Source organism: Nansenia antarctica (genome assembly GCF_963989245.1).
Source record: "Nansenia antarctica genome assembly, chromosome: 1".
In the NCBI taxonomy this organism is placed as follows: Eukaryota; Metazoa; Chordata; class Actinopteri; order Argentiniformes; family Microstomatidae; genus Nansenia; species Nansenia antarctica.
Window position 1 is genome coordinate 94,816,824 of NC_137674.1, and position 72,089 is coordinate 94,888,912.

The 72,089-nt window shown below is 44.1% G+C and overlaps 8 protein-coding genes across 8 annotated transcripts; all 8 read left to right on the forward strand.

Annotated features, from left to right (window-relative positions):
- Positions 1 to 4,981: 4,981 nt before the first annotated feature.
- Positions 4,982 to 6,421, forward strand: LOC308154345 (uncharacterized protein; the record flags this gene model as incomplete). Its single annotated transcript, XM_080527508.1, has 1 exon — positions 4,982 to 6,421. The coding sequence occupies one exon, from the start codon at positions 4,982 to 4,984 to the stop codon at positions 6,419 to 6,421; it is 1,440 nt and encodes a 479-aa protein (XP_080383634.1).
- A 3,200-nt stretch (positions 6,422 to 9,621) lies between these two features.
- Positions 9,622 to 11,499, forward strand: LOC308154356 (uncharacterized protein; the record flags this gene model as incomplete). The annotated part of the gene is made up of 1 exon (XM_080527519.1): positions 9,622 to 11,499. The coding sequence occupies one exon, from the start codon at positions 9,622 to 9,624 to the stop codon at positions 11,497 to 11,499; it is 1,878 nt and encodes a 625-aa protein (XP_080383645.1).
- Positions 11,500 to 17,985: 6,486 nt separating this feature from the next.
- On the forward strand, positions 17,986 to 23,893 carry LOC308154367 (uncharacterized protein; the record flags this gene model as incomplete). The annotated part of the gene is made up of 2 exons (XM_080527530.1): positions 17,986 to 18,074; positions 22,168 to 23,893. The coding sequence occupies exon 2, from the start codon at positions 22,175 to 22,177 to the stop codon at positions 23,891 to 23,893; it is 1,719 nt and encodes a 572-aa protein (XP_080383656.1). The 5' UTR covers positions 17,986 to 18,074; positions 22,168 to 22,174.
- Positions 23,894 to 27,219: 3,326 nt separating this feature from the next.
- LOC308154378 (uncharacterized protein) lies at positions 27,220 to 29,610 on the forward strand (the record flags this gene model as incomplete). The annotated part of the gene is made up of 1 exon (XM_080527541.1): positions 27,220 to 29,610. One exon carries the CDS (start codon positions 27,220 to 27,222, stop codon positions 29,608 to 29,610), a length of 2,391 nt encoding a protein of 796 aa, XP_080383667.1.
- Positions 29,611 to 42,566: 12,956 nt separating this feature from the next.
- Positions 42,567 to 45,640, forward strand: LOC308154390 (kelch-like protein 33; the record flags this gene model as incomplete). Its single annotated transcript, XM_080527553.1, has 4 exons — positions 42,567 to 43,314; positions 43,549 to 44,482; positions 44,789 to 44,959; positions 45,118 to 45,640. 4 exons carry the CDS (start codon positions 42,567 to 42,569, stop codon positions 45,638 to 45,640), a joined length of 2,376 nt encoding a protein of 791 aa, XP_080383679.1.
- A 1,291-nt stretch (positions 45,641 to 46,931) lies between these two features.
- On the forward strand, positions 46,932 to 49,907 carry LOC308154401 (kelch-like protein 33; the record flags this gene model as incomplete). Its single annotated transcript, XM_080527564.1, has 4 exons — positions 46,932 to 47,697; positions 47,981 to 48,917; positions 49,056 to 49,226; positions 49,385 to 49,907. 4 exons carry the CDS (start codon positions 46,932 to 46,934, stop codon positions 49,905 to 49,907), a joined length of 2,397 nt encoding a protein of 798 aa, XP_080383690.1.
- A 2,224-nt stretch (positions 49,908 to 52,131) lies between these two features.
- Positions 52,132 to 55,104, forward strand: LOC308154412 (kelch-like protein 33; the record flags this gene model as incomplete). Its single annotated transcript, XM_080527575.1, has 4 exons — positions 52,132 to 52,879; positions 53,179 to 54,115; positions 54,254 to 54,424; positions 54,582 to 55,104. 4 exons carry the CDS (start codon positions 52,132 to 52,134, stop codon positions 55,102 to 55,104), a joined length of 2,379 nt encoding a protein of 792 aa, XP_080383701.1.
- A 1,262-nt stretch (positions 55,105 to 56,366) lies between these two features.
- Positions 56,367 to 59,355, forward strand: LOC308154422 (kelch-like protein 33; the record flags this gene model as incomplete). Its single annotated transcript, XM_080527584.1, has 4 exons — positions 56,367 to 57,129; positions 57,429 to 58,365; positions 58,505 to 58,675; positions 58,833 to 59,355. 4 exons carry the CDS (start codon positions 56,367 to 56,369, stop codon positions 59,353 to 59,355), a joined length of 2,394 nt encoding a protein of 797 aa, XP_080383710.1.
- Positions 59,356 to 72,089: the final 12,734 nt, after the last annotated feature.

Here is a 72,089-nt window from a genome sequence, read left to right on the forward strand (position 1 = left end):
TCAAATGGTGGTGGGGGGCACACTGAGTGTGAGCCAGTCCTCTATTAGCCGAGTGGTCAGAGATGTATCAAATGCACTCTGTAGAAGAGCAAGGCAGTTCATTAAGTTTCCAGCAACAAATGCAGAATGCATTAGAACAAAGCAGCAATTCTTTGAAATAGCAGGATTTCCTAATGTGTTGGGGGCAGTTGATGGGACACATATTGCAATCAAAGTAAGATCATGTACAAAATCCTATTCCTTTTTGCAAATCTATCATGTTTTTTTATGTTGTTTATAAAAGTATCAGCTTGAATCAAAACACATTTTACGTGGTGTTTAAAGTGTTAACTTAAATAGTGTTTCATTTTATTAATCTTTATTCCAAAGGCACCAAGTGATGAGGAGGACGGCTTTGTGAACCGGAAAAGCTTTCACTCCATCAATACGCAGGTCATCTGTGATGCAACGCTCCGGGTTACAGACCTTGTTGCAAAGTGGCCAGGTAGCACCCACGACTCCTTCATACTGAACAATTCAGGCACAGGGATAAAATTCAATGAGGGAGAAATGCCTGATGGATGGTTGTTAGGTGAGTAACTAGTCATGAATTGTACTTTAGGTTACACAAAGACATACACTGTATTATCCTAACTACGTTCCTATACTACTGATAGGTGACAGTGGCTACGCCCTAAGGCCATGGCTGATGACCCCAATCCTCCACCCAGCAACAGAGCCAGACGAGCGCTACAGCCGTGCGCAACGCAAAACCCGGGGTGTGGAGAGGTGCATCGGGGTAGTAAAATCCCGATTCAGATGCATTGACCGTTCTGGTGGAGTGCTCCAATACACTCCTGAAAGGGCTGCTGGATTGAAAAATCAGGTGTAGTGCTGAGGCACAAATGTGTACATTTCAAGCCTGCAAACTGCGACACTTGAATGAATGTGCAATAACACTATGTGCAATATGACAACCCTAGGGTACATAAGGTTGCAGAGAAATAGGAAATGTTAGAATAGGTATAGCATAGCATAGAGTACAGCAGTGTTTTATCTGTACAGTATAGTATAGTGGATACTGTACATAGCCTTTATTTATGTAAACCAGCTCCTTTCCCTTCTTGTTTTTTTAGTTTTTTTTTCTTTCCTAGCACCAGGGGAGCCACCCCTCCCAAATGTCGTTGTTTGGTACCTGTACTATAGCAATGACAATAAAGACCATTCATTCATTCATCATTCATTCAAAATCATCACCTGTGCATTCATCCTCCACAACATCTGCATCATGTACCACTTGCCACTTCCTCACATCCCAGATTACCCTGACCCTGAGGGAGATATCCCAGGCCCAGTCCCCGCCCCATGTAATTCTGGCATACAAGTGAGACAAGACCTCATAAGGAGGAGATTCATGTAACATAATAAACAACACATGAAAGCAATTCATATTTTATTATAATTAAAAATTATTTTTAAATTCAAATTTTGCTCTGGCAAGTTCCAGCTGCTCTGCCATGATGAGCAGCTTCTCCTTCTCCACCAGAAGAAGCTGCTCTTGCACGCCCCTCAGCAGTTTCACTTCTTGGAGAAGCTCCTGTTGGACGGATATCATGTCCTGTGTGTGTGTGTGTGTGTGTGTGTGTGTGTGTGTGTGTCTGATGATGGTGGGAAGTTTACGGAGAGGAGCTGGGAGATGGTAAGAAGTGAGAGTGGAGGGATTGTAAATTAAACAGTATCAACATGTATGGTTAGGTAGAGTAGTTAGGTGTCTGATAAACTTATTATACTTACATTTGGTGGAATTCCAAGGGTGGGTGTTTGGGGTTCTGCAGATAGTCCTATAGCCAGGACATCCAAAGTATTTAAAGAAAAGCAACAGAAACAAATATGCGCTGTTAGTTATGTAGTCGGCTAAAAGAACTTACACTTGCAAGATGAAGGCATGCTCTGTAGGCTACAGACAGTATTAGATCAAAGTTCTGAGATTTTAAAAATGGTTTGGCTTGTCTGGGTTTATTGAATGGCATGGCGGTTTATTGGGATTATCAAAGTAAGACAAAGTATGATTGGACTGTGACATTAATTATGCTCCAATTTAAGCAAATAAAGCAAAGGCTAAACAGACGATTAGGTTCTATTCTTCCACATGTAGTGAGGCCTTTGACTAAGTGTCCATGCCCAGCAGAGTGTCTCTCTGCTGGGCTGTCACTACCATTTTCACCCACAAGGGTGTAGCGTCTACCCATTTATGGAGGCCTCCATCGAATGAGAGCAGAGTCGCATTTACGTGCACTAGCAGCTGGGAGAACGTCGATGCTGTTGCAGTGGGGCTTTCTCAAAGACCGATACTTGCGGATTTAACATTCAATGTTAAATCATATGAATCTTGCGAATTCAGTTTTATATGATTTAACATTGAACTAGTTGAATGTCTGTAAACAAGTTGTGTTTCACAGAGTTTGCGCAAAACATTGTCATTTTTCCAAACCATTTATTTTCACACTTTTATTGTGTAGCTGGTGATAGTCGCTTGTGTAGCTGCTAGCTTACCTCCAGTTAGCATCTCTCCGGTGTCGACTCCTCCGTCCACTCCTTCGACGAGAGTCTCCCCAATCGCCCCCAAGATTTTCTTCTCCAATTGGTCTAAATGGACCGATGACTTTCCTCCTCCCGTCTTCTTTACCTCCCTTGCCCTCTCAGCTGCCTTTTTTTTTTTTACGATGGACATGTCCGCCCACTTTTTTTTAATGGAGATGCCATCCCTGGCTAGCACTCCCACTGCGGAGACCGTCCTGGCAACCCTTTCCCACCCCCCTCTTTTTATTGTCCGTCGTCACTGATACGTTGTCTAATTTTCCCAATAATAATCTTTTTTTTAAAACGACCTCCTCTACTAAAACCTCCAACTCCTGCCTTGTGAAATTCTTGGACCTCTTAGCTGCACTGCTGTCTTCCATTTTTAGTTCACCGTTATAACCGCGACACATAGTCACGCGAGTCACGCGAGAGAGAGAGAGACACACAGGTGTAAAAATCACAGTTCAAAATCTAAGAACTTCTTAAGTGAGAAAACTAAGAAGTTCTTAAGACATAGGACAATTCTTAAGAAAAACATGGTGAATAGCGTTTAAGAACATTCTTAGGAACATCTTATCTTTTTTCTTAAGAATTGTCTTAAGAATTATCTTAAGAACACTTTGGTGAATCCGGCCCCAGTACCTTGGGTCAAAGTTGGATTAATCTGAAAACTTTCAGGAAATGGAACATCATTGTAAACTGGTCTGTTTGCGAATAAATCATCTGTGCACAAGAAACCCTCTCTAGGGTAGCCCTGGCATGTATTAGGTCAATCTGACCAAACCTTTACACCAAGTTAGGGTGGATCCACACCAATAATTGTACATGCAGGGCTTTTGCAACACTTGCTCAACACCAGCTCTTGTTCCTCATACAGTATGGTCCAACCCAAACAGTCATTTTTGCATCATGCATGACCTTTGCATCACACCAACTGTCCTTTTGTGGTCATCAGTTACATTTGTATCCTGACCAGGCTGCTGGGATCCCCCTAGGTTGAAGTATACGTTAACTCCGCCCTTGCTAGATCAGATTTCTGGCGAGGTAGGGGCCCATCAGTGCCCCTGCATTGTAAAACAGAGGGATTTAGTTTTACAGCAACATAGGAATGTTAATAAGACACAAGACACCAACATACAACCTTCAAGTTCACTAGGTGTCGTAAACAACAACACACGGTTTCCACTTTTAGTAGCACTGAGCTAAATGCTTTAATGGCAGAAAATTCACTTAAACTGAGAGAGAAAAACTGGTTTAAACTCACAGTACTTTTATACATGTCTCTCTGCCTCTCCATGATAAGTTGCTGTTGTTGTTGAAATCTGGCCGATGTGATCCCTACTGACTGCATGAGAGACCCTCCACCGCCCAGCACACACACACACACACACACACACACACACACACACACACACACACACACACACACACACACACACACACACACACACACACACGCACACACACACACACACACACACACATGCACTGAAGTGGAACAGTGAGTGCGGGCCAACCCAGAAAGCTCACTTTCAGCATATTTGCTCATAAAGTCATGCTTAACAACAACAGAGTCCCCAGAGTCGCATATACTTCCTCCCCTCCCCCCTACATGTGGACACACACACACACACACACACACACACACACACTCATACAGAGTTCCAAGCACGCACTCTCACAAAAACAAATCCAGCCCAGCACAAATGGGTGGGGCTATCCCCACAGTCGTCCCCACACTGTAGTTCACTCAACTGCTATACAAGGTCTGCACAAGGTAAGCTCAGCAATACAGCATGTTTCTGTAGTCAATAATGTTCATCAAAAGCTGTATTGGATTGTTAAGTGCTTGTTAATTGTGAAAACAGAACCAGAGTTTATATATTGTTTTCACAGTAAATTACTTATTTTTAAGGCTGTGACTTTTAAGGCTGTGACTTTGTGACAGTTACCATCTGCCTGAGAGGATATGACCTTTTTAGCTGTTAGTTTTTATTTATTGATCAGGAAAAACTCTGTTCATCTACTCTATAACCATGTGGAGTGAAGTGAATTTGTGGTTTTACTGTGTGCCAATGATCAGCGTTTGTAAAGGGTTGAAACTTCCCCCTTTCACTACTGAAACTGTCTTGGTTCAGGAACCCTAACCCAAATATTGAACATTTTCTTCTTTCAGAGAAAATATTTGCTGTACTGTATCTTTGACATAGATTGTTGTTCGTCTGTAAAACTCATCTGTGAATACCCACCAATTTGCTGGTTCTTTTTATCTATGAAAGACACAAAGTGCTGATGCTTCAGTACAGGAAATGGGGGGGAAAATCGGAGCAATTAATGGTGAACTGGAAATGTTTTCACCGTTACACTGTAGAACATTCCAGTCCTGCTGATGAACATTATTTTTCTCTTTTCTAGGGGATCAATGGACCTGCCATTCACCCTCCACACATTCCTCCTCCTCTGTGCCATCAGTGCTGTTCTTGGAGCGTGCCCAGATGCATGTATGTGCAGGGACAACAAGATCCTGTGCAATGGCAGGACCATCTCAGAGTTCCCCTCCTCTGTGCCTGCCTCCACCACCACCTTGTACATCTCAGACACCAACATAATCACTCTCAAACCTGAGGATTTTTCCAACTTTGCTGAGGCCCTAGGCATCTTCGTGGTCAAAGATACTACAATCAGGGAGGTTCTACCTAGCACGTTTGACCTCACCCGTAACCTGGGCGCCCTGGGCTTCACAGGTACCGAGCTACCCGACCTACCTGAAGCCCTGTTCCAGAACCTTCTGAAGCTGGAGTCTCTGACTCTGAGCAGCAACAAGCTCCTGGTGCTTCGTGCTGCCTGGCTCTCCTCCCTCCGCTCTCTCAAGACCCTGGATCTCAGCAGGAACCTTATCACCTCTGTTCCAATGGAAGCCTTCCACTCTGTCACAGAGCTGGAGATCCTCACCCTGGCCAGGAACAACATTAGCCACCTCTCCAGGGACTCTTTCCGAGGCCTGGGGCAGCTCAAATCCTTACGTCTGGATCGTAACCGTATCAGCGATATCCCGGCCGGAACGCTGGACGGCCTGGTGAATCTGGAGGAGCTCTCTCTGCAGGACAACCAGATCACTCACCTCCCTGCCGACCTGTTCGCCCATCTACCCAAACTCCAGAAGCTCTACCTCTCTAGCAACCGGTTGACGTCCCTCCCACAGAGGATCTTCCTCAACCTCCCAAACTTGGCCCATATGTCCCTGTATGAGAACGAGTTGCAGAATCTGTCGCCAGGGTTGTTCGGCCCCATGGCCCTCCAGGAGCTGTGGCTGTATGACAATAAGATAAGTCACCTGGAGGACGGAACCTTCAGCAACCTGACCCAGCTTCGCCTGCTGGTACTTAGCCGCAACCAGATCAGCTCTGTGTCCACAGGGGCCTTCCAAGGGCTGACCAAAGTGGAGGAGGTGTCCCTGCACACCAACCTCCTCACCAGCCTGGAGGAGGGCACCTTCCAGGGTCTGCCCATGCTGGGTCAGCTAGACCTCCATAACAACTCCCTCTCCTACCTGCCTATGGAGATCCTGGTCTCACTCACAGTGGCCAGAGAGGTGCTTCTGGCCCAGAACCCCTTTAGGTGTGACCAGGATATTGTGCCACTGCGGGACTGGCTGAGACAACATCCTACCAAGGCCAACCAGAGCCTTGTGGTGTGTGCCACACCCTCAACCCTGAGCGGCGAAATTGTAGTGGACCTAAGTGATGAGCAGCTGACACCGGCTCCGCTCAGCCCAACCAACACCCCTGATGCCACCCCTACAGAGAAGAGGAGAAAGCCCCACACCCCCCCGCCCAAGAGAAGCACCGCATTCCCTACTTGACTGTAATTACTTGATTGCAAAGTCTTCTACTGTGAATCTTTGAGCTCCCCACTTCACACAAAAAAAAAAAAAATTTGAACTGGATGCGAGTAAAGTAAGATTTTCCTGTAATGTACAAGGCCTTGTTCCATGCCTTATTTCCCATACAGAGGGACTGTCTTCCTCTCCACATGTTCACTTTGTCTCCCTCTAGTGGTGAATACAGTCAGTAGCAGGATTTGTATTGCCTTCCATTGCCATTTCCATTTTCACTACTCTGACTAATGCCTTCATTGAATAAATAACATATGTACATGCTGAACTGTGTCCTGACGACTGAATGGGTTGCCTGTTTGCCCCAGACGGCTATATTAGCCAACTTCTATATTAGCCAACTTCTATATTAGCCAACAGAAGTAGGAGTTGGCTTAGGCAAATCTAGGGTGACCAAGGATATAAATCAGTAATGGCTATTTGATTTTACAATTCACATTAGGATGTATATGTAACCCCTGCCATATGGGCGGGGCCTGAGTTCTATTTTAAATAAGTGGCGGTATTACCTGTAATAATAAACTATTCAAATTATGACGATCAGTGCCTCCATTAACTATGTGGAAGTATTTTAAATAGGACTTCCTTTTTAATCCTTTTAATGTATTTATGTTTTAATCATCTGAATATGAATTGCCTATTACCTGTTTATGACAACACAGTGGCTTTAAAATCAAATACCAAAGGGTATATATTTATTTACTAAATGCTAAATTTAAAGTGTTGGTAGTCAATTATAATGTTATACAAAGTCAATAGACAATATTCACAATACAATGTCAACAGACAATATCACAATATCACATAACCAAATATAGGCTCAAAGCCTATTCCAATTCCTTTCAAAGAAATAAATGTAATGTTTCCAATAAACTCAAAGTCAACTCAAAGGATTCACAATTGTACAATATATCATTCAGTAAAATAAAAAGGTGGGCCCACACTCACACACACACGCACTCTGTAACTCAGTCCATTAACCAGTGTTACCGTTGCAGCTGACGTTGCTTGTGAGCGGGGGGCCTTGAAACTGTTATGGCCACTTCACTCGTCCACACGAGCCCAAACAAAAGCTTGTGCGTGGTTCAGTACTCACGTAACCTCATGGGGAACTCGTAGGTAAACGAGGGGTTTGAAAGATGGTGTAAAAAGAGGCAGAGATGAGGGGGGATGAGGTCCAGCGCTCTCCCACGAGCACAGGAGAATGATTGAAGGACACTGACAGAAGATTCAATGGACGGTCTCGAGTTACCCCAGGCGATTGGAAACGGTCTCCGTTGTCCAACGAAGAGCTTTCCTTTTGCTGGGTCTCTCGACTTCCAATTCTGAATTAACAGAATACACTGAGCTACAAAATCCAATAGCTATTTCGTTTTGATAAAGCTAGAAACAATTTATCACTCAGCAAAGGCTAGCAACATGCTAACGTAATTATGCTAAGCTAACCGCTAGCCGCGATTAGCTCTACAGTCAAATATAACATACTACAACGAGTAGATGTAGCTTATAAACAAACACCAGACATATGTATTTACCTCTGGTAGCTTCAATGTGCACCAACATCCAAAAGAATAACTGTTCGTTGATTCCCGAATTGTTAATACACACAGCATACACAACAAGTCTTACTTCACTCGATGAGGTCCTCAAACATTCTGACACGCAACCTAACGCTATTAGTACAAAGTCCCGCCCCCTCTCTCTCAGCATACATTACAATTGGCTAGCTCTTCCCGATGGACCAATGAAATAAAGAAATGAATGAATGACATATAACCAATGAGCGAACTCACATTAGAGCTTGTAACAAGTACACATTATAAACTTATAACAATGTTAATAACGGTGTACATAACCATGAAATGATGCTTATTTATTAAATGGACTTATTTATTGAAATGCTCATAGCTCACTTTAGTAACTGGGCTACATATACTTACCAGAATAAAAACAATCCATACACAATATTACAGGACAGGCCTTGTCATTCCATTCATTTTTTTACTGAATGGCCATGTCAATTCACAGTAGCAAGAATGACATACTGTTATAATTTAATTATATTGGTTGTAGTTGTTGTAAAGCCATCTGATTATGGTACTCAACTACTTCCTTTTAGCTGACAACAATTACTCTGCTGATGACTGTTTTGCTAGTGTGGTCTTTGTCTCTCCTCTCCCATTGTTAGTTGGGTGGTGGTGCATAGCTGAGTCACAGGCTGGAACAGCATAATGGGCAGCTGCTCTGATAGGGCTCTATCTGAATCACACAGAGAGATAAAGAGGCGTGAAAACCAGTCAGCTTGACCCATGAGTTGCACTCACTGTAAAAACACAACAGTATACATCACCAGAGAGAAACTGGTGACATGTGCCTTTGAAGTAGTGATTCACCTCACCTGCACCAGTAGAATTATAGAGGTGATGACAACATGATATGGTGTTCTATTAATTAGACACACACACACACACACACACACACACACACAGACAGACAGACACACACACACACACACACACACACACACACACACACACACACACACACACACACACACACACACTGAAATGTGCACAGCCCAGTCCAGTCATACATTTACAACTGACAAACTGTAATACTAGGTCTTATCATCAAGCAACAGTCTTGCATAATGGTCTGAGCATGCTGTCAAGATAAGTCATATGGAAATAAAGATGATGCATCCTCTTTGCATCCCAAACACTACTAACTTAAGGAACAAGAGCATCACAAAAACAAGTAGCTTGCTGCAGTCCGTCTAATTTGAAAGGTGGGTTGAATTTATTGCTAGATTCTACTGTTCCGTGATTTTAATTACTTTGTTTTGCTTATTAGAGCTGTCAGGGAAGTATTTTAGGGGCATAAGTGACATTCTAAGTCATTTTAGAAGTACACCTACTGTACTGTGCAATATAGAAAGGAAATTAAAATGTAAATGAAAATAATTTTCTATTTGATCAAATAATAACATATTCAGTGCTAAAGATGATCAGTGGGATTTGAACTCATCAATCTGATATACAATAACAAATATATCTATTTCCATTAAACAGATGAGGGAACTCCTCCTCTTGGTTGGGCTACAGGCAACCCTCTGTATGACCTGTCCTAGTAGTTGTATTTGTTACAAACAGGGGTCCGCCAAATGTATGGGCAGCATCACGGACGTGCCAAAAGAGCTGCCCCTCCACACCTATCGTCTCCAGCTCGAAAGGACCAACATTAAAGCCCTGAACGACCAGAGCCTCGCCAAGTTAACCCTCATGCTGCGTTTCAGTCTCAGCCACAGCTCCCTAGACACCCTCCATCCCGATGCCTTCCTAGTGGCTCCCCAGCTCCTCTCCCTCCAGCTGTCCTCCAACACCCTCTCCAGCCTTCCACCACGGGTGTTCAGCCCGCTCGTCAGCCTGACACAGCTGAACCTGGCTGGGAACCATCTGGAGTCCATCCCCCCTGTGCTGTTCCAGGGCCTGACCAATCTGACTGAGCTGGAGCTCAGCCAAAACTCTATCTCCCACCTGGACCTGGATGTCTTCACCACACTGAGCAGCCTGAGCTTCCTCAACCTGGGCAGTAACGCCCTGCGAGAGCTGCCAGCCAGGGTGTTCCACGCGCTGACCCAGCTGCAGTACCTCATGCTTTACAAGAACCAGCTAAAGGTGCTGCATCCTGGAGCCTTCGACAAGCTGGCCAACCTCCAGGAGCTCAAAATCCACTATAACCAGATCACCGACATCCCTCCTAAGGTCTTCTGGGCCCTGGGCAACCTCACAACCCTCACCCTGTCCTCCAACCAGCTCCAGGGTGTCCCAGAGAAGACCTTCTACAACATGCCCAAACTCTCGAAGCTCACTCTCTACAACAACCCTCTACTGGCACTGCCTGACCAACTGATGGGGCACATGCCCTTGCTTACCAACTTCTACCTGTATGGCACCAATCTCACCACGGTGCCAGGGAACCTGTTTGCCAACATGAGCGGGCTACAGAAGCTGTCTTTCCACCTCAACGACAAACTGCGGGATCTGCCCCGGGATATCTTCTGCTGCCTCCCCAGGCTCGACAGGCTCTCGCTGAAGGCCAACCACCTCCACGACCTGCACCCTGATCTATTCTCCCAGCTGGCAAACATGGACACCCTTCTCCTCAATAACAATAAGCTCCGCTCCCTCCCTGAGAGCATCTTCGCAGGCCTCCCCAGGCTGACGAACATTGAGGTGAACAACAACCAGCTGAAGACTCTTCCAGGGGAGGTTTTCTCCACTATGGGGGGGTTAAGGGCTGTTACTCTGAGTGGTAACCCATGGGACTGTACATGTAGTATCAGTGGCATTGCAAGTTGGCTAAGACGTAATGAAGGTGTGGTCATCAATAGGACGGACGTGATATGCCATAGTCCACAACGTCTACTGAACCGCTCACTAGGGTCACTGCTCGACCAAGAGATTAAGTGTGATGTTACCACGCTCTCAAGCAGCCTCACTACCAACTCTCCAGTGGGATTTGATGTGTTCTTAATGACTAAGTCATCATTTCTCAGAGAGACAAGCGCTGGGTTCACCACAAGGGCATTAACGCACATTGCAACCACCAGACCCACCACCACTCCATCCTCCATGTCGACATCCACCATCGTACAAACCACCACACAGACTACTGAGAAGAACGACCACACATCCCAGCCATTAACCACTTTAGTTCCTCCCGTTCGACCGACTTCTGTTTCCAACAACCAGTCCCCTACCTTCTATGAAAAGGTGGTGTTTGAGCAGGGACTTGAGTTTGTGCACAACAACCGCCTGAAGGGCTGGGTTTATCTGTGGACCCTGCCTGCCAATGGCGCTTGGTTCCTCATGACCCTCCACTTCTTGCTCCTGGCCATGGGCGTGGTCCTGATCTTGGCTGCCATGTATGGGATGTACCGGCTTAACCAGGCCATGGAAGATCTAGGGGCACTGTCTGCTGGAGCAAACAGGAAACGCAGCATGATATCAGGCAGGATGCAAAGGGGTCATGATATGCTCTAGCCTCAATAATAGTTTCGCCCCCTCTTCAAATGTCAAGATGTCATTTCTTTTGTATTGCATTTTCATTTCACACTTTTCATGGACACTATCTCTTTAGTGAGCCAGTTTGTAGGGAATAGTGGACTGAACACTTTCAATATTATGTCCAGATATACTGTAGAAGACAGTGACAAACTGTTTACATAGCATTGTCTTGTCTCCTTCTAGTGGTATGAACTCTGAACTACAGGAACAAAGAATGATTATCCTGAGAGGAGTGTACAGCTATGACATTTCTTCAAACAGCTGTAGACTATAGACTAGTACTCCATGATAGAAGTGTCAATGAAAGTGTAGATCTGGCAACAGTATCTGGTCCTGAATCATTTTAATGGTTGAAACAGCAATGCAACTAAGATAAGCCACTGTAAGCCACTGTAAAATCCATCACTTTATTACTTTATCAATGTATGGTTACTTTTTTTACTTACGTTACTTATTATTATTGTGTTATTATTGTGTTTTGATCTGATCTGATAAAAAAAATGTTTTACTGTAAGTTGTTTAGCTTAAGTTAAACATCTTCCCCTGCCATCTGTTCCAGGGTGTTAGGAATACAATTCGGTGCTAGAAAATAATTCCACTGTAAACTAAAACATAAATACGATCTTTCACAGATGTGCATGTATTTACCTTTGTCTCTGGTTCTAGTGAGAGAATCTATGACCATACGGTCAGTGGTGATTACAGCTGTTCCATATGGTAACAGTAAGCAATTAAAAATATAATTCAATAAAAAAAAGAAGTGAGGTTGTTTGTTAGAAATACACATCTGGGCAGAGGGGATGAAAGAGGCCAAACTGTGTATGCAGCTGTGAAATTTGAACTGCATGAATACAAATGTCCTGATGTCACTATGATGTCATCCCTGCCACAAATATTGGTGTACATGATGAGACACATTTACATGTTATACTCTTAAAACAGACTTACATCAAAACTTGTTATTACTTGATTTTATCAGACCTTTGTCTAAATTCATCTAGCCTAAAGATGTGGTGATTAAGAGGTGATGGAGTGAGCAAATGAATAGCAACAAAATAACAATAAAATACTTCAAGAACACAACTAGTGATTCAATCACACAAATCAAGTGTGATTGAATCCGATCCAAATGAATCACTGTTAAGTAGTGGGATGAAAGCATTACAATTCTACCTCCACAACATTCTTCAACAGAGGAAGTCCAGGTATGACTGTACCATTTCTAAATTCTACATTTGGAAAAGATTTTTATTGGAGATTTGAACACGGACATGCTCAGAAATGAAGCATCCGTTTTCAAATCCTTCACTAGGTTTTCTGAATTACACGGTCTCCGTCAACAAATTACCAAACCCACTAGGGTGTGTATTTCTACTCAAACCACCATAGATCTCATTCTAACATCGGATGAGTCCAAAATCTCCAAGAGTGGGGTTATTGTATGTGGGCTAAGTGATCATTACATGATCTTTTGCACTCGTAAAAAACATAAACCCAAGGCTGGCGGTCATAAAACTGTAACCACTAGATCCCTTAAATCCTATTCTAGTGAGGCCTTAAACCATAAACTGGAGAATCAAGACTGGTTAGATGAACTAAAATGCACACAGGTTGAAGAGGCATGGCTAGGTTTCAAAACCAAATTCCTAAATATTATTGACAGTATAGCCCCCATGAGAACCACCAGGGTTAAAACCCGATCGGAACCATGGATGAATTCGGACATTCTAAATGCTATGAAAGTCAGAGACCTAAAATGCTCTGAAGTTCAAAAATGCAAATCAAAATTAGTGAAACACTTAAACGAAGATCACAAAACCCACTTTGAGAAAATTAAAAAACAATGCAACAAACTATGCAATCAGGTAATTACCATGACCAAATCTGCTAAGAAAGAATACCTCGATAACAAAATCGAAGAAAACTTAAACAAACCACGTGACCTTTGGAAGCTACTTAATAGCCAACTAGGTTGCAGTCAAAAACTCAAAACCAGGTCTACAAACATCAGCATAAAATCTGGTGATTCTCTCCTTACAGACAAGCTGGATGTGGCTAAGTGCTTAAACACTTTCTTTACAACCACTAAATTAGTTAACAATCTACCACCCCACTCAGGGCGTTATGGTGTAGAGCACATCCGTGCGTTCTACAATAAACTGGGTGTACGCAATGATGATTTTAAACTCTCCATGGTGTCAAACGATGAGGTGTTTAAAAAGCTAGGCGCTCTACACTCAGAAAAGGCCACGGGCCATGACAATATTCCAGCCAGATTTCTAAAAGACTCAGCTGCCTCCATTACCCCAATCATCACCCACATAATAAACCTCTCCATCAAACAGGGACACGTCCCCCTTGACTTTAAAATAGCAAGGGTAACCCCACTGTATAAAAAAGGAAGCAAATTAGACCCAGGCAACTACCGACCTGTTTCTATTCTTAATTCCATCTCGAAACTTATGGAAAAAATAGTTTATGAACAGGTCGATAGGTACCTTACCGAAAAAAATCTGATGTATGAATTTCAATCAGGATTCAGAACATCCCATTCCACGGACACATGCCTTCTCTATTTGAACGACCACATCAACCATGAGGTGGACTCGGGCAAGTACTGCGGCATGGTCATGCTGGACCTCCAGAAGGCCTTCGACACAGTAGATCACCACATATTGTTAGATAAACTGAAAGCAATTGGGTTCGATAGAACATCGGTGAGCTGGATGCAATCCTACTTAGAGGGGAGGGAACAGGTGGTTAGTGTGAACGGAACACTGTCCCCCCCCCCTCCCAGTGACCTGCGGCGTTCCACAAGGAAGCATATTGGGACCTTTACTGTTCCTAATATATGTGAATGACATGTCATCAGCATGTAATTGCAATTTGTTCCTGTTCGCGGATGACTCGGCTCTGCTGGTCTCTGACAGGGACATATTGCAGGTGGAAAAAGCGCTAAGCACTGAACTGAGTAGAATCTGCATCTGGCTAGCTGACAATAAACTATCAATACACCTAGGTAAAACTGAAACCATCCTATACGGATCCCCATCTAAACTCAGAAAGGCTGAAAATTTTAAAATAAAAGTGGGTAACATTAATATCACAAGAAAAGAGGATATTACATACCTGGGCTCCATCTTAGAGGCAAATCTTTCCGGAGATAAAATGGCAGCAAAAGTAATCAAAAAAGTGAACCATAAAACTAGATTCTTGTACAGGATATCCTCACTTGTCAGTAAAAACACACTGAGGACCCTATCAGGAGCTCTCATTCAATGTCACTTCGACTATGCCGTAACATCATGGTACTATAGAACCACAAAGGCCCATAAAACAAGACTCCAGACAGCCCAAAATAAACTGGTTAGGCTTCTGCTAGGCCTCAACCCTAGGACACATCTAACCGCTGCTCATTTTTTGAGCCTTGATTGGCTACGAGTAGTTGACAGAGTGCAGCAGCTTGCACTGGGCCTAGTCTTCAAGATACGCTACACCACAAAGACGCCCAAGTACCTGTCAACATACTTCCAAAAAGTGAACAACGTCCACACTTACAACACCAGAGGAAGCTCCACGAACCACGTTCAACCGCGTTGCACCACAAACAAGGGATTAAACTCGTTTGCAAACTATGCAGTAAAGATGTGGAACGCCCTTCCTATAATCTTAAAGGAGTGCAAAACACTGCCCACCTTCAAAACCACGCTCAAAAAACATTTACAGGAGGCTGCAATCCGTAACTGGACCCTCTAAAACAAAAATCAGATTAAAAGACCCGAACTACCCACTGTACATACTTTGTGTTTTGTCCCCCGCCCCCACCTGTGGTGTATGTCCCCACCTGTCCTACCCGCTGTACATACCTTATGTTTTGTTGTATTGTTCTTCCCATGATGGATGTACGTTTATCTTGTAGATAGTAATAGTTATTTGTCTGTATTATCATGTAGATAGTACTAGTTATTTTCTTATGTCTGTCTTACATGTAACGATGAATTGAAAATCAAGGACCCCAATTGAAATAAGCCAGTGGCTTTCTTGGGTTTTTATCCTATTAGTTTGACCTTGTATGTAATATGTACTTTCATGTACCTACTTCTGCAAACATTCTAATAAAGTTTTCAATCAATCAATCAATCAATCATCCATGACATTTCCAACCACAATGATTGTGACATAGTTGGAATTCAGTGAGTGGTTTTAGATTGAACTAAAATAGGACATGGTCAATTATAACACACTTAATGTAATTGAATTGTGTGTCCTGTTTTGTTTTTAATTTAATTGTTAATAAAGAGTTATTATCGCTGCAATACATTTGTTTGATAAGCATTCAAGTTACATTGAGACCATGTTTTAGAACTGTGTAAGTAGAGTGACTGCGGTGGAACAATATTTCGTCAGTCATTAGGCAGTACTATTGGGCCTTTATGTGAAGATAAGAACACAAGAGACCGAGGACCCCAAAGGGAACTGCTTTCACGGTATCCAGTCCAGAAGCCCAGGGTCTAAAACGCAGATTAGAGCACCTGTTTGTTGGCGTTCACACCAGGCAAAGTCCCTCTCCCTGGACTCGGCTCTTTAGCTCACCTGGGGTCGGTTGCACCACTTCTTACTAAGTACAAACTAACCCTAGTTATAGCATAAGTATTTACTAAATCAAGATTTAGTCACTACTAAAATTGAATGGGTTGCACCAAGCACACTAGTTATGTTAAGTTACAACACAAAATACTTTGAATTACAGTTAAAAGTGGGTTCTAAGTCTTTAAAATGTCTTCTTTCAGATCTACAAAGGCTCAACTCAAACCCTTTTGGATAATGAACAGCATAACTTCCATGACAAGTGATTGAATTTAAAACCAACACCAAACAAAAGAGAATGAATTGCTGAAAGGCACCCAAGTTCATCACTATGGCGACCATTGATTAAGCCTTTCCACTACACTGAGTTCACATAACAGTAGGCATCGCTCTCACAAACACACACATAAACGCACGCACACACACACACATGATAGGGAATAGGAGAGAGTGGGAATAAAGACAGGAAATAGCAACACTGAGCAACTCCCATATATCAACAGAACTTTGTTTTAAAGACCAGTACCTTGGGTCAAAGTTGGATTAATCTGAAAACTTTCAGGAAATGGAACATCATTGTAAACTGGTCAGTTTGCGAATAAATCATCTGTGCACAAGAAACCCTCTCTAGGGTAGCCCTGGCATGTATTAGGTCAATCTGACCAAACCTTTACACCAAGTTAGGGTGGATCCACACCAATAATTGTACATGCAGGGCTTTTGCAACACTTGCTCAACACCAGCTCTTGTTCCTCATACAGTACGGTCCAACCCAAACAGTCATTATTGCATCATGCATGACCTTTGCATCACACCAACTGTCCTTTTGTGGTCATCAGTTACATTTGTATCCTGACCAGGCTGCTGGGATCCCCCTAGGTTGAAGTATACGTTAACTCCGCCCTTGCTATCAGATTTCTGGCGAGGTAGGGGCCCATCAGTGCCCCTGCATTGTAAAACAGAGGGATTTAGTTTTACAGCAACATAGGAATGTTAATAAGACATAAGACACCAACATACAACCTTCAAGTTCACTAGGTGTCGTAAACAACAACACACGGTTTACACTTTTAGTAGCACTGAGCTAAATGCTTTAATGGCAGAAAATTCACTTAAACTGATGGAGAAAAACTGGTTTAAACTCACAGTACTTTTATACATGTCTCTCTGCCTCTCCATGATAAGTTGCTGTTGTTGTTGAAATCTGGCCGATGTGATCCCTACTGACTGCATGAGAGCCCCTCCACCGCCCAGCACACACACACACACACACACACACACACACACACACACACACACACACACACACACACACACACACGCACACACACGCACACACACACACACGCACACACACACATACACTGAAGTGGAACAGTGAGTGCGGGCCAACCCAGAAAGCTCACTTTCAGCATATTTGCTCATAAAGTCATGCTAAACAACAACAGAGTCCCCAGAGTCGCATATACTTCCTCCCCTCCCCCCTACATGTGGACACACACACACACACACACACACACACACACACACACACACACACACACACACACACACTCATACAGAGTTCCAAGCACGCACTCTCACAAAAACAAATCCAGCCCAGCACAAATGGGTGGGGCTATCCCCACAGTCCCCCCACCACACTTCTCAAAAATGTGTGTGTGTGTGTGGGAGAGAGAGACAGACAGAGACCGCCGTGCCGTGCCAGGGAGCTTCACTAGTGGACTGGTAGATTTCATGGTCTCAGGGATAAAAGATTGACGAGGATGATGATGAGAGTGATGACGAAGACCAGGACAATGTGAGGATGTGTGGGTCTAGAAGAGAGTGGAATTTGTGATTAACGCATTAGTGAAAGACTGACGAGAGGACAGAGGAAGTACAAGAGGATAAAAGATAACCCAAGTTCAGCACCAACTCATTTGTCTGTAGTTCACTCAACTGCTATACAAGGTCTGCACAAGGTAAGCTCAGCAATACAGCATGTTTCTGTAGTCAATAATGATCATCAAAAGCTGTATTGGATTGTTAAGTGCTTGTTAATTGTGAAAACAGAACCAGAGTTTATATATTGTTTTCACAGTAAATTACTTATTTTTAAGGCTGTGACTTTGTGACAGTTACCATCTGCCTGAGAGGATATGACCTTTTTAGCTGTTAGTTTTTATTTATTGATCAGGAAAAACTCTGTTCATCTACTCTATAACCATGTGGAGTGAAGTGAATTTGTGGTTTTACTGTGTGCCAATGATCAGCGTTTGTAAAGGGTTGAAACTTCCCCCTTTCACTACTGAAACTGTCTTGGTTCAGGAACCCTAACCCAAATATTGAACATAATATTTGAAAATATTTGCTGTACTGTATCTTTGACATAGATTGTTGTTCGTCTGTAAAACTCATCTGTGAATACCCACCAATTTGCTGGTTCTTTTTATCTATGAAAGACACAAAGTGCTGATGCTTCAGTACAGGAAATGGGGGAAAAAATCGGAGCAATTAATGGTGAACTGGAAATGTTTTCACCGTTACACTGTAGAAAATTCCAGTCCTGTCCAGACTGTGGTTTGGTGCGACTGGGACACATTATATCAGAGGGGAAACATGGTTTAAATGTCAGCTTTCTTTCAAACAAGGACCGTATGAATTTCATATGGCTGAGGACTCAAACGAGGCACAAACAGTAGGCCTACCTAGTTCTCAGATGATGCTGTGACACTGTGGCTAACTGTGCTACAGTACGCAGTGATTCTGTGTCATGATGTTGAGTGGCAACAGAGTGTTTGTGCTACGATTCACAATCTCTGAATGCTCGTGGTGCTGTTCAGTCATATCTGTTCTATGTCTTCCAGATGATAAGCTACATAAGCTGCAATGTCCTAAGTGGATACATCTGTTTAAGACTGAGAGAATCAGTGCTAGTATCAGTGCTATTCAGCACTAGATTCTGTCATTGTTCTGCACTGACTTATTTTGATTCATCTTAGACCCCCCCATACTGACTGAGGTTCGGATGTACCCAGCTAGCCCATTGCACATTAACACTTGTTACAGTACGATTGTGAGGAACACGCAAATTGTCACAAAAGGTATTAGAACTGCCAACATTTCAACAATAACCACTGAATGTTATGTAGGCTATTCTTCATTGAAGGGGACCCAAAGCAACTACTACACTAAACAGAAAACATTTAAATTAATGAACATATGGGAAAAACACCAGGAACACCAGTTCTGTATTATACAGCATGATCCTTCTTCCTTGGAAAAATAATACAATAAAACCCAATTCCTCTGTGGCCGGTGTTCACTGGAAGGGCAAACACGCTCCCTTAGAAACAGACTTCCAATGGAAAAGACGCTGTCTGCACCTTAATGTCCCGGCCACAGAGAAAATAACCTTCTTACTGCCAACTGACTCTACTAACTGACCAGGGTTTGTATTGAGAGTCCACCAAACGAACCATAATGTTGGCAGAGCTTTGTAAAGGCTGCCTTTTGCCATTAAAAATACATCACAAACCCTGGCCCCAGACATCTGTAGTCAGGCTGTCTGGTATGGCTATAGCCATCCACCTAGATCCGTGGTAGTGGCGCACTAGCCAACACTTAACCTCAGCTTTATCCTCACTAATCGAAGACAGAGTAAACACTTGTGTTGAATCTAGCCCTTGTTAATTGATATTCCTCTCACTTTGTGGTTTTGTAAGCCAGACATCCGTGCTCTTGTTAGACATTAGTTAGCTGTTGGTGGTCTAGCATGAATATGTTGTACTGTATACAATGTGAAGGGTGAGCTAGAAGAGAGTCCCTCCAGCCACATTTGATCCCTCTGCCAAAGGAAAAAACACAGCTTTCCTTCACTCACTGGGAACAATACTGTAGAACAATGTGGACCAGATATAAAAAGAAATCAAATGGAAACAACAACAATAACATTGCATTACTGTATATCTCTGTATATCCCCCTTTCTTCAAACTGTATGGGTGAACGGTGGTGTCTTCAGTTACCAAAGCCGTGGTATGTTACAAGCTCAACAGACTACTATCGATAGATGTGCCGAGATTCCAATACAAAATAGTAGTTAGTTACTATACTGAACAAAAATATAAACGCAGCACTTTAGTTTTTGCTCCAATTTTTCGCGAGTTGAAATCAAAGACCTAAGACTTTTTCTATGTACACAAAAGGCCTATTTCTCTCAAATTGTGTTCCCAAATTTGTTTAAATCTGTGTTAGTGAGCACTTCTCCTTTGCCGAGATAATCCATCCACCTGACAGGTTTGGCATATTCAGATCCTGATTAGACAGCATGATTATTGCACAGGTGTGCCTTAGGCTGGTCACAATAAAAGGCCACTCTAAAACGTGCAGTTTTATCACACAGCACAATGCCACAGATGTCGCAAGTTATGTGGGAGCGTGCAATTGGCATGCTGACTGCAGGAATGTCCACCAGAGCTGTTGCCCGTGAATTGAATGTTCATTTCTCTACCATATGCCGTCTCCAAAGTCGTTTCCAATTCCAATTCCATTGGAATTGGAATTGGTAGAGAAATGAACATTCAATTCACTGGCAACAGCTCTGGTGGACATTAATTGCACGCTCCCTCAAAAACTTGTGACATCTGTGGCATTATCTAGTTGGCATTATCTAACTTTTTTTATTTTATTGTGACCAGCCTAAGGCAATAATCATGCTGTCTAATCAGCATCTGGACCGCAGACCATGTTATTCTGGATTGCCCAGTGTACCACCCACGCAACAGGATGCATGGTCTGTCGGTATTAGATGACGAGACGACGACGTGGCTTCTGGAGGGGTGTCCAGAAATATAGCCCGGGTGAGCCCCTCAACCAGGTCTCGGGGTGGTAAAAGGGTAGCCCCTCGGCCCGAGCCTGGTGGAGTGGAGAGGAAACAACAACCCATACGCCGAAGAAGCATCTGGATATGCCACACCTGTCAGGTGGATGGATGGATTGTCTAATACTAATTCATTTCACTGGATACTGTAACGGTTCAATAAGTATCTGTACTATGAAATGCTAGCAAGTGTTAGTAATGTTAATAATACTAATCATTTAAGCATTAATCATAAAATGAATGTTTGTCTATAACAACTGTGACCTGAGAGTCACCCTTTGCTTATGACTTGAGTAGACTAATATAATAGAGAAGTAGACATATTGCTCATGAACTGTAGAGAAGTAGAAGTATTGCTTATTTTAAATTGCTTAGCTAAATTAAAAACTAGAGGGGACAGAGCCTTCTCTAAGGCCGCCCCTAGGCTCTGGAATAGTCTCCCCCTCCACATCAGAGCCACCGAGAGCATTGAGGCTTTTAAAAAAACTAGTCAAACACATCTTTTCTCCCTGGCCTTTGACCTGAGGTGAACCTGCCTTCCCGACACTGCACTCTTTGCACTTCTATTTGTACTGCACCTTGCTTTTAGTGTATTTTTCTATTTTATCATTTTTTTTCATCTGTATTTTATCCCTTTTATCTTGTTTTTCTCTTTATATTTTATCTGTTAAGCACTTTGGGCGGCTGTTGTCGTTGTACATTTTGTGCTATATAAATAAACGTTACTTACTTACTTACTTTATTTTTTATTTTTTATTTTTTTTATTTTTATGAACTTACTTGCGGCTAAGTACCAGCTAAGTACCAGCAGGACTTACTTATAAACTGTGCTAAAAGCTGGATTAGGAAATTTAGCTGACAAGGTGTATGTACTGTTTGAGATTACCCAACTGCTTCAATGTTGAAAGACAGATATAGCGAATATGGGAAGACCCATCCTGGGGGGTTTGAACGTATACATCTATACTTGTTTGGACTACCATTCTTGCAACCATTAAAATAAGTCACTAGAACGTATATTGTGTACATAGAGTCTCATCAAATACTAAAGTGGTAACCCTAGATTTCCACGACAATACATCTGGGTTTGATCATTTTTGTTCACTGTCCCACATTTTTATATTTTTAACCCAACCATTCTGGTATATGCTTGAGATGAAGAAAAGCTGATGAACATTATTTTTCTCTTTTCTAGGGGATCAATGGACCTGCCATTCACCCTCCACACATTCCTCCTCCTCTGTGCCATCAGTGCTGTTCTTGGAGCGTGCCCAGATGCATGTATGTGCAGGGACAACAAGATCCTGTGCAATGGCAGGACCATCTCAGAGTTCCCCTCCTCTGTGCCTGCCTCCACCACCACCCTGTACATCTCAGACACCAACATAATCACTCTCAAACCTGAGGATTTTTCCAACTTTGCTGAGGCCCTAGGCATCTTCGTGGTCAAAGATACTACAATCAGGGAGGTTCTACCTAGCACGTTTGACCTCACCCGTAACCTGGGCGCCCTGGGCTTCACAGGTACCGAGCTACCCGACCTACCTGAAGCCCTGTTCCAGAACCTTCTGAAGCTGGAGTCTCTGACTCTGAGCAGCAACAAGCTCCTGGTGCTTCGTGCTGCCTGGCTCTCCTCCCTCCGCTCTCTCAAGACCCTGGATCTCAGCAGGAACCTTATCACCTCTGTTCCAATGGAAGCCTTCCACTCTGTCACAGAGCTGGAGATCCTCACCCTGGCCAGGAACAACATTAGCCACCTCTCCAGGGACTCTTTCCGAGGCCTGGGGCAGCTCAAATCCTTACGTCTGAATCGTAACCGTATCAGCGATATCCCGGCCGGAACGCTGGACGGCCTGGTGAATCTGGAGGAGCTCTCTCTGCAGGACAACCAGATCACTCACCTCCCTGCCGACCTGTTCGCCCATCTACCCAAACTCCAGAAGCTCTACCTCTCTAGCAACCGGTTGACGTCCCTCCCACAGAGGATCTTCTTCAACCTCCCAAACTTGGCCCATATGTCCCTGTATGAGAACGAGTTGCAGAATCTGTCGCCAGGGTTGTTCGGCCCCATGGCCCTCCAGGAGCTGTGGCTGTATGACAATAAGATAAGCCACCTGGAGGACGGAACCTTCAGCAACCTGACCCAGCTTCGCCTGCTGGTACTTAGCCGCAACCAGATTAGCTCTGTGTCCACAGGGGCCTTCCAAGGGCTGACCAAAGTGGAGGAGGTGTCCCTGCACACCAACCTCCTCACCAGCCTGGAGGAGGGCACCTTCCAGGGTCTGCCCATGCTGGTTAACATCTCCCTGGAGCACAACCATATCAGATCACTCCCCACGAGCTTTCTCCAGGGCCTGAGGCAGCTGGGTCAGCTAGACCTCCATAACAACTCCCTCTCCTACCTGCCTATGGAGATCCTGGTCTCACTCACAGTGGCCAGAGAGGTGCTTCTGGCCCAGAACCCCTTTAGGTGTGACCAGGATATTGTGCCACTGCGGGACTGGCTGAGACAACATCCTACCAAGGCCAACCAGAGCCTTGTGGTGTGTGCCACACCCTCAACCCTGAGCGGCGAAATTGTAGTGGACCTAAGTGATGAGCAGCTGACACCGGCTCCGCTCAGCCCAACCAACACCCCTGATGCCACCCCTACAGAGAAGAGGAGAAAGCCCCACACCCCCCCGCCCAAGAGAAGCACCGCCTCCCCTGTCGCTGAGGCCACAACCACTCCAGAGAATGGGGAGGACCCCAGTAGTGGGCGGGGCAATGGAGAAGTTGTATCCAGGAACACGCAGATCATCATCATCGCAGTAGTCTGCACCACCATCATCGCCAGCCTCATCATCTGCTGTGTCTGCTGGAGGAGAAACAAGAGAGGCAGCCGCAACCTTGGCCGTAGGTCCAAAAACTCTGTCCTCTAGACAGGCCAAGAGACCCAAGGACCACACAGGAAATGTACAATCTGAACATGCCAGGCAAACAATTGTCGGTAACACTTAACATCAAGTTACCTCTATACCTGTGTAGTTATATTGCAATTACTACAGTAACAACATTGTATCAATATGTTATTGCATCGTAATTCGATATTAACACAAAGCAATTATGCGATTACAAATGTACTGTGTAATTACACAATTACTGCACAGATACAGGGGCAACTTACTGTAAAGTGTTACCCACTTCTCTGATGCAATGGTTACCAATCACTCTGATACTTAGACCAATCTTAAGTTTTAGAGCCTAAATAACCAATGTTTTTAGCAATAACCCATCTTTGAGGGGGTATCAACTGCAACCAACTATTGGGATTCAACAACCCATCCATTGAAACATTACCACTGTACATAGCTTTATCTCTAATCACTGTTAACCCTATCTTTCTGGAGACTCTTCAAGTTGCAAGTTTGCTGTGGTCTGGAGGTTGAACGATGTTGTGCACAAAGAAACTCATATCTCATAAACTGTAATAAAAATATTGGATATTGTGTGAATGATGCTATGCATAAAATCTTGTTTTCTTTTGTTTACTGAAAGTAAGACACTCTAAACAACTGTTCGGCAACTAGATAATCACAAACCTGTTGATCTTTCTTTTTTTTCATGATTGACTAACTACAGGTTTTACCTGTTATCAAGATCATATTTGCAGAAATCAATATAGGCAACAGTTTCATCTCATTTCAAATGGTTATGTTCCATAAAATCAAATGACTGATTGTAAACATGGAATAAAACTCTGCTTTGTGTTGATATTCTGGAATGAGTGGTGGTGGTTCATTGTGTAATAATATGAGTGGAAGTGGTTCATTGTGTGGGACTGATGTGTGATATAATCTTTTGACCTTTTACATGAGCTGTTGTGAATGTTACTTGCTGTTGCAACTTATGTGGGGATATCTCCTCCAGCCATTAATGTTATCATTGCTGACATTAATCCGGTAGTCCAGTAATCCATCAAAATCACCTGCTCGTTAAGTGAACTTGAAAGCCTGGCTCATTCTGGGCTGAGAGAGAGGTCGGCTGTCATAACTTGATATACAGTCATGCTTTATCGGTGCATTCTAATAGCATGTGATATATTACACACTGTGTATGAAAACAAGATTTCAGATCAAGTCAGTTTATGCCAAAGGTTCATAGTCGGGTCAGAGGGGTTCAGATGAAGACCAGAGGGATCTGTGTGTGTGTGTGTGTGTGTGTGTGTGTGTGTGTGTGTGGAGTTTTTTTTATCTTTGAACATTCCATGTGTCTCATGCACACTGATGGTATACATTTAGCATTGGAATGTAAACTACCCATCTACCATATCTCAACTGTACACTGCACTAGCCACAAATCAGCCCACATTTTCACAGTTAATAAAAACACATAGTATAGGAAGGTCGCTGGTTTGATCCCCGCTTCAGGAGGGAACTGCATGTGAGCTGGTGACTGGAGGGTTGCTGGCATCATATCTAAGGTGCCTACCACTGCCGTTGTGCCTTTGAGCAAGGCACTTAACCCCTAATTGCTCCAGGGGTGCTGACTATGGCTGACCCTGTGCCTAGAGCAAATACATTTTGTTGTACTCCATGCAATGATGAAACAAAAGAAAAGGTTGAAAAAAAGGTTGAATCAAAGATTACCAGTGATTCAAGGCCATAGTAACCTGTGCAGACAGTGTCTTCAGGATCATGATATTATGGTATATTTGTTTTGTTCTCAGGAACTCATAGCACCCAGTTGTTGAAGTCATAACTCCGACATGAATGCATTTGAAGTGGGAACAACTCGTCAAGCAATGAGATTTTGTTTCCAATCCATAATGAACGTAAAAAAACGACAAACATATATGTGTAAAAATGTTACAGAATGAATGAATGAATGAATGGTCTTTATTGTCTTTATTGTCATTTATATAGTACAGGTACCATACAACGAAATTTGGGAGGGGGGGCTCCCCTGGTGCTAGGAAAAAAAACTAAAAACAAGAAGGGAAAAGAGCTGGTTTATATAAATAAAGGCTATGTACACTATCCACTATACTATACTATACAAATAAAACACTGTGCTGTACCCTATGCTATGCTATACCTATTCTTACATTTCCTATCTCTGAACCTTATGTACCCGAGGGTTGTCATATTGCACATAGTGTTATTGCACATTCATTTAAAGTGTCGCAGTTTGCAGGTTTGACACAGTTGTGTTTCAGTATTGCACTTGATTACAATCTAGTAGCTGCCATCAAATTGTCTAGATTGTCCAGGGCCTAGAACCTAGGTCTTTGCTGTGTTCAGGGCCTGAATGGCCCTGGGGTAGAAGCTGAGCTTCAGTCTATTTGTCCTTGCGGACATGGTCCTGGTCCGAGGGCAGCCGAACAAAGTGCTCGTTCCCAGGGTGGGATGGGTCTCTGGAGATGGATTTAATAGTTACAGTGGATATACACAACTCTTAAACTTGGGTATCATCATACCGGCCCAAGTTTCTCACTTGGAACAACGACTTGGAGGGTCGTTCTATATAGTGGTTATTTGCCACTCCGGAACTCGAAACTCTCAGAGTTTCCAACAGAAATTAGGCTGAATTTGCAGGAACGGGAAACAGCAAGAAGTAGATAACCAATCAACACAATTAAACATGACTGCACGAGAGCTGGAGGAAATTCTTCACCACTGAAATAGTTATTTTTACTTTACTTTAGTTATACTTTGGGTATAGGAGTATTGACATTCCCCCCTTCTCTCTCTCTAATGAGCTCACAGCTCTCTTCCCTCTTATCTCTGACAGCAGTGGGCTCTCTCACCACGCCCCACACTCCCTGCCAGCCCTAACATAACTGCTGGCAGAGATAGATAGAGTAGATCAGCAATGATAAACTAGATGACTGTGTGTTTGCCTGTTTCTCTCCATAACTGCCCTTCCTCTTTGAGTTCTGAGCCACTATCAGGTATGGTTGTTTTCCTTTGCGTTTGATAAATTCACTTACTGTAAGTAAGTAATAATAAGTATAACTGTGTGTTAGCATTGCATGCAATATTTATTATCTATGAAATATCAAATTGATATGAATTATATCATATAGAAACCTTTTCACAAAAAAGTTTGATATACTGTATTCAGTCAATTTAACCTACTGTTTTACTATAGCATATATTCACAGATCTACTAACAGTAGTAGACAGTAAGTGTCTGTAACATCATTCATAGTTGATGTTGATGTAATTTTTTTACAGCTTTTTTCTTTTTCATTCAGAGTAAAAACATGTTTGGAGGATACTTTTTCTTCTGTCTTCTGCCTTTTATGTTTGAGTCTTCATCCCAAACCTGCGAGAAGGAATCGGACTGCCCTAAAGAGAACCAGGATGTCTACGGCAAACTCCTGACAGAGATCCCTGTGACGTTAAAAGCAGGTGCTACTGAAGTATTCTTTGTTGACAGTCAAATCACCATCATCCCCAAAGGAGCCTTTGCCTCCAACCCCCAGCTGGAAAAGGTAGAGTTCATTGGCACCCCCACTGTCTCTATAGAGCCAGGTGCCTTTGAGGGCTTGGCAGACATCAAATTCATAGAGATATCCAATACCCAGCTGACATCCTTGTCTAAAGGAGTCTTCCAAGACCTGAACCACCTTGAAAAGCTCTTCCTTAAAATCAACAAGATCCGTAGTTTGGAGAAAGGCGTGTTCGACGGACTTCAGAAACTGAATGAACTCCAGTTACACATCAATGAGATTAGTTCCATTGAGGAGGGGACTTTTGATGACCTTGAAAACCTTCAAATTCTCCATCTAGCCAAGAACCAGCTCACCTCTGTATCTTCTACCCTGTTCTCAAAGCTCCACAAGCTACAGATACTGAGGCTCTATGAAAACCAGCTGACTTGCATTCCAGACGGGATATTGGAAAATCTACCCCAGCTGAAGGAGTTTAATTTGCAAAATAACAAAATCACAGAAATATCGCCCAAATTATTCCCACATAAAGACAAATTAAACAAGATATTTTTAGACGGTAATATTTTGACTCAATTGCCTCCAGAGCTTTTTGTGGGCTTCCCTCAGCTAAAAACATTGACACTGTCTACGAATCAGATCACAAGTCTACCTCCTGTCCTCTTTGGAGAAATGCCTAAACTGACTGAATTGAGTCTTAGACAAAACAACCTTACCACCCTTCCTAACGGAGTATTCAGCCCACTCAAAAAGCTCAAAAAGTTAGATCTGTCTAAGAACCTTTTCACCAGAGTGTCTGAAGAGTTCTTTGAGGGCCCTGATAAGCTAACAGAATTGAATCTCCAAAGCAACCACATTGAATCATTAACACCAGATGTCTTTGAAAAACTGACATCGTTAACAACTCTCAAGCTCGCTGATAATAAGCTAAGAAATCTTCCTGAGGACATATTTGACCCCTTATCAAGACTCACCAAAGTTTACTTGAGTCCCAATCCATGGCATTGTGACTGTGCAATGGTTCCTCTGTACCAGTGGATGAAGGCCAACTCTGTCAAGGTCAAGCCTCGGACATCAGATCTGATCTGTGAGTATCCAGAAGGTTTGAAGGGACAAGAAATCCTGTCGCTCATAGAAGATCAACTAATATGTCCAACCACCATTACTTTACCTACCACCACTGTCACCATGACAACCATTCCAATGACAACAACACCAACCACAACATTGCCAACCACTCTGCCAACTACCACAACACCAACTACCACTCTGACAACTACCATTAAGACAACTACCACAACACCAACTACTACTCTGCCAACTACCATTAAGACAACTACCACAACACCAACTACTACTCTGCCAACTACCATTAAGACAACTACCACAACACCAACTACTACTCTGACAACTACCACAACACCAACTACTACTCTGCCAACTACCATTAAGACAACTACCACAACACCAACTACTACTCTGACAACTACCACAACACCAACTACTACTCTGCCAACTACCATTAAGACAACTACCACAACACCAACTACTACTCTGACAACTACCACAACACCAACTACTACTCTGACAACTACCACAACACCAACTACTACAACACCAACTACTACCCTGACAACTACTACTGTGGCATCCACCCCAACTACAACCACCATCCCAACCACCACCGCACTTACAATCCTGACTCCGATACCCACCACCAAAGGGACAACCACAGCACTGACCACAACCACATTACCCTCAACCACCACCCCCACCCAAGCCCCAACCACCACCACCACCACCACCACCACAATAACCACCACCACCATCGCCCTTACTACAATTCTTGCAACAACCACCATTGCAACCACCACTAGCAGAGAGACAATGGTGTCGCCGACCACACAGAGGATCTTCACCTGCCCCCATATCATATCCTCTCATCTCCCTGCCTCTGCTTCCTATACTCACCAGGGAAGGAGCAAGGCCTTACAGTGCAAAGCCCGGATGATGTCCTACACAGCCATGCTGGTGGTGGAGATATGCTGTACGCTGGTGTTGGTCAAGTTCACCCTTTCTCTTTACCGCCTGCTCCAGCACAGGGAGAGGCTGTACGCCCCGGGTGTCAACCTCACCCGCTTCTCCTTCAGGAAGGAGATCACACTTAGGCCCATCCGGGAGATAGAGACTGAGGTTCTGTGAACCAGAGACAATCGAGTCAGAAAAGAATAATGGCACATTTTGAGCAGCAACTTAGTGATTTGGCTATTCTATGTAAGTATGTATAAGTATTATTATTTTTTTACTTTAGGTCATTTCTACTGTTCTACTGAGTGTAAATCCACAGATGTCATTAAAAAAGTTAACTTCTTCTCTTTTTTCTAAACTCTGCATGGAGTTGAAGACATAGGAATAATAAATAAATAAATGCTGTTATCGTCACAATCATGCTCAAACAGTGAGGACTGTCTGACAGTCTGATAAGTGTAACACAGATAAGAGATCACGTGGTGTATTGAATCATTCTTTCTTGTATGAACACAATGAACAAACCTTACACATACCTCTATTGGCTCCTTGCCATTCTTAAAGTAGTCAGTGAGGCACAGCAGGTGGCACCCATCTGGCACAGCCGTAACATGTTAAACAAATGTTTATCATCTGCTAGCTATATAAACTGTCTCCAGAAAACATAGGAAACATCTACTGAGAGGGCATACATGACCAACACATATACACATACAGCTAGATTCCAGAAGGTGGTGCTAGATATCCACAAAAAAGGGGTTCAGGAGAAAATGAAAAGTGTATCTGGGGTTACATAATCTGAAAAAAGATTTCTTGAAAAAAGTCTTCATACTTCAATCAGGTTGTGCTTCAGAAAACAGTTGGTTATGAGTGCACATTGTATGGAAAGACGTATACTTGACTCATACTAGTCTATATATAGTACACATTATACATCCATTGTTTGGACTTTCAATTGGACCAATGACATAATGACTTAGTTTCTCTCTATTCTCTGTCACCAAACAATGTTCCAGAACTCACTGAGTCACTCATCACTGATCAGAAATGCAGATTTAAACACATCTCAATTGAGAAAAACTACAATACGAATGAAACCTTCATTGAAACTAAAGGCTACAGAGCTGCCATATTGTGTATGAGCAGAGAATAGACACATTAAGTCATGCCCACGAATATCTCAACAATTTAGCTCCAGCTTTTCAGTCAATCCCTCTTCTAACAAGCTTTTGCTCTCTCGCTCGCTCCCCTATCTCTCTAATGAGCTCACGGAACCCAGCAGTGGGTTCTCTCACCACGGCCCACACTCCCTGCCAGCCCTAACATAACTGCTGGCAGAGATAGATAGAGTAGATCAGCAATGATAAACTAGATGACTGTGTGTTTGCCTGTTTCTCCCCATAACTGCCCTTCCTCTCTGAGTTCTGAGCCACTATCAGGTGGTTGTTTCCCTTTGCGTTTGATAAATATTCAATTACTCTAAGCAAGTAATAATAAGTATAACTGTTAGTTAGCATTGCATGCAATATTTCTTATCTATGAAATATATCAAATTGATATGAATTAGATAGATTAATTAATAGAAACCTTTTCACAAAAAGTTTGATATACTGTATTTTCAGTCAATTTAACCTACTGTATATACTAGTGATGGGGGAAACGAAGCTTTCGAAGCATTGACACATTCAACACAATTGTGTTGCAAAAAGTGTCGATCTATCGATGCAGGCGATACAGCAGCTCCATAATGCTATCTGCTGGTCAGGTCATGGTATGGCGGCTGTATCGACTGATTCACAAGTAAAAATACAATAAGCCCACCGTCATCTGTGATGTCTTGTTCAATAAAGGTGCTGTGACAAACTGTGTCGATGTGTATGTGGCCATATGTGGTCTTAAATGTTGGTGTGTCTAGTAGACTATAATAAATACATACGTATATGAATAAATAAATAAATGCAACTGTTGTGTCGATTTCTGATATGAATAGAATAGAATTTGCCATTTAGCAAACGCTTTTAATCCAAAAGCTACTTACAGGGACATTCCCCCTGGAGTAATTTAGGGCAGGGGTCTTCAACCTTTTTCAACCCAAGGACCCCTTGTATGAGAGACAAACAGAACAGGGACCCCCACATGTAATATATATTTTTAAATGTCTCACATTTTAAAGCCTATAATAACTTTTATATTTACTTCATTCACCTTTTCTTTCACCGTATTAACCTATTTATATACTAGGTTGGGTTATTAGCCTATATTTGTTTATGATTGATAAAACGTGCATGCATTATTATGATTGGTTATTATTATTGTTGTTGTTGTTGATGAGGCTTATATTTTCTATTATTATTATTATTTTTCAACAATGAAACTTTTAGCTTCAGGAAGCCAGGTATGCCTACCTCAGTGAGATGACTGGCCCTGGTTGGTGGTACACAGCTTGTCTATTCTGGGGGAGATGGAGGTTGTCAGGCAGAGCATCATGTCATCCTCAGACTGCTGTCTGGAACGGTATTTGCTCTTCAGGTAGGTGAGGGAGGAGAATCCACTTTCACAAAGATAAGTTGTTGCAAAAGGCAAGAGGCTCATCGAGAACTGGGTGAGAGGCTGTGACTCGTACACATTATTGTGTGTACTGTCTGTGGTTAGGTCGATCAGCTGATCTTCCTCAGCGGCTGTCAGGTTTAAGCTGCGTGCACACAAGGCCATTGCGTTGCACCGGAAGTCATTCATCTCAATGGGGCCGTTGCCTTGATCAGTTGCCTTGCTCTGCATTGCGTTTCTTGACCGTCAGGGTGCGCCAATCAGCCAAAAAATTTCAGCTTTTTGCGTTGCGTTGGATCCGTTAAAACAACCGGAAGTAAACCGGAAGTAGTTTCTTGCCCAGAGCTCTCGCCTCAGATGTAAAATCCTCAATTTTGGCCGCCATTGGCTAAAATCTGTAATTTGGCTCTACGTCTATATGTCAATATGTCATTTTATGACGTTTTTATATGTTTTCAGGCGAGAAAGTAACCATATATATTCACAAAATGTGTCCAGTTTATCAAAATAACCCTTTAAGTTTATATATCTTATCTGACGTTTTTTTCCCCACTTCTGTGGGAAACTTCGCTAGCAACACGAGTAGAGCTTTGCATCTGCAGCGCACGTTGAAGTACGTCAAGCCCATCCCACCAGGTTGCGCCAGAAAGGAGGGTCACGGTCCGCGGTGTGCACGCAGCTTAAGGCGTCGGATGCATTGTCTTTGCATGGAAACCGTATCCATGTCTTGTGCTTTCTCCAAGACTTAAGCTGCGTGCACACCGCGGACCGTGACCCACCGTTCTGGCGCAACCTGGTGGGATGGGCTCAGTGTTTCCTCTACATGCATTTCATCGTGGCGGACCGCCACGATGGAATTTCCTCCGCCACCATTCAGATTTCTCAACCCAAAAAAAAAAAAAAGATTTAGGCCGCTTTTCAGACCTTCACAGCGCTAGACACACCCACAAGCGCTGAAACTGGACCAGTCCGTGTGTGTCGCGAGTATTGAACTTGAGGCTGCGTTCGTAAATTCGCTCTGAGAGCCCCGGAGCGCACACTGGGTTCAACGTCATAAAGGGACCAAGTCATTTGATTGGACAAGAGGCATTCCGTGAGTGCTGATCAGATTTCCAGAGCGTATTTACGAACGCGCCCTGGCTGTCACCCGAACACCGCGAGCTAGCGTAGTGTAGTGTAGTATAGGATGCGTAGTGTAGTGTAGTGTAGGATGGAGAGAGAGAGGAGAAGCCTCTCTATGTGTTACCTATGTCCAGTGTACTAGAACCACTCTAACAGGAGTGTTTGTCCGTGAATAACACCGGCTATGCCCGGGGTAGAAACACAAGACTATAGCTGGATAAGGTCTACAGGTCTACACGGTCATTTTAAGCCGTCGACCAGCCCTCTACGACCACGGGAAGTCATGTTAAAAGTGAAGATACTTCTGTTAAACTAAGCTAAGCTAAACATCGCTAATCGCTAACTCCCTCCTGGGCTTAAAGTGACAAGTAATAACGTTGTGAAAAAAAACGTCAGATCAGTGTTTTTGTTTTTATTGACAACGGAATTACATGCTGGAAAAACATGCAGACACAGACAATAAGAGACACACGGGAGAAGTACAGGAAAACATTTTATTTTTTTGGGCCATCCTCGAGTTTTGGCTGAAATTACGTCGTTGTTTTGAGCGCGCGTGCGCGTTTCATGCGCGTGCACGCGAAAAAATCGTATAGGATGCGCGCGCGCGGTCAGCACTACCCGCCACCATTGTACAAATTCCTGGAGGAAACACTGGGGCTTGACGTATGTCAACGTGCGATGCAGATGCAAAGCTCTACTCGTGTTGCTAGCGAAGTTTCCCACAGAAGTGGGGAAAAAAACGTCAGATTAGATATATAAACGGGTTATTTTGATAACCTGGACACATTTTGTGAATATATATGGTTACTTTCTCGCCTGAAAACATATAAAAACTTCATAAAATGACATATTAACACTTGTAGAGCCAAATTACGGATTTTAGCCAATGGCGGCCAAAATTGAGGATTTTACATCTGAGGCGAGAGCTCTGGGCAAGAAACTACTTCCGGTTTACTTCCGGTTGTTTTAACGGATCCAACGCAACGCAAAAAGCTGAAATTTTTTGACTGATTGGCGCACCCTGACGGTCAAGAAACGCAATGCAGAGCAAGGCAACTGATCAACGCAACGGCCCCATTGAGATGAATGACTTCCGGTGCAACGCAATGGCCTTGTGTGCACTGCACGCAGCTTTAGTCTCAGAAAAGTACTTCTCAAATTGACTTTCCAGTGCCTCCAAGTGATCAACAATTGCGCATTTCACGTCAGGCGAGGGCACAGCGGAATCCGCGGAAATGCATTGAAATGCGCAGCCAGCTCCGCGCGGTAGCAGAATCTCGTGGATAGCTGTGCGTAATTCAAAGACACTCGCCAATACTGATCCACGGGAAAGCCATCTGACCTCGGAATGGTAAAGGAGCGCGTTATAGCGGCGCATAGAGAAGCAAAGAGGCGGGTTTGTTATTATCAAACTAACTAAATTAGTAACGTTATGCTAGTTATTAATTAACGTTAATTTCGCAATGAAGACCGAACTGCAGCGTTTTAGCCAACACCTAGCTTGCTAGACAGGTGTGTGTTTTTTTTCTCCAGCTGACGTTATGTTAAGCTTCGTGCACACCGCGAACCGTGACCAACCGTTCTGACGCAACCTGGTGGGATGGGCTTGACGCATGTCGCATGCGATGCAGACGCAACAACACAGCGGTAATATGTCCGGAGGAGATAGCAAAGATGGCGCCGTTAGCATCACAAACACTATGCCATACAAGTTAGCATCAGAGGTAGACTAATATCCTCAACTTATGTCCTAATCACACTACTGTCATACAAGTCGTACCTTCTCCTTGACATGGACATAAACACCTGCTACCTTCTTTGAAAGAAATCGCGATTTATTCAGTGAAAACTAGTACACCATTCAGATAGCATAACAATAGCATAGCATTCGCGGACAGTCAGTCAATGCACCTAGCACAACAATAGCATAGCATTCGCGGACACAGTCAGTATGTTAACATCAGATATATAAACGGGTTATTTTGATAAACTGGACATATTTTGTGAATATATATGGTTACTTTCTCGCCTGAAAACATATAAAAACTTCATAAAATGACATATTAACACTTGTAGAGCCAAATTAAAGATTTTCGCCAATGGCGGATTTTACATCTAGGCGAAAGCTCTGGTCAAGAAACTACTTCCGGTTTACTTCCGGTTGTTTTGACGGATCCAACGCAACGCAAAAGCTGAAATATTTTGACTGATTACCGCACCCTGCCGGACAAGAAACGCAATGCAGAGCAACGCAACGGATCAACGCAACTGCCCCATTGAGATGAATGACTTCCGGTGCAACGCAATGACCTGGTGTGCACGCAGCTTTAGACTCTAGAATCATGGGCATCATTTATTTTGTAAATAGTTTTTGTCAAAAGTAGCTTATTATTGCCTATTAATGCTTGTACTTTACTCAATATCATTTTTGTTATATTTTTTAAATTCTCACTGATTATTTTGGTGAAAAATGTCATAATAATTGAACATAAAACATAAAACATAAAAATTGGCGGCCCCCCTGCAGTACCTCTGCGGACCCCCTAGGGGTCGCGGACCCCCGGTTGAAGACCACTGATTTAGGGCTTTACTCAAGGGCACACTAGTGGTGGTGTTTCAGGCAGGATTGATGGTAGAAGCTGTTCTTCAGTCTGTTTGTCCTTGCGGCCAGGGTCCTGAACCGCCTTTTCGAGGACAGCCTGGTAAAGTGTTCGTACCCAGGGTGGGTCGGGTCCCTGGAGATCTTGGAGGCCTTCCTGAGACAGCGTGTGTTGTACAGCTCTTCCAGAGAGGGGAGGGGGGCGCCGGTGATCTTCTGTGCTGTTCTCACGACTCTCTGTAGCGCATTTCTCTCCGCTGTTGTGCAGCTGGAGAACCAGTTGCAGATGCCGTAGGTGAGGATGCTCTCCACTGCGCCGCGGTAGAAGGTCACCAGTATCTCCTGCTTGCTGTGTTCCTTCCTGAGGACTCTCAGGGTGTATAGCCGCTGTTGTGCCCTCTTGATGGTGGCTTTTGTGTTGTCCTTCCAGGTCAGGTCATCCCGCATGTGCATCCCCAGGAATCGGAGGGTTGAGACTCTCTCCACGCTCTCTCCGTCGATGAGCAGGGGCTGGATCTCGGACTTTTTCCTCCTGAAGTCTACGATGATTTCCTGGATGGTTAGATGACTGGGTTGGCTGGATGAATGAATGCATGCATGGATGGATGAGTGTTAGGAAGGAGTGTACGGATGGATAGATGAATGAATGAATGAATGTTTAGGAGCTAAAGTTGGATTTGTCCAAGAAATTCATGTCTTATTTTTTCAGTACTACTTTAAAAGCACTTCATATTGTTTAACTGTTTACTTTTGTTGTGTTGAAAATACTTGAAGTTACAGTCTGTCTACCAGTTGTCTGAAGTTGTGTGACAGTTTGATTTATTTAATTTACACTACAAAGATTTAAAAGCACTTCATATTGTTAAATGTTTACTTTAAAAAGTAACGCAATAGTTACTTTCCCTAGTTACTTTTATAATTAAGTAACTCAGTTATTTTTTGGGATAAGTAACTAGTAACTATAACTAATTACTTTTTTTAAAGTAACGTGCCCAACACTGATCATTACTCAGACATGGGTGTAACTGAAAACCCACCCCAGTATTGTCTCCGGTGTTATCATTGGCTTGTGACTTAAAATGTTAAGTCACAAGGTTAAACGCAGTCAACAAACACATGTCATGACATCTGACAGGCTATGTACAGTACATGCAAATTAGGAGACAATTCAGAATGAAAGATATTCACACTGTGATTGATGTCACATGTAATCTAAAGCAATAGTGACACTGTGTGGTGGAAGACGGTACACTACCACCTTTAAATAAATGATGCTTGGATTTTACATGTTCAGAGCAGTTGGGACACCTTGTGGCCTATTGATTACATTACCCAATGGAATAGGTTGAACATGTTTATTAATTATTATCAACATATCAGCCCAATAGAGCTCTCAGGTCTTCTGACGGACGCTGGTTTTCTCTGTGTACCACCATGTACAAAAGAAGAGATTTGGTGAGGCTGCATTCTCATTTTATGCACCCAAATTGTGGAATGCACTGCCAGTTTACATTAGGGATGCAACCTCAGCAAATATGCTCAAGTCAAGACTAAAACCCCATCTTTTTAATATTGCCTTTAAATGACTAAATAATTAAATGGAAAAGCGCTATACAAATGAAAAAAGTTATTATTATTATAATTATTATTATAATTATATTATTATCCTTTCATGTTACTACAATTAGGAAAATCTATTGCCTTTAAATGACTAAATAATTAAATTAAGATGATAAAACCCCATCCTTTTAATATTGCATTTAAGTTACAAAATAATTAAATTAAGATTATATAATGATTAAAGCACTTTGAGCTGCAATGTTTGCAGGAAAAGCACTATACAAATAAAGTTATTATTATTATTATTATTATTATTATAACCATATAACATAACCCTATATCCATACTCTATCCCTATAACATAACCCTATAACCGTAGAATATAACCCTAGAACACTTTTTACATAAAATTATTTGCTTTAAAATAGATTACGGGAATGTTATTACATTTCACAGTGAGAGTGACTGATTGTTATTGTTCCTTAGCTGTTTGTAAACAGACTTAATGCAGGGCAGGATAGACAGGAGAGTTCATGAGTCATGCGGTGTCAAATTTGCCATTCCATTTAGAGAGTCGACCTGGCGCCGTACTGTAGTTGGCCGCGCAACCCTCCTCAGAGTTTGGCTGCAGAGAGACAAAACGATCCTGCTGACTGAATACGTGATACTCTCGACTTGTCTCATGATTCAGAATGCTTAGACTGCCAAGGCCTTGGACCTCAGATCCCAACTCATTTTTGAGAGAGCAAATTTATGGGACAGTCATAAAAGCTGGATCTTGCCATGCAAGATACAGCTTTTATCAGCTGACCTCAGAGAGAACATCAACACATTTTTGGCTGTTGATCTGAGATGCTCCTCCTCCCTGTCGAGCCTTCAATCCATCACACTCCCCATCCTTGGCCAAGATCATCTCCTCCCTGAATTCTGCCACTGCGCCCCCAGGACGCTGTCCCCCACCCCTCTTCTCAAGGAGGTATTTGACACCGTAGGGGCCTAGCTATTGACAACAGCTCCCTGGCCTCTGGCGTTGTTCCATCCAGCTTTAAATACGCAGTGGTACAGCCTCTTCTTAAAAAAAAAACTAGCTTAGACTTCTTTATCAATATCTTTAGACCAATTTCCAAATGTCCATTCATCTCTAAGATACTGGAGAAACCTGTCCTCGGTCAACTGTCCCCTGCCATACCTCCACGAAAATAACATCTTCGACAAATTCCAATCTCAAAGGCTTTTCAGGGCTGCCCACAGCTGCCCTCCTGAGGGTAACAAACGATCTGCTCCGCATCACGGACACTGGCAAGTGTGCTGCCCTGGTGCTACTGGATCTTAGTGCAGCTTTTGACACCATTGACCATGATGCCATTCTCCTAGACCGCCTCCAGCAGGTTGGTTGGCATCACCGCTTCAGCTTTAACCTGGTTCACCTCAGACATAGAACTTTCTCTGTGAACATTGAATCAAGGCCTGGATGGCGCAGAACTTTCTTGCGACTAAACGAAAGCAAGGGGGAGGAGGTCATCCTGTTTGGCTCCACCACTTCTTCTGTTGCTCAGATCACAGGAGGCCTGGGAAGCCTGTCCACCCTGGTGAAGCCAGGTGAGCCCAGTGGTGAGCTGCTTTTTCCAGCTCCGCACTATTGCTAAAATGAACGTCCTTTCTCTCCCCAAAGGGTCATCACCATGCTCATTTTCTCACGGCTCGACTAGGGTAACTCTCTCTACACAGGGATAGCTGATGGGACTTTGAACCGCCTGCAGCTGGTTCAGAACGCTGCTGCCAGACTGCTCGTGAGGTCATAATGATAAGGTTCTATCTCCGTTTAGGGTAGTTCAGAGATATTGAGCGAAGTTTTTACATTCCATTATGTTTTGTGAGATGGAACCTTTGTATTTTATGAATTACTAACTCAAAAATGTAAACATTTTAAAAACAATTCTAACGTCACGTGCTGACGCGTACCAGAATGCGAGATCACATCTCTCCAGTCCTGGCATCTCTACACTAGCCTAGACTGGGCCTTTGCAGTGGCAGCTCCACGGCTGTGCAACAACCTCCCACTGAACATCAAGACCGCCCCCCCCCCGATCTAGAGACTTTCAAGACTCTGCTTAAAACTCACTACTGTCGTGAACTAGGCTACTGAGATGTTCCTGATTTTCTATGTTCTGTATTAAAAATATATATATAAGTAATAAGTATAAGTAAAATCCTAAGGAATTTACCCACTATGATGTAAAATATATTGAATTAATAGATTCTTCTGCCTCAAACACACTATTGGTGGCAAGGTGGTTGCTCTGAAGGAGATAGTGAGAGAGTTGGTTAGATTCAGCGCATTGAAGGGGCTTTAGATAAGAAGCAGAGAAGGGATACTGACCTGGTAGCTGTGGACAGAAGACGGGTCAAGAGTTGGTTTCTTGAGAAGAGGCTTGTCTCTGGAAGGCAGCCTGGACAGATCTTTTGGATAGAGAGTTGATTACTGTGGTAAGGAAGGAGGTCTGTGGAAATGGATTGGAGAAGAGGGGGGGGGGGTAGGATCAAGAGGGCAGGTGGTTGCCTGCTTCGATGTGATACGTTTTAGAATGTCATCAGGAGAGAGGGGGGAAAATATGGGGGCTAGATAAATATGGCCATAGATCAATTATAGATAGCATCTCGCACTTAAAATAGCATTAAGGTTGATGCAGGCTCACTAGTCAGCTATAGCTTTTATCTTGGCAAGGCCATTTTATATTAAAAACAGCTGCTAGCATGCGAATGTTACCGAGGTGACTAGTTAACTAGCCAAACAAAGCCACGTCACATCCTCACATCAGCCAAAGTGGTGACGAATTCCATAACTGGATACTAATTTGTTTCCAGTCATAGCTGGCTAGCTAGCTAGCTTACTTACTTACTTATCAAATGTATCAAAAGACCTCTGCAGCTCATCCAGGATGCTACCGGCAGTCTGGTGTTCAACATCCCCAAAGTCTCCCCTCTCTTCCATGCCCACCATCTGTAGCCTGCTCTCCTTCACCACAAGCACTTACCAAGCACTTAAAGTCCCCAGGATCGTTACCAAGTTAAGGTGGTTGTTAGGCAGAACTTATGAAGTTATGAACTTTGCACCATAGGGTTAGGGTTAGCACCATTTCATATTGTGCACCAGGGACATGGAATAGTCTGCATGGTATGCTTCATCCAGAGATGTGCTCTACTAGGAGTGCCCCTAAATGAGTTTAAATAATGGGTCTGATTGTATTGTATGTTTTAAATGATGTAATGTTTTATTGACTGTTGCTGCTTTCTGGCCTTGTCTCCCTTGCAAAAGAGACTTAGGGCCGGTTTCACAGACAAGGCTTAAGCGTGAAAGTGTGATTTAGTCCAGGACTAGGCTTAAGCCTTGTCACTGAAACCGGCCCTTAGTGTCTCAATTGTTTTTTTCATGGTTAAATAAATAATAATAATAATAATAATAATAATAATAACTGAATGATTCATTTTGACATCATATGGGGTAATTTCTGTCCTTTTCTTTTATCTTTTTGACTACAGAACATAGGAAAATCACTGTTTTCACATAGCAGACACGGGTTTGGTGCTAGAGATAATTAATGCAAAAAATGTTGGTGAAATGTCCCTTTAAGCCTGATTCTATATTTTTGTGCAAATCTCCCAATGATAATAATAAGGTTTGAGCATAATGTATTTCATGCCAGAATCCTTGCTTTGTATATTTTGTTCATCTTTATTTTCCACAGCTAATACAATGCATTTCTTTCCAACTTGTGGTGATATACTAATACTATTCAAAGTGCTTGATTCAAACTCATGCTCAAGAACAAATAAAGCAGGGTGCAACTGAAAGCATTGAACTGAAAGCATTGAATAGACCACTGACAAGGTCATGGTCATGATAAGGGTCAATGGATTGTTTCCACAAGGTGCAGTAGAGAAGGGTGTTAATCTGCTATTCCTGGCCCTCCCTTGCCCTTTCTCTTACTCCTTCACCCAGATTCCCCCAGCCTTTGTCCGTGGTGGAGCAACATGATTCTGCTGAACTTCTAAGCATGTGTGATACCATGTGACATAATCCCTGCCACATGCCCTAGAATGCACTGGGAGCAGAAGGCCAAGGCCTTGAGATATCTTGGTGAGCAAGCTGGGACTGCTGGAGCAGCAGCATCATTCCCTTTTTTACAGTTCAAGGGTGCAACCTTTACAACTGTGTATTATCTTACACACTTAGAGGAGTGTTGTTGAGAAAAGGGTGAAGAGAAATGTTGAAGGAAAAAGTGAGAATATAGGAAAATAAAAGAATAGCCTTTCCATGAAGTGTTTGACATAGTAGTAGCTCAGAGACCAACACTTTCTGAGAGTGGCAATGAACACTAAAAAATAATACATTAATACTTTAGCATACAAAGCAGTAGAAGACTCTAATACACAACAAACAAACAAATCAACTCCGTCATAGTTCCGACAGTGTAAAGTCTTTGTTGGGCTGAGAGGCTGGTCCAAATTCTTAGAGAATGTAACTATGCAACCGGATCTGTATGACTTAAGAGAGTATATATAGCGTCTTGTTTGGTTGTCTGGTTTAAAAGTGCTTGTGTCATACAGGAGTGAGCACACACAAGGAGAGGGAAGTCGAAGAGAAGTAAACAGAGAGACATAACCCTCGAATGAAGAGGAAGAGAAAACTACAACTCCAGAAGGTCAATAGGATAACTAGAAGATGCATACGATAGGTCAATGAACACAGTTTGCACTTCTCCACATAATCTACGTATGAAGTAAGTGGCCTGGGTTGTTCAAAATAACGGTCAGAATTGTGATTCGAATGTGCAGTGATGTTATTGTAACTGTAAACAGTTAAAACGTGTGATAGGTCTTCCTTTATCAGGGAATAAAGCACGGCGTTGAGCACACCTCTTGGCCAATCAAATGCTTGGTCGGATTTACCCGTTTTATAATGTGTGGTAGCATCAGCTTAGGCTGGGAGGAGGGTGTATTGTTGGACATTTGCTGTATATGTATAGACTAGTCGTGACGTTAGAATTATAAGGTTCTATCTCCATTTTTGTCAAAATTGATTTTTACATAATCTGATCCATTAGGTGTTTATTAATGCCTGTGTTTTTTTTTTAAATGTTGATATTTTTGAGTTATTATTTGTATTATAATTCATAAAATACAAAGGTTCCATCTCACAAAACATAATGGAATGTAAAAACATTGACGCTCAATATCTCTGAACTACCCTAAACAGAGATAGAACCATATAATTCTAAGCTCACGTATTGTAGTCTGAAACATGGCTTTAGCTGTCCCATGCTTGTATGAGGACTTGGGGATTCTGTGGAGAGGAGGAATAAAGGTCAACAGAGGAGGGCAGAAAAATACCACCAAAGGTTCAAAGATTGAAGCAGCTGAGGTGATTCAAAGACTGGAGGAAGATTTAAAAGAGGATGAGGAGCAATGTGGAGATGAAGACTCGATAAATGTGTACAGCAGAGACACCTATCCTAGAGAGGTGTTTCAGGCCCTGGAGGAATTCAGGGACTGCGCTCTCCTCACTGACCTGACTCTGAGCATCGAAAATGGGCCGAGCATCAACGCACACTTCCCTGTCCTGGCTGCTGTTAGCTCCCTTATCCACCAGAGACTGCAAGCGAGGGATGAAGAGAGAGAGAGGAGGAGGAGAGAGAGTGAAAGTGATAGCACAGACTCCCGGAGACAGATGTCCATTGGCCTGGGTCCTGAGGTGGGGTGTGTGGGTCTGACAGCGGTGCTGGAGTTTGCATATACTGGGGCCGTAGGAGCTCTGAGCAGAGACACACTGGCCCAGATACAGGCTGCAGCTCACGCACTAGGGGTCGCCAGAGTTCTGGATCTCTGCAGTGAGGAGGAGGAGAGAATGAAGATTGGAGGAGGGGGAAAGAAAGCGAGGAAGATCTCTGTTGCAGAACAGATGACGGTCAGTCTTCAGGCTATCAAACAGCTGTGGACAGAGAGAGTGGGCTGTGATGTGGAGCTGGAGGCTGATGGGACATCATTCCATGGTGGGTAGACTGGTATCAAATACTGTATGTCATGTATATTTACTGTGGTATGATAGAAGGTAGAATACGAATACATTTACGGGGTATAAGCAGGCATCAAACTTAACTCAATGGAATCAGACGGAATTACACAAGTAAAAAAGAACAGTCCTTATTTCACTTGTATTGCATCTCAATTCAACGTAATGTGAAGTGTGACCGTTTTACCATATTCTCTTGCCTGATTCCTCCAAGTCCACAGAGTTGTCCTGGCTGCCAGCAGTGACTACTTCCGGGGCATGTTCACCAGCGGGATGAGGGAATCCCAGCAGCCCTGTGTGGTACTCCCCTTCCTGGCTGCCTCTGAGCTGGAGGCTCTGATTGGATGCTCCTACAGTGGGGCCCTCCACCTCAGCTGGGGGTGTGTCTTTGAGATCACCTGCACCGCCCTCCAGCTCCAGTTCCAGCCCGCCCTCTCGCTCTGCCTCAACTTCCTGCAACAGGAAATGGATGCCAAATCCTGCCTGGATGTGGCATCTTTCGCCGAGGCTTATGGGTTGGCGGAGCCCCTTGAGTTGGCCGATGACTTTGTCTTGAGGCACTTCCAAGAGGTGGCAGCCACCGCTAAGTTCAAGGACCTCTCAGCCAAGAAGCTTCAAAAGTACTTGAAAAGCAACTCTCTCCTCGTTCCTTCTGAGGTTGTTGTGTTCAAGGCAGTGGTTGCCTGGACTCAGGCCAACCCCGACATAAATCTCAGTCTTGTTAAGAAGCTGATGAAGACTGTCCACTTCACCCTCATGAACGTCAAAGACTTCAAAGAAGTTCAAGCCCTGAAAATATGGACTGAGCCCAGCATGGAGAGTCTTTATACGACTATATGTGAGGATTACTGTCATTCTGCTCCCAGGAGTCACTGCAGGGTCTACTTTCCTAAAGACACCCTGGTCCTGGTGGGTGGAGACCAGATCTCTGCTGATTTCAAATTGTTATCACCCAGCCGAGAGCTGTGGTTCGGGAACTCTTTTAAGAGCTACACAGGCATTGTGAAGACAGTGGAGTGGAAGTTGTTGGGGGAGATGCCAGAGTCACCCAGGTTTAGCCATGAGGTGGCGGTTATGAAGGGGAAACTGTACATCGCTGGGGGGCGGAAGTATTACAACTTGAGTGACACCTTGAATTCTGTTTACAGGTGAGATTTGTGGTCCCAGTCAATTAGGATTACAAATGTTGTATATTTGTCATTTTTGATTGATTGATTGATTGATTGAAAACCTTTATTGTCCCCAATTGGGAAATTTTGTTGTCAAACAGCTCAGTTAGGGCAGAAAACATTCAGTACAGAAAACAGAAAAACATTCAATAAAATACATAAAACAGTGCAGGCTCAATAAGTAAAAAGTTCCAAAAGTTTTCATCACTCTCTCTCTCTATGTGTACAGTATGCGTTCTTCTTTCTTTTTGTCATTGGTCACTTTTCCTTTCCAACTTTCTCCAGGTATGATCCCCTACAAAATAGCTGGCAGAGACTGGCCGACATGCAGCAAAAAAGATCTACCTTTTCCATGGTTGTACTTGATGGTGTCATTTATGCCATTGGAGGGGACTCTGACACAGACACTTATCTGGACAGTGTGGAACACTACTGCCTGGATACAGATTGCTGGAGGTAAGTGTCTGTCATAGATTTGTTTGAAAACAGGTAGCTTGAAGTTGGCTTGTGGTGATTTAAAGTCTCATAATCCTGTCTTTCTGATGAGTATTTATTATGTCTACGTTTTACTGGTTTGTGTATACGAAAGTATCCACTTTGTCCTTCCCTTTTAGTTTTGCCAGACCTTTGGATGTGAACCTGGGTGGCCATGCCGCTATAGTGTGGAATGGAGAGATCTTCATCTCAGGGGGGTGTAACTGTACGTACAAGTGCCTGGTGTCCATGTTCCTGTACCACCCTGAGAGAGGAACCACCTACCTGGCTGACATGAACCAACCTCGAGCTAATCACTGCATGGAAAGGCTTGGAAGCCATCTCTATGTAGCAGGAGGAGTCACAGCTGATGCCAACATGGCTACCATTGATCAACTAGCCTGTGAGGTCTACGACCCTGTGGCTGACTCCTGGAGTGCCCTCACGTCCCTGCCCATCCCCCACATTAGTGCAGCCTCTGTGGTCCTGGAGGAGAAGCTCTATGTGCTGGGTGGATACTGCCAGGAGGACTGCAGTGAGTCCAGGCTGGTGCATTGCTATGATCCCACCACCCAGTGCTGGGAGAACATGGGCAAGATTCCTGGACACAGCATTGAAATACGAGCCTGTGTGTTACACCTGCCCGCCCACGTGAGACAGTGAGAACTCAATCACCCATAACCCCATGCCAAGTTTTATCAGACTACAACTCCACATCCTACCCACCCTGATCATTACCATGCCTACATAGAGTACCTATCAACATTCTGTATCTACAAAGATCGAGTTGTGGGGTACATACGTATATATTGTCCTCATACTTATTTCAAATTGCTAATAAAATCATAAAATCGGTCTAATTCCCGTGGCAGTATACTTTCATTTCGAAAACAGATTCAGAACACAGTTTCAGGACAAAGTACTTCTAAGCATGTGTGATACCATGTGATAACTATTCATCATGTGATACTATGATATAACTATTCCCTGCCACATGCCCTAGAATGCACTGGCAGCAGGCGGCCAAGGCCTTGAGATATCTTGGTGAGCAAGCTGGGACTGCTGGAGCAGCAGCATCATTCCTTTTTTTACAGTTCAAGGGTGCAACCTTTACAACTGTGTATTATCTTACACACTTAGAGGAGTGTTGTTGAGAAAAGGGTGAAGAGACATTTTGAAGGAAAAAGTGAGAATATAGGAAAATAAAAGAACAGCCTTTCCATGAAGTTTTGACATAGTAGTAGCTCAGAGACCAAAACTTTCTGAGAGTGGCAATGAACACTAAAAAATAATACATTAATACTTTAGCATACAAAGCAGTAGAAGACTCTAATACACAACAAACAAACAAATCAACTCCTTCATAGTTCCAGTTGTTGGGCTGAGAGGCTGGTCTAAATAATTTGATACTGTAAATATGCAACCGGATCTATGACTTAAGAGAGTATATATAGCGTCTTGTTTGGTTGTCTGATTTAAAAGCGCTTGTGTCATACAGGAGTGAGCACACACAAGGAGAGGGAAGGGGAAGAGAAGTAAACAGAGAGACATAACCCTCGAATGAAGAGGAAGAGAAAACTACAAATCCAGAAGGTCAATAGGATAACTAGAAGATGCATACGATAGGTCAATGAACACAGTTTGCACTTCTCCACATAATCTACCTATGAAGTAAGTGGCCTGGGGAAAAAAAGGTTTTTCAAATTGTTCAAAATAACGGTCAGAATTGTGATTCGAATGTGCAGTGATGTTATCGCAACTGCAAACAGTTAAAACGTGTCATAGGTCTTCCTTTATCAGGGAATAAAGCACGGCGTTGAGCACACCTCTTGGCCAATCACAATGCTTGGTCAGATTTACTTGTTTTATAATATGTGGTAGGCAGCATCAGCTTAGGCTGAGAGGAGGGTGTAATTGTTGGACATTTGCTGTATATGTATAGACTATTGTAGTCATGGCTGCCTTGGCTTTATGCCTGTATGAGGACTTGGGGACTCTGTGGACAGGAGGAATGTTGCTCAATAGAGGAGGGCAGGAAAATACCATCAACGGTTCAGAGACTGAGACAGATGAGGTGATTCAAGGACTGGAGGAAGATTTAAAAGAGGATGAGGAAGAGTGGTTAAAGGAGGAATGTGGAGTTGAAGACTCGATAAAGGTGTACAGCAGAGACACCTATCCTAGAGAGGTGTTCCAGGCCCTGGAGGGACTCAGGGACTGCTCTCTCCTCACTGACCTGACTCTGAGCATTGAAAATGGGCCGAGCATCAACGCACACTTCCCTGTCCTGGCTGCTGTTAGCTCCCTTGTCCACCAGAGACTGCAAGCGAGGAATGATGAAGAGAGAGCGAGGAGGAGGAGAGAGAATGAAAGTGATAGCACAGACACCCAGAGACAGATGTCCATTGGCCTGGGTCCTGAGGTGGGGTGTGTGGGTCTGACAGGGGTGCTGGAGTTTGCATATACTGGGGCCATAGGAGCTCTGAGCAGAGACACACTGGGCCAGATACAGGCTGCAGCTCACGCACTAGGGGTCGCCAGAGTTCTGGATCTCTGCAGTGAGGAGGAGGAGAGAATGAAGAATGGAGGCGGGGGAAAGAAAGAGAGGAAGATCTCTGTTGCAGAACAGATGAAGGCCAGTCTTCAGGCCATCAGACAGCTGTGGACAGAGAGAGTGGGCTGTGATGTGGAGCTGGAGGCTGATGGGACATCATTCCATGGTGGGTAGACTGGTATCAAATACTGTATGTCATGTATATTTACTGTGGTATGATAGAAGGTAGAATACAAATTAATTGACGGGGTATAAGCAGGGATCAAACTTAAGTCAATGGAATCAGACAGAATAACACAAATAAAAAAGAACAGTCCTTATTTCACTTGTATTGCATCTCAATTCAACGACTAAGCAATTACTAATGTAGTATGTAGCAACATGTTGATTTGCTGTAAGTTTTTGTAAGTGAGACCCTTTTCCATATTCTCTTGCCTGATTCCTCCAAGTCCACAGAGTTGTCCTGGCTGCCAGCAGTGACTACTTCCGGGGCATGTTCACCAGCGGGATGAGGGAATCCCAGCAGCCCTGTGTGGCCCTCCCCTTCCTGGCTGCCTCTGAGCTGGAGGCTCTGATTGGATGCTCCTACAGTGGGGCCCTCCACCTCAGCTGGGGGTGTGTCTTTGAGATCACCTGCACCGCCCTCCAGCTCCAGTTCCAGCCCGCCCTCTCGCTCTGCCTCAACTTCCTGCAACAGGAAATGAACGTCAACTCCTGCCTGGATGTAGTGTCTCTTGCCGAGGCTTATGGGATGGTGGAGCTCCTCGAGGTGGCCAATGACTTTGTCTTGAGGCACTTCCAAGAGGTGGCAGCCACCACTAAGTTCAAGGACCTCTCAGCCAAGAAGCTTCAAGACTACTTGAAAAGCAACTCTCTCCTCGTTCCTTCTGAGCTTGTTGTGTTCAAGGCAGTGGTTGCCTGGACTCTGGCCAACCCCGACATAAAGCTCAGTCTTGTTAAGGAGCTGATGGAGACTGTCCACTTCACCCTCATGAACTTCAAAGACTTCAAAGAAGTTCAAGCTCTGAAAATATGGACTGAGCCCAGCATGGAGAGTCTTTATACGACTATATGCGAGGATTACTGTCACACTGCTCCCAGCAGTCACTGCAGGGTCTACTTTCCCAAAGACACCCTGGTCCTGGTGGGTGGAGACCAGATCTCTGCTGATTTCAGATTGCTCAAATCACCCAGCCGAGAGCTGTGGTTCGGGAACTCTTTTAAGAGCTACACAGGCATTGTGAAGACAGTGGAGTGGAAGTTGTTGGGGGAGATGCCAGAGTCACCCAGGTTTAGCCATGAGGTGGCGGTTATGAAGGGGAAACTGTACATCGCTGGGGGGCGGAAGTATTACAACTTGAGTGCCACCTTGAATTCTGTTTACAGGTGAGATTTGTGGTCCAAGTCAATTAGGATTACAAATGTTGTATATTTGTCATTTTTCATCACTCTCTCTCTATGTGTACAGTATGCGTTCTTCTTTCTTTTTGTCATTGGTCACTTTTCCTTTCCAACTTTCTCCAGGTATGATCCCCTACAAAATAGCTGGCAGAGACTGGCCGATATGCAGCAAAAAAGATCTACCTTTTCCATGGTTGTACTTGATGGTGTCATTTATGCCATTGGAGGGGACTCTGACACAGACACTTATCTGGACAGTGTGGAACACTACTGCCTGGATACAGATTGCTGGAGGTAAGTGTCTGTCATAGATTTGTTTGAAAACAGGTAGCTTGAAGTTGGCTTGTGGTGATTTAAAGTATCATAATCCTGTCTTTCTGATGAGTATTTATTATGTCTACGTTTTACTGGTTTGTGTATACGAAAGTATCCACTTTGTCCTTCCCTTTTAGTTTTGCCAGACCTTTGGATGTGACCCTGGGCGGCCATGCCGCTATAGTGTGGAATGGAGAGATCTTCATCTCAGGGGGGTGTAACTGTACGTACAAGTGCCTGGTGTCCATGTTCCTGTACCACCCTGAGAGAGGAACCACCTACCTGGCTGACATGAACCAACCTCGAGCTAATCACTGCATGGAAAGGCTTGGAAGCCATCTCTATGTAGCAGGAGGAGTCACAGCTGATGCCAACATGGCTACCATTGATCAACTAGCCTGTGAGGTCTACGACCCTGTGGCTGACTCCTGGAGTGCCCTCACGTCCCTGCCCATCCCCCACATTAGTGCAGCCTCTGTGGTCCTGGAGGAGAAGCTCTATGTGCTGGGTGGATACTGCCAGGAGGACTACAGTGAGTCCAGGCTGGTGCATTGCTATGATCCCACCACCCAGTGCTGGGAGAACATGGGCAAGATTCCTGGACACAGCATTGAAATACGAGCCTGTGTGTTACACCTGCCCACCCACATGAGACAGTGAGAACTCAATCACCCATAACCCCATGCCAAGTTTTATTGATTGATTGATTGATTGATTGATTGTACTTTATTGTCCCCGAGGGGAAATTTGTCTTGGGCATGGTACTTTCATGCTTCAAGTGCAACAGTGACGATACATACAACATACAGTAGACAAAGTAAACAACAGGACAGCAACAAACATTGAGTGACATTGGCAGCAGTTTCCACCTGGACATGGCATCATTTGGTATAAATATATATTGCACATAACCCTTCAAGTGGTGTTTTCGAATATTGCACATGGCCCTTCAAGTGGTGTCTAAGATAAAGTGCAGGTGCTGGTGATCATGTCCTAATCATCGTTTCTGCTTGAGAGAATTGATTAGTTTAATGGAGAATGGGACAAATGATAGTTTTAAGAGCTTATAGTTACATCTTGGCATGCGAAGCCTTCTACCTAGGGGGAGAACGTCGTATTCTGTGGAGAGCGGATGTTGGGGGTCTGCGATTATCTTGTTAGCCTTGTCCAGGACAGCTTTTTCATATAGTTTATTTAGGATCACATAGTCTCTTTCACCTACAATTTTCATAGCTGTTTTGTGAATGCTGACTAGTCTGTTTTTTTGTTGTACAGTTAAGTTGCCAAACCACACAATTATTCCATATCTGATTACACTTTCAACAATGGACTGATAGAAAATTCTCATGATCTGCTTTCTCACCCCCATTATCACACTACAACTCCACATCCTACCCACCCCGATAATTACCATGCCTACATAGAGTACCTATCAACATTCTGTATCTACAAAGATCGAGTTGTGGGGTACATAATATTGTCCTCATGCTTATTTCAAATTGCTAATAAAATCATAAAATCTGTCTAATTGCCGTGGCAGTATACTTTCATTTCTAAAACAGATTCAGAACACAGTTTCAGGAAAAAGTACTTCTAAGCATGTGTGATACCATGTGATAACTATTCATCATGTGATACTATGATATAACTATTCCCTGCCACATGCCCTAGAATGCACTGGCAGCAGGCGGCCAAGGCCTTGAGATATCTTGGTGAGCAAGCTGGGACTGCTGGAGCAGCAGCATCATTCCTTTTTTTACAGTTCAAGAGTGCAACCTTTACAACTGTGTATTATCTTACACACTTAGAGGAGTGTTGTTGAGAAAAGGGTGAAGAGAAATGTTGAAGGAAAAAGTGAGAATATAGAATATAAAATAAAAGAATAGCCTTTCCATGAAGTTTTGACATAGTAGTAGCCCTGAGACCAAAACTTTCTGGCAATGAACACTAAAAAATAATACATTAATACTTTAGCATACAAAGAAGTAGAAGACTCTAATACACAACAAACAAACAAATCAACTCCTTCAAAGTTCCGACAGTGTAAAGTCTTTGTTGGGCTGAGAGGCTGGTCTAAATTATTTGATACTGTAAATGTGCAATCCGATCTATGACTTAAGAGAGTATATATAGCGTCTTGTTTGGTTGTCTGATTTAAAAGCGCTTGTGTCATACACACAAGCACACACAAGGAGAGGGAAAGGGAAGAGGAGTAAACAGAGAGACGTAACCTTCGAATGAAGAGGAAGAGAAAACTACAACTCCAGAAGGTCAATAGGATAACTAGAAGATGCATACGATAGGTCAATGAACACAGTTTGCACTTCTTCACATAATCTACGTATGAAGTAAGTGGCCAAGGGAAGAAAAGGTTTTTCAAATTGTTCAAAATAACGGTCAGAATTGTGATTCGAATGTGCAGTGATGTTATTGCAACTGTTAAACAGTTAAAACGTGTGATAGGTCTTCCTTTATCAGGGAATAAAGCACGGCGTTGAGCACCTCTTGGCCAATCACAATGCTTGGTCAGATTTACCCGTTTTATAATGTGTGGTAGCATCAGCTTAGGCTGCGAGGAGGGTGTATTGTTGGACATTTGCTGTATTATGTATAGACTAGTCGTGACGTTAGAATTATAAGGTTCTATCTCCATTTTTGTCAAAATTGAGTTTTTTACATAATCTGATCCATTAGGTGTTTATTAATGCCTGTGTGGTGTTATTTTTAAAATGTTGACATTTTTGAGTTAGTAATTCAAAAAATACAAAGGTTCCATCTCACAAAACATAATGGAATGTAAAAACTTTGACGCTCAATATCTCTGAACTACCATAAACAGAGATAGAACCATATAATTCTAAGCTCACGTATTGTAGTCTGAGACATGGCTTTAGCTGTCCCATGCTTGTATGAGGACTTGGGGATTCTGTGGAGAGGAGGAATAAAGGTCAATAGAGGAGGGCAGAAAAATACCACCAAAGGTTCAAAGATTGAAGCAGCTGAGGTGATTCAAAGACTGGAGGAAGATTTAAAAGAGGATGAGGAGGAATGTGGAGATGAAGACTCGATAAATGTGTACAGCAGAGCCACCTATCCTAGAGAGGTGTTTCAGGCCCTGGAGGAATTCAGGGACTGCTCTCTCCTCACTGACCTGACTTTGAGCATTGAAAATGGGCCGAGCATCAACGCACACTTCCCTGTCCTGGCTGCTGTTAGCTCCCTTGTCCACCAGAGACTGCAAGCGAGGGATGAAGAGAGAGAGAGGAGGAGGGGAGAGAGTGAAAGTGATAGCACAGACTCCCAGAGACAGATGTCCATTGGCCTGGGTCCTGAGGTGGGGTGTGTGGGTCTGGCAGGGGTGCTGGAGTTTGCATATACTGGGGCCATAGGAGCTCTGAGCAGAGACACACTGGCCCAGATACAGGCTGCAGCTCACACACTAGGGGTCGCCAGAGTTCTGGATCTCTGCAGTGAGGAGGAGGAGAGAATGAAGAATGGAGGAGGGGGAAAGAAAGAGAGGAAGATCTCTGTTACAGAACAGATGAAGGCCAGTCTTCAGGCCATCAGACAGCTGTGGACGGAGAGAGTGGGCTGTGATGTGGAGCTGGAGGCTGATGGGACATCATTCCATGGTGGGTAGACTGGTATCAAATACTGTATGTCATGTATATTTACTGTGGTATGATAGAAGGTAGAATATGAATTAATTTACGGGGTATAAGCAGGGATCAAACTTAACTCAATGGAATCAGAACAGTCCTTATTTCACTTGTATTGCATCTCAATTCAACGACTAAGCAATTACTAATGTAGTATGTAACAACATGTTGATTGTAGGTTTTGTAACTAGATTCCTACATACTGTAGGAACAGGAGCAACGTAGTATAAAGTTTGACCTTTTTCCATATTCTCTTGCCTGATTCCTCCAAGTCCACAGAGTTGTCCTGGCTGCCAGCAGTGACTACTTCCGGGGCATGTTCACCAGCGGGATGAGGGAATCCCAGCAGCCCTGTGTGGCCCTCCCCTTCCTGGCTGCCTCTGAGCTGGAGGCTCTGATTGGATGCTCCTACAGTGGGGCCCTCCACCTCAGCTGGGGGTGTGTATTTGAGATCACCTGCACCGCCCTACAGCTCCAGTTCCAGCCCGCCCTCTCGCTCTGCCTCAACTTCCTGCAACAGGAAATGAACGTCAACTCCTGCCTGGATGTAGTGTCTCTTGCCGAGGCTTATGGGATGGTGGAGCTCCTCGAGGTGGCCGATGACTTTGTCTTGAGGCACTTCCAAGAGGTGGCAGCCACCACTAAGTTCAAGGACCTCTCAGCCAAGAAGCTTCAAGACTACTTGAAAAGCAACTCTCTCCTCGTTCCTTCTGAGCTTGTTGTGTTCAAGGCAGTGGTTGCCTGGACTCTGGCCAACCCCGACATAAAGCTCAGTCTTGTTAAGGAGCTGATGGAGACTGTCCACTTCACCCGCATGAACTTCAAGGACTTCAAAGAAGTTCAAGCTCTGAAAATATGGACTGAGCCCAGCATGGAGAGTCTTTATACGACTATATGTGAGGATTACTGTCACACTGCTCCTGGGAGTCACTGCAGGGTCTACTTTCCCAAAGACACCCTGGTCCTGGTGGGTGGAGACCAGATCTCTGCTGATTTCAGATTGCTCAAATCACCCAGCCGAGAGCTGTGGTTCGGGAACTCTTTTAAGAGCTACACAGGCATTGTGAAGACAGTGGAGTGGAAGTTGTTGGGGGAGATGCCAGAGTCACCCAGGTTTAGCCATGAGGTGGCGGTTATGAAGGGGAAACTGTACATCGCTGGGGGGCGGAAGTATTACAACTTGAGTGCCACCTTGAATTCTGTTTACAGGTGAGATTTGTGGTCCCAGTCAATTAGGATTACAAATGTTGTATATTTGTCATTTTTCATCACTCTCTCTCTATGTGTACAGTATGCGTTCTTCTTTCTTTTTGTCATTGGTCACTTTTCCTTTCCAACTTTCTCCAGGTATGATCCCCTCCAAAATAGCTGGCAGAGACTGGCCGATATGCAGCAAAAAAGATCTACCTTTTCCATGGTTGTACTTGATGGTGTCATTTATGCCATTGGAGGGGACTCTGACACAGACACTTATCTGGACAGTGTGGAACACTACTGCCTGGATACAGATTGCTGGAGGTAAGTGTCTGTCATAGATTTGTTTGAAAACAGGTAGCTTGAAGGTAACTTGTGGTGATTTAAAGTCTCATAATCCTGTCTTTCTGATGAGTATTTATTATGTCTACATTTTACTCGTTTTGTATATGAAAGCATCCACTTTGTCCTTCCCTTTTAGTTTTGCCAGACCTTTGGATGTGACCCTGGGCGGCCATGCCGCTATAGTGTGGAATGGAGAGATCTTCATCTCAGGGGGGTGTAACTGTACGTACAAGTGCCTGGTGTCCATGTTCCTGTACCACCCTGAGAGAGGAACCACCTACCTGGCTGACATGAACCAACCTCGAGCTAATCACTGCATGGAAAGGCTTGGAAGCCATCTCTATGTAGCAGGAGGAGTCACAGCTGATGCCAACATGGCTACCATTGATCAACTAGCCTGTGAGGTCTACGACCCTGTGGCTGACTCCTGGAGTGCCCTCACGTCCCTGCCCATCCCCCACATTAGTGCAGCCTCTGTGGTCCTGGAGGAGAAGCTCTATGTGCTGGGTGGATACTGCCAGGAGGACTACAGTGAGTCCAGGCTGGTGCATTGCTATGATCCCACCACCCAGTGCTGGGAGAACATGGGCAAGATTCCTGGACACAGCATTGAAATACGAGCCTGTGTGTTACACCTGCCCACCCACATGAGACAGTGAGAACTCAATCACCCATAACCCCATGCCAAGTTTTATCAGACTACAACTCCACATCCTACCCACCCTGATAATTACCATGCCTACATAGAGTACCTATCAACATTCTGTATCTACAAAGATCGAGTTGTGGGGTACATATTGTCCTCATGCTTATTTCAAATTGCTAATAAAATCATAAAATCTGTCTAATTCCCGTGGCAGTATACTTTCATTTCTAAAAACAGATTCAGAACACAGTTTCAGCAAAAAGTACTTCTAAGCATGTGTGATACCATGTGATAACTATTCATCATGTGATACTATGATATAACTATTCCCTGCCACATGCCCTAGAATGCACTGGGAGCAGGCGGCCAAGGCCTTGAGATATCTTGGTGAGCAAGCTGGGACTGCTGGAGCAGCAGCATCATTCCTTTTTTTACAGTTCAAGGGTGCAACCTTTACAACTGTGTATTATCTTACACACTTAGAGGAGTGTTGTTGAGAAAAGGGTGAAGAGAAATGTTGAAGGAAAAAGTGAGAATATAGGAAAATAAAAGAATAGCCTTTCCATGAAGTTTTGACATAGTAGTAGCTCTGAGACCAAAACTTTCTGAGAGTGGCAATGAACACTAAAAAATAATACATTAATACTTTAGCATACAAAGCAGTAGAAGACTCTAATACACAACAAACAAACAAATCAACTCCTTCATAGTTCCAGTTGTTGGGCTGAGAGGCTGGTCTAAATTATTTGATACTGTCGGATCTATGACTTAAGAGAGTATATATAGCGTCTTGTTTGGTTGTCTGATTTAAAAGCGCTTGTGTCATACAGGAGTGAGCACACACAAGGAGAGGGAAGTCGAAGAGAAGTAAACAGAGAGACGTAACCCTCGAATGAAGAGGAAGAGAAAACTACAACTCCAGAAGGTCAATAGGATAACTAGAAGATGCATACGATAGGTCAATGAACACAGTTTGCACTTCTTCACATAATCTACCTATGAAGTAAGTGGCCTGGGGGAAAAAAGGTTTTTCAAATTGTTCAAAATAACGGTCAGAATTGTGATTCGAATGTGCAGTGATGTTATTGCAACTGTAAACAGTTAAAACGTGTGATAGGTCTTTCTTTATCAGGGAATAAAGCACGGCGTTGAGCGCCTCTTGGCCAATCACAATGCTTGGTCAGATTTACTTGTTTTATGTGGTAGCATCAGCTTAGGCTGGGAGGAGGGTGTAATTGTTGGACATTTGCTGTATATGTATAGACTATTGTAGTCATGGCTGCCTTGGCTTTATGCCTGTATGAGGACTTGGGGACTCTGTGGACAGGAGGAATGTTGCTCAATAGAGGAGGGCAGGAAAATACCATCAACGGTTCAGAGACTGAGACAGATGAGGTGATTCAAGGACTGGAGGAAGATTTAAAAGAGGATGAGGAAGAGTGGTTAAAGAAGGAATGTGGAGATGAAGACTCGATAAAGGTGTACAGCGGAGACACCTATCCTAGAGAGGTGTTCCAGGCCCTGGAGGGACTCAGGGACTGCTCTCTCCTCACTGACCTGACTCTGAGCATTGAAAATGGGCCGAGCATCAACGCACACTTCCCTGTCCTGGCTGCTGTCAGCTCCCTTATCCACCAGAGACTGCAAGCGAGGGATGAAGAGAGAGAAAGGAGGAGAGAGAGTGGAGAAAGTGATAGCACAGACTCCCAGAGACAGATGTCCATTGGCCTGGGTCCTGAGGTGGGATGTGTGGGTCTGACAGGGGTGCTGGAGTTTGCATATACTGGGGCCATAGGAGCTCTGAGCAGAGACACACTGGCCCAGATACAGGCTGCAGCTCACACACTAGGGGTCGCCAGAGTTCTGGATCTCTGCAGTGAGGAGGAGGAGAGAATGAAGAATGGAGGAGGGGGAAAGAAAGAGAGGAAGATCTCTGTGGCAGAACAGATGAAGGTCAGCCTTCAGGCCATCAGACAGCTGTGGACAGAGAGAGTGGGCTGTGATGTGGAGCTGGAGGCTGATGGGACATCATTCCATGGTGGGTACACTGGTATCAAATACTGTATGTCATGTATATTTACTGTGGTATGATAGAAGGTAGAATTTGAATTAATTGACGGGGTATAAGCAGGGATCAAACTTAACTCAATGGAATCAGAACAGTCCTTATTTCACTTGTATTGCATCTCAATTCAACGACTAAGCAATTACTAATGTAGTATGTAACAACATGTTGATTGTAGGTTTTGTAACTAGATTCCTACATACTGTAGGAACAGGAGCAACGTAGTATAAAGTTTGACCTTTTTCCATATTCTCTTGCCTGATTCCTCCAAGTCCACAGAGTTGTCCTGGCTGCCAGCAGTGACTACTTCCGGGGCATGTTCACCAGCGGGATGAGGGAATCCCAGCAGCCCTGTGTGGCCCTCCCCTTCCTGGCTGCCTCTGAGCTGGAGGCTCTGATTGGATGCTCCTACAGTGGGGCCCTCCACCTCAGCTGGGGTTGTGTCTTTGAGATAACTTGCACCGCCCTCCAGCTCCAGTTCCAGCCCGCCCTCTCGCTCTCCCTCAACTTCCTGCAACAGGAAATGGATGCCAAATCCTGCCTGGATGTGGCGTCTTTCGCCGAGGCTTACGGGTTCGCGGAGCTCCTTGAGTTGTCCGACGACTTTGTCTTGAGGCACTTCCCAGAGGTGGCAGCCACAGCTAAGTTCAAGGATATACCAGCAGAGAAGCTTCAAAAGTACTTGAAAAGCAACTCTCTCCTTGTTCCTTCTGAGCTTGTTGTGTTCAAGGCAGTGGTTGCCTGGACTCAGGCCAACCCCGACATAAATCTCAGTCTTGTTAAGGAGCTGATGGAGACTGTCCACTTCACCCTCATGAACGTCAAAGACTTCAGAGAAGTTCAAGCTCTGAAAATATGGACTGAGCCCAGCATGGAGAGTCTTTATACGACTATATGCAAGGATTACTGTCACACTGCTCCCGGGAGTCACTGCAGGGTCTACTTTCCCAAAGACACCCTGGTCCTGGTGGGTGGAGACCAGATCTCTTCCGATTTCAAATTGCTCAAATCACCCAGCCGAGAGCTGTGGTTCGGGAACTCTTTTAAGAGCTACACAGGCATTGTGAAGACAGTGGAGTGGAAGTTGTTGGGGGAGATGCCAGAGTCACCCAGGTTTAGCCATGAGGTGGCGGTTATGAAGGGGAAACTGTACATCGCTGGGGGGCGGAAGTATTACAACTTGAGTGACACCTTGAATTCTGTTTACAGGTGAGATTTGTGGTCCCAGTCAATTAGGATTACAAATGTTGTATATTGTCATTTTTCATCACTCTCTCTCTATATGTGTACAGTATGCGTTCTTCTTTCTTTTTGTCATTGGTCACTTTTCCTTTCCAACTTTCTCTAGGTATGACCCCCTCCAAAATAGCTGGCAGAGACTGGCCGATATGCAGCAAAAAAGATCTACCTTTTCCATGGTTGTACTTGATGGTGTCATTTATGCCATTGGAGGGGACTCTGACACAGACACTTATCTGGACAGTGTGGAACACTACTGCCTGGATACAGATTGCTGGAGGTAAGTGTCTGTCATAGATTTGTTTGAAAACAGGTAGCTTGAAGGTAGCTTGTGGTGATTTAAAGTCTCATAATCCTGTCTTTCTGATGAGTATTTATTATGTCTACATTTTACTTGTTTTGTATATGAAAGCATCCACTTTGTCCTTCCCTTTTAGTTTTGCCAGACCTTTGGATGTGACCATGGGCGGCCACGCCGCTATAGTGTGGAATGGAGAGATCTTCATCTCAGGGGGGTGTAACGGTACGTACAAGTGCCTGGTGTCCATGTTCCTGTACCACCCTGAGAGAGGAACCACCTACCTGGCTGACATGAACCAACCTCGAGCTAATCACTGCATGGAAAGGCTTGGAAGCCATCTCTATGTAGCAGGAGGAGTCACAGCTGATTACAAAATGGCTACCATTGATCAACTGGCCTGTGAGGCCTACGACCCTGTGGCTGACTCCTGGAGTGCCCTCACGTCCCTCTCCATCCCCCACGTTGGTGCAGCCTCTGTGGTCCTGGAGGAGAAGCTCTATGTGCTGGGTGGATACTGCCAGGAGGACTGCAGTGAGTCCAGGCTGGTGCATTGCTATGATCCCACCACCCAGTGCTGGGAGAACATGGGCAAGATTCCTGGACACAGCATTGAAATACGAGCCTGTGTGTTACACCTGCCCACCCACATGAGACAGTGAGAACTCAATCCCCCATAACCCCATGCCAAGTTTTATCAGACTGCAACTCCACCCCGATAATTACCATGCCTACATAGAGTACCTGGCTATCAACATTCTGTATCTACAAAGATCGAGTTGTGCCGTACATATATATTTTCCTCATGCTTATTTCAAATTGCTAATAAAATCATAAAATCTGTCTAATTGCCATGGCAGTATACTTTCATTTCTGAAACAGATTCAGGAAAAAGTTTCATTATGGGGAAATACAATCCAGCACATATACACTAGAAATGCAAGTGAGCAAAGTATTATTTAATTTCATTGGACAGAGTAGAGCACATCACTCCATGTCCACAAACAAAAAGCATAGGTATAAGGTTTTTAATTTCAAAAGTTACACACATTACAAACAGTTAGCATCTAAGCTTCCCCAAAGTGCAACTATCATGAAACAATGCTTGCTGGAAGAACAGAATTTCAAAGTTCAAGAAGGAACATATGTACAGTGTTTCCTCCAGGATTTTTCACATTAGTGGCGGAGCGCTCATTTTCCGCGCGCGATTTTAAAAAAAAACCTCAAAGAAAACAAAAAAAAAACGCGCTCAAAACAAAGACGTAATTTCACCAAAAACTAGAGGGTGGCAACACATTTTTTTTTTTTTAAATAGCGGTTAAGTCATTAAAGCCGAGCAGGTGATTTTATATAGAAGGTGATCAAATACCAATATATCCTACAGCTGCAGCGAAACATGCGGAACGCGCATGACACACAGAAAGATCATCAGCTCATCGAATATGAAGTACACAAGAGTAGAGTACACATCAGGGGCGGATTTAGGATCGTAGGAGATCCGGGGCTTAGCCCAGAGGGAGAATATAATGTGCGCGCTCGGAAAATTTTGCCTTCAACCTTCAACTTACCACCACCTTAAAGCGGACAAAAGGCACTGGAGAACACATATACATTCACACCCTTTAATGAAGCAAACTAATTGTGGTGGTTCTGGGCACAGAGGGAGGTCAGCACACGTAGCTCCCCCTGCCAGTCACCATCATTTATATTTGTATAGAATTACATAATTGATGGGCTGAGGCTAGTTATGTTACAGTATGTATATCAGGGCAGACTCTGTGCTCACCACTTATATTGTATTTAGAGTCTTGTCCTGTGTTATATGACGATATATTACATGTATTGTTGGCCTGTGTATAGTACTGTGAAATCAAATCCCCCCTGGGACATTAAACAAACTTAGTTAGTTAGCGTTACATCTTAGGATAGATTTGAGTCATGTTCTGTATACATACATACTACCATAAGGGCATACTTAATGTGGTTACTCCATGTTTACTAGCTGTAACATTAACGTTACATCATTCTTTTTCACTTGTTACTCAGTCAACCAGAGTGCAGATATCAAAGACTATCAGCCTGTTATTCACTTTATTTGTATAAAGTGAATAACCACTTCATTCCATCTGTTTTTCAAATAAAGTCCATTCCATTCCATTCCATTCCATTCCATTCCATAAGTATTATCCTTTGTTTGATTTCTTACCATGTACCGTAACAGTACCTTGCTATGTTTCATTTTCATTATAACATAACGTTATGTTATGATAGCCAGCTAGCATTAGCAAACCGGAAAAGTAGTGTCAGTGAGTCAGTCACCTTTCTAATAAGATTCACAAACCTGAAACATCATCTATGTCATCACTGCTGGTGATGTCATTGTTGTCAGCTGCTGATACGGCTGCTGCAACAGTTCTTGGCGCTTGTTTTGTTGAAAACAACTTTCGGATATCCATCCTTACACTTTTGCAAGTCAGGCACTGATTGAGATCACTTCTTCTTCAGGGCAGGGTAGGCTACGCAGTATGCAGGCTAATGTCGCGCAGCTGCTGCCTCTTTTTTTTAATTTTTTAAAGTAAAACATTCGGGGCTTTTCAGAAAACATCCGGGGCTTGAGCCCCAGTAGCCACCCCCTAGCGCCGCCCCTGGTACACATGGAACCGGGAACGTGCATACAGCACTGAACAACATCCGTAGAATACAAACTTTGACTGACAGTCACATACATACATACATACATACATACATACATACATACATACATACATACATACATACATACATACACACACACACACACACACACACACACACACACACACTAACTGTTTACACAAGTAAAATCACAGTGTGACAGTCAGATGGAGCATTCAGTAAAAAACAACAGCAAGGTAATGCTATCAGTTGAGTTAAAGAAAACCAACTCTTACCTTTGAGGACACCAACATGCAGGGGCGCCGCTAGAGATTCTGGGCCCCATGACAGAATATCATTTTGGGCCCCCCCACCTAAACCACCCATCAACCTAAACCCAGTTGAAGTTGATGAACTATTGATGCACTGCAAGAAATCCAATGATGGACATCTTTTGTAAATGTAATTTAAAATTACAGTTAATACAGGAATCAACAATTCAGCAAAGAAATCTCAACATTCTTTAACTTATTAAATGAAGACTTGAACAACACAAGGACAAAAGTATAATTAAATGAAGATTGGAACCCAATTATAAAAGTATAAATCACACAAAAAGTAAAAAATATAATTTTAATGGGGTGGTATTGTGTCTAAATAAATGTAGATCTTGTAAAGATCAGTTGGCCATAATACTGTCAGGATTAGATCAATGAAGAATTACAGCAGAGAGATATTTACTGACTCAGCATTGCTTGTTTCACACAAAGACAAACGTGTCTTATACAAGAGGGAGCAACACAGACATGGTGCCAGCGAAATTGAATGTGAAATGGGAAGATTTTAATTTTTACACTGCTGCAGTACTGTGGAATAGTATACCTGGAGAGCTAAAAACTATATCTAGCCTAATGCACAACGATTCAAGATAGGAGTAAAGAGATCAAATCAAATCAAAGCTAAACGCTGGGCCTTCTTAGTAGCAACATCTTTAATAAGATCCTTGAAATCTAGTGATAAAGCCAACTTGCTGTGCTGCTGTCATTGTCCTTTGTTACTTCTTGCTCTTCTTCTTCTGCCTCTTTACGTCTTATTAAAATTTTTATTTTATTAATTTTGCCATTTAGCAGACACTTTTAATCCAAACAATTACGAATTACAGGGACATTCCCCCTGGAGTAACTGAGGGCTAAGTGCCTTACTCAAGGGCACACTAGTAGTGGTGAGGTTTCAGGCGGGATTTGAACTCGCAACCTTCCGATCACAAGTCCAACTCACTATCCACTACTAGACCACCACTACCCCACCACCTCTGCTCTCCTCTCTGGCTGCCTTGCTTGAAGAGGGCCCTGGCATGGAGTATCCATAGGTACATAATTCATAATATGTCCTATAATAGTATTAACATAATAACACATACATTACACCAGATTAGCTAACTTAAATGTTATCTAGCTAGCTAACAATATTATTAAGATGCCAGTGGTCAATGTTATTGCAATTACTGGAAGAACTATTAACTAAATATGAATATTAGCTAAAGTTGTATTCAATGCTTGCATGGTAATGCAGCATACATTAAAATATTCAAAATATGTTTGTTAACCCCAAACTCCTACTGCCCACTCCCTTCTCCTTCAACTGGGAGGCTGCATCTGTGCATGACGTCATTAGCATGTAACATTATACTAGTTAGCTAGCTATAGCAAGAGTGCATAGCTGCTGGATACAAATTCACTGAGCTCTAATAACCTATATTTGGACCAAAATTGCCCTCATCTCATACATTTAACTGAAATTATACTGACAGTGCACTGTAAGTTAACTATACTTGAAGTTAATGTTAATTAGCTATAGCGAGCTAACTAGATCATCCACGCAGTGATTAGATCACTAAACCACTGTTTTTAGTGTTTTTTTTTACTTTTCTCTTTTGAGACCCTGACTTTGGCTTTGCCTTTCACGACATCGTCCACGCACGCACACGCACATTTGATGCATTTCCAATCTGGCTGTCCTCCATCTGTCCCACACACATACTACAGCAGGACATGTTGGTCATGGAAACCTTGTCAGAATATTTGCGGTAACGTTCCTCTCGTCTAGCAGCTCACGCGCGGTGGACTGAACCATGCAGTGAATAAATAGAGGGGTAAATAATAATAAGGCTTAATTGTGTTAAACATAGAGAAACAAAACTCCAGTTTGTTTCTTTTGTGACTTTTTTTAATACATAGAATTATAATTTGAATTCGGCTACATTAACGTCCTTATGATAAAAATAATAATAATATTATTTATAAATATTTTTTTTTTTTTTTTTTAAGATTCTCATGGGCCCCTGTCAGTGCTGGGCCCTTAGAATCGTCCTAACTTACCACCCCCTAGCGGCGCCCCTGCCAACATGAGCCCTGCTTACCCGTACCTCCGCCGTTCTGATTTTAGAGGCATTAGATAATTTTTGCCCCGCGCATATTGCTATGAATAGTTCGAAGCTAGGTGCTTGCACGTTAGGTGAGAGAATGCTCGGTTAACCCATTAGCGGGAACATTATTTGTTTCACAAAATAGGCTGATTTAATTGACCATGAACATCAGAGACATACATTACGAATGTTCATTTAAAATACTCTATATGAACCAGAGAACAGCAGAACCAGAGAACCCAGTCGTCGCTGATGATGTTGCATTTTCGATTAGGATACGTTTACGGGATTAAAGGGACCGGCGACGGGTGAAGAGAGAAATCCAAATGTCCCGCTAAATTCGGACCAATCACAAAACTGTTTTGAAAGCGCGTCGCCGCGCACCTGTTGAGAGCGATTCAGTCTCGATTGCAGTGCGAACACAAACGACGAGGTTAATTGCAACATTGGAACATATTGTAACTAACTACGCCCTAAATCGTAACGAAATGTAGGTCTGGAAGCGGCCTAAATCTAGCTTCAATCTGCTTTTTTTCTGTTCTCCGGTCATAATAACTCGCTGCCTTTCTGCGCAGCCTGAATCAAAGTGGACTGTCTGAATCAATTAGTGGCGGAGGAAATTCATTCATGGCGGCCCGCCACAAATAAATGCATATAGAGGAAACAGTGTATGTAGTAGTGGGGAGTACTCACCGAATCCATTGCATTGCAACATTAAGGCTTGACTAGTGAGTGTGTCATTGATCTTCAACAACGTTGACATTTATTTGCATTTTTCACAATAAAGGTCTGAGCATTTTGATTGGCTGCCGACTTGTTCCCACTTTTACAAGCTGCTGTCACAAATGACTCTGTAGCCATCAGCCCAGTAGGACCAGGAGGAGACCCATCATCTCCCCCATTTTAAAGGGTTTAGTGAAGTTGAGGTCTTTTTACTGAGTGTTTATGTGATATCTTGGTGCTCCTGAGCAGTAGTTTGCACTGTGTTGATGGTCCAGTGATAGTGATCAAGACCTGGTCAGGTTTGCTCTACGTGAGAGGATCATTCTTGGCCTCTGATGACTCATTTGCTTATTAGCTTGCCACAAACGATTATGGGCCCAATTTATGTTTGTTTTGTTGGTCAACCCATGACTGAGATTAATGTCTGAGCAGGGGGTCGCTCAGGTTCAAGATGATAATGAAGATTTACCTGTACCACTGAATGAATGACTGTCTGATTTCTAAGGTCAATAAACTTCGCATTGATATCTTGGTGTGTGTTACGCTTCCCTGGCTCTTGACAAGGTGACAAAAAGGGGGACGACACATTAATAGGAGATTTATTAACGTAAATAATGTAGAATTGAAATAATGATAAAGAAAATAGTAACGACAACCAAAAACGGCTGCTGGTCGACAAGGAAGAGAGCGAGTCCATCAATTTGACCCACTCTTATGGTTCCTGGGACAATTAGGATGATCACCCCCACCTGTGCCCATCTGGAACCAAGAGAGACCGTCACATCCCCCCCGCTTAAAACAGAGGCCTACTAAAAAAGGTCTCTGCAAATTCTGTTTCCCAAATTACAACCTAACTTAAAAACTAGATTAATCAAAAATACAAATTATAACAATAATTTATGCCAATCTGACCAACCGGCACAAAGAAAACGGTGATCTCCGCCACACAGCCTAATCGTCAAATCCCAACCTCCCCTACAACCTGCCCACCCTCCAGCAATTCCTGGTACCTGGGGAAAAGCTCTATTTAAGGAGGGAGGAGCAAGAGAAAGAGAGATTTAGGACAAGAGTTTTAGACCGGCAGCAAGGATTCACCTGGTAAGGCGCTGGCTCGGACTCTGCAAAGAATGCAAAAAGGTCAGGGGGTTATGACCTGAACAAACGACCACTGGATGGAACCCCCCTCCCACATAAACATCAAAGTGCTGCAGAGCCCAAACCAGTGCCAAACAAAAACCAAACAGTACTCAAACAGTACTCAAACAACAATACCCATAAATCAGCCAACGTCTCAGAAGTCTTGAGCCGAGGACGCAAAACACCGTCTCCAGGCCCACTCACATCCTCCTCCCACCCTGCTGCCACCACAGGAGTGGATGGAGATGGAGACACCCCATTCACTGTGGTCTGTGTAGACTTTCTACGGTCAGGGGTATCGATCAAATAATTATGTTCGGACACCTGTCGTACAACAGAGTAAGGACCAGTAAATTTTGCCTGGAAAACTGTGTCACTCACAGAACAATCATTATGAGGAAGCCATTGACGAACCAACACATCCTCCAAGAGAAAACAACCACTTTCAGAGCTCTCCAGCTCATCCTTAGGCTGAATCCCACTGAGCAGCAGCTTCAGCTCAGGATCCTCCTGTTGGGCTAAAATCAACTCACTCCGAGACAAAGACGGCGGCAGATCAGGAAACTGAAAAACAGAATTGTCAGGAGTGAACTTATCAGACTCTTTACCATCATCAATTTTAGGGTCCATGCAACTCATAGCACGAGTCATGGCGCAGGCAGTAAAAACCTCAGGAAACTCCTTCACACTTAGGTCGGGTCCTGTTGGCCGTGTAAACCCAGAACTAACTACCAGAGGTGGGGGCACATCACTCCACACTCTTCCTCCAGCCAGGTTATTTCCTAAGATGACGGCCACACCCACCACAGGCAGAGAGGGTCGAACACCAATGGTCACTACCCCCTGGACCAGATCAGAGTAAAGCTCAATTTCATGCAAGGGGACAGACAAAGTCTGCATCCCCATCCCTCTAATCAAAACGCTGGTCCCCACACTTGACTCCTGAGAGAATGTTAAAACCGATTCCAATATAAAAGATTCTGAAGCCCCTGTATCACGAAGTATCTGGACAGGCACTTTCTGTGGGCTACCCACCAGAGAAACGAAACCTGTAGTAATAAACGGGCCAAAATCAGGATCCTCCTCGCTAATCTGTATGGAGACAGAGCCCTGTAGTGCCCCCGCCAACTCAGTAGCCGCAGGTGGGCTGGATACTGAGGATGCCATCACCCCTGGTTTAAAGGGAGACCCCTCGGCAACCCCAGACACTCTTGCTGCTGCCCCACAAGCATGCACTGCAAGAGCCAACGGTCTAACAGAGCCCCCCTTCCCACTGTAGGTTTTCTTTCCTTTTAGGACAGGACACTCCTGTTTCCAGTGACCCTTCTCAAGGCAATAATTGCATGTCGAGTTAGGATCTACTCTACTCTGACTGCCATGCTCCGACTTTGAAAAGGGGACAGAATAACCAGGACCTTCGTTAAGGAATTGTGTACGATTTACCAATAGGTCAGTCACGTTCGGATTATGTCTACGGCTCCCATCGCTACGAAAACGATGTTCACCAAACTGACTCTTATGAGTCAGTACAAACTCATCTGCCAACACCGCGGCTTGACCTGCTGTTTTCACCTTGTGTTCGTTAACGTATGTGGCAATGCGATCAGGGACAATGGTTTTAAACTGTTCCAAAATAATCACATTTGACAGATCCTCCAGAGTATTCACCTCTACCGCCACACACCAACGATTGAAATGGCTGGTTAGTTCTCTTACAACCTCAAGATGAGTTTGTTTGTCATGTTTCTTCCATTGTCTAAACCGCTGTCTGTAGGCCTAAGCTTCAGGAACAAGTTAATATGCCCTAAGGATAGCGGCCTTAACTGTATCATAATCTTTCCTCTCTCCACCATTAAGAGCAATATAACGAGGCCCGAAGAACATAACCTCCTATCTGAAAAATTCTGTAAGATTTTAAATTTGTTTCTTTAATTTAAATTTTTTTTTTTTTTTTTTTTTTTTTAATTTTAAGATTTTAAACATTTTTGCAGATAGGAGGTTATGTTCTTCGGCCCTCGAGAAGCTTCCTGAGCTCGGCCAATAAGCACACTCTGTAGTAATGCGGTACGGTCTGAAGTAGACCAGTCCCTATCGTCGGCAACACTCTCAAACAGTGAAAAGAATATGTCAGGATCTTTTTCATTAAACTTTGGCAACAGTCTAACCATTGCAGACAAATTATCCCTCTTAGAATTACTCCAATCGCCACCTCCAACGTCAGATAACTTTCCCTCAGCAATCAACTTAAGGCGCTCCCGTTCAAGAGCTAACTTATCCAACTCCAATTCCCTGTCCCTCGCACGCTCTTGTGCCTGAAACTCACGCTCTCGCGTCTGATATTCACGCTCTCGCGTCTGAAATTCACGCTCTTGCATCTGAAATTCACGCTCTCGCGTCTGTGATTCCATCTGTAATGCTAACAATTCCTTCTGTTGATCAAATGTTAACTCAGTGGACCCAGATACAACCCCAACGGGTATTTTAGGGACAGACAATTTACCCTTTAGTATGCCCCTATTAATTAACGTAGTCTGTAAAGCCTCCACTACGTCCTGTTTCTTTGCTCGGCCTTTCACCACCTCAAGCTTAACCTCATAATGTTCAACAACCTTCCACAGTTGTTCCTTCGTTAACTGTAACAATCCATCGACCGACGGAGCTTCCACAAACTCCTCAAAAACATCCATAACTCAATATAATCAAATAACCAATATAAACCAACCCTAACAAACGGGAATCTCCCCTCCTATTACAAACTCCTCCTATAAACTACTCCCATTTCAGCCATAATCTTCAGCCCATTTAAAGCGAGTAACTGTGCACACATACAAAACAGAAAAGTAACTAACATACTTCGTAAGAGCTGCCCCACATCTAACTCAGCAATGACTGACTAACCACTCAGCTAGTCTTCAGTGCGTTCACATGCAACTCTTCCACCGGGCAAATGCCTGGTGGCGCCCCCGCGTTCAACCCACAATAAACAAGCGTTAAGCGGTTTGCCCTCCATGTCCAGTCGCTGGTCTGCCTTCTAAAGACATTGGGCACTGACGGGGATGTGGAACTCCGCTGTGGGTCTCATGCGGCAAGACTGCTATGCAAACCACCCCCAGAGCAACGGGCGGACTTCCGCCGATGCACTTTCCGGGAGCCAAGAACTGTTCCCACCCTGCTCGATCTGGCACAGTGGCTCCAGTATGAATCGTGGTGCCAGGACTTCGACGGACAGATATCATCCAAAGTGGTGAAAGAGCAGCACGCATCCAGGTCAGAGGGTCGCCATGGACAGCGGCCCACTACTGTCCTCCACGGATCAAAGGGCCCTGAGTCCACGGGAGACTCCAAGGGGAAGAAGGGGAGAATCAAGCCCTACTGTCCTTTTTGTGAAAATGAGGAACACTTCCTCAGCCAGTGTGAAGAAGTCACAAAGCTGACCAAAGAAAAGCTCACAGACTGGATAAAGGCCAACAAGAGGTGCTGGCGCTGTGCAAGGCCTCACCAAGCAGCCCGATGTGACCTCAAGAAGCCCTGCAGCCTGTGCCAAGGGAAACATCTCCGCGTCCTACATGAAGTCAACGAGCGATCACCGAGACCATCGGCGAAGGAGGAGAGTGGCCAGGTGAGCTCTGTCACTGAGACCCTGTACGTCGGTCGACCACCAGAGGGCAACAGAGTTCTACTGAAGGTCGTCAAAGTGCTCCTCCATCATGGCAATCGCACTATAACCACCTATGCCATCCTGGACGACGGGTCCGAAAGGACTATGCTCCTGTCAGCGGCTGCCAGAGAGCTCGGCCTACAAGGCACACGTGAGGACCTGACCTTGCGGACCATCAGACAGGACGTCCAGACTCTCCGCGGCTCTACAGTAGCCTTCCACATCTCTCCTGCCTCTGATCCAAAGACCAGCTTCCTAGTCTCCCGGGCCTTCACTTCCGCTCGCCTGGGTCTGGGTGACCAGTCCTACCCGATGGACCGACTCCAGAAGAGGTACCCCCACCTGGCTGGCCTGCCAATCAAGCCCTTTCAGAGTGTTAGACCACTGGTGCTTATTGGCTCCGACCACCCAGACCTGATCACCGCCATCGAACCAGTCAGACTGGGTCCTCGAGGTGGGCCCGCCACTGTCCGTACCAGACTGGGTTGGACCCTTCAGGGTTCATCCAGCAGCCTTTACGTCCATAGCAGTGTCTGTTGACATCAGTTCCGACACAAGATTCAGAACTGTTCAAGCATGTTAGAAGACTCTGGCAGCTAGACACTCTTCCATACAGGAGTGAGAAGGTCGTAACCAGGTCGAAGCAAGACCATGCAGCAGTAGCCCTCCTAGAAGAGAAGACCACCCGCGTAGAGGTTGCAGGAGTCATGCGTTATGCCACGCCTCTTCTGCGCAACGGAGGCATGCCTCTCCTCCAACCCCCAGAAGAGTGGCCTGTCAAGCCCAGTGTCGAACACGATGGAGACGCCTCCGAGCTGCGAAAGTCTTCTATCTTCTGTCAGCGCAGCCGACGCAGACATGAAGCAGTATGACACATGGAAGGAGCTGCAAGAAGCTACAGCGCAGGAGCTACACTGGGCGGCAGATCAGAACAGCATCTGTACTGCTGAAGATTACCGAAAGGCAGAGATCCTCATACTCAAACGATCCCAGCGGGAGAGCTTCCCAGACGAACTGCAGCTCCTGAAAGCAGGTAAATCTGTCGCATCCAACAGCAGATTGCTCACCTTGTCAGCAGAGATGGATGAAGAGGAGGAGCTCATTCGTGTTGGCGGCAGACTCCGTCATGCTGAACACCTCGAGCCGTCAGCTGTGCATCCTATCGTGTTGGATCCTAGCCACGCCTCTACCAGACTCCTCATTCAAGACTTCGACAGTCGTCTGCACCATCCTGGGCCCGAGAGGGTGTTTGCGGAGATACGATGCTCATACTGGATCCTGCGGGGCCGTGAAGCGATACGTCGTTACCAGCACACCTGCACGGAATGCCGACGCTGGAAGGCCAGACCTTCTGTTCCCAAGATGGCAGACCTGCCTCTCGCCCGCCTGCGCCTCTTCAAACCAGCATTCTTCTCTACGGGGATGGACTGCTTCGGGCCATTTCAAGTCAAGGTGGGAAGGCGCACGGAGAAGAGGTGGGGTATAATTTTTAAGTGTCTCACCACCAGAGGTGTGCACTTAGACCTCCTGAACAGCATCGACGCCGACTCGTTCTTGATGGCTCTCCGGCGATTTATCGCCCGCCGAGGGACACCAGCCGAGCTGTACTCTGACCAGGGAACCAATTTCCGGGGAGGAGAAAAGGAGCTGCGAGAGGCGTTCGCTGCCCTGTCACCAGATCTACAACAGCAGCTTGCCAAGCAGAAGATCAGTTTCCACTTCAACCCCCCGGCAGCACCCCACTTCGGAGGAGTGTGGGAGAGGGAAATCCGTTCTGTGAAGGCGGCCTTGTACACTACGGTGGGAGTCCAGTCAGTCACTGAGGAAGTGCTAAGGACCGTGCTGCTTGAGGTGGAGGGGATACTCAACTCCAAGCCACTGGGTTACGTCTCGTCCAGCCTCACCGACCTTGACCCTGTGACGCCAAATGTTCTTTTGATGGGGCGGCCCGACGGGTCCTTACCCCAGATCGTGTATCCAGAGACTGAACTAATGAGCCGTCGTCGCTGGAGGCACTCCCAAGTTCTGGCAGATCGCTTCTGGTCTAGTTTCCTGCGGAACTATTTGCCTAGCCTGCAGACTCGCCAAAAGTGGCACTCGACAAGGGACAACCTCCAACCTCCCCGAGGGAGCGGTCGTGATGCTGGTAGACCCCCAGCTTCCACGAGCCCTGTGGCCCATAGGCCATGTCACCAAGGTTCACCCCAGCGCTGATGGCACTGTCCGCTCTGCAGTCGTGAAGATCGGAGATCGTGAATACACCAGACCAGTGGCCAGGCTGATCGCCCTGCCATCGGTCCCTACCAGTGAGGAAGACCACAGCACTGTCGTCACCGCCACCCCCTCGTAAGACACTAGAGACTTTGTCACCTTTCTTGGGAGCGAATGTACTCCGTACTTTCGGGGGCGGCTGTTAGAAAGGTTCCAATTCATGATTCATGATTATTATATTTGGTTATCATTTCCACCTTAAGAGCTAAGCTGTGCGTAATATCACCTGCCACCTTAAGTGCGCAGTGCATTCTGGGCCGCATTGATTCAGAACGGAGAATAAGTTGAAAGTTACCACAAGTTTCTCATGTTACAACTCCAATCATTTAGCATCGTTGTGCAGCATTACAGTGTCAATGTGCGTCACTGAATTACTGTAAGTACAATGTTTCACCCAGTATTTAGGTTGTACATATTTGCTGTGTTGATTTGGATACTGCCGTTTTCTGCACTCTATACTAGCACTAGCAATTAGTTTGGCCATGTGCTTTCTATGGGCGCCGCTATTGCGTGCTCTTCAATGAAGCTCGTTTGGCGCAGTTCATGCT